Consider the following 72,089-nt stretch of genomic DNA (forward strand, 5'->3'; position numbering starts at 1 on the left):
ATGTTGAAAATTACAACAAAACGAGAACTCCAAACAGAGGATATGAAATTTCTCGAGGTAACTCTAAATCACAGAGATATAGAGTTGGAAAACAAGGTCTCTCTAGAAGATGTCAAAAAAAAAATCTCAAAAAAAGTTATAATGAGCATCCATTGGCATGGTGGGATAGAAATCAACTCAAAGTCAGTCTTACTTTAAAGGAAGGCAAAAAGTATGAATTCGTTATATACAAGCATATCCTTATGAACATAACAGATCAAAGGGATATGAGAATGATTATCAAGGAACATTTAGACCTTGGTTTAATCAAAAAAGGAGTTTTACCATATAGCGGCCCAGGTTTCATGGTTAGAAATCATGGTGAAATAAAGAGAGGAAAATTCAGGCTAGTTATTAACTACCAAGATATTAATAAAATCCTGGAATTTGATGGGTACTTCATACCTTGTAGAAAACATCTAATTAGCTGTGTACGAAATGTTAAAATGTTCTCAAATTTTGATTGTAAGTCTGGATTCTATCAGATTCGGATGGAAGAAGGCGGTAAGAAATTCACAGCCTTCTCTACACCACAAGGGCACTATATTTGGGAAGTTATGCCTATGGGATTGACTAATGCACCCTAGATATTTCAAAGAAAGATGAATAATATATTTAAAAATTATTTCAACTTCATGTTTGTTTATATTGATGATATTCTTATAGCATCGAAAAACATAAATGAACATGTTAAAAATTTAGAGATTTTCTCTAAAATTTGCAAACAATAAGGACTAGTTTTATCTGAAAAGAAAGCAGTCATAGCAACGAGGAAAATTAAATTCCTTGACATCGAGATTGATTAATCCGGAATAATTATACAACCCCATATTGTGGAGAAGATACAAAATTTTTCAGATAAACTCAAAGATATAAAACAACTCCAAAGTTTTCTAGGAGTAGTTAATTTTGCAGGGATGTTCATAAACCACCTATCCATGTACATGAAGGTGTTCAGTCCTTTATTAAAAAGGAGGCTAGATTCATATGAACCGATGAACACACCAAATGGGTTAACCAATTAAATGAGATATGTAAGAATCTCCCAAAAATGGACATACCTGTGGATGAAGACGATATGATATTATTCACAGATGCCAGCGACGATTGGTGGGCAGCAGTTCTCACTAATCTCACTCCAAATGGGAAAGTACCATGCAGATACTATAGCGGTCTTTTTACAGAATCTGAGGGTATCAGATGACATATCAACGAAAAATAATTTTATGCAGTTAAAAAGGTTTTTGAAAAATGGTCATTATTTTTACTTGCTAAAAAATTCACCTTAAAGGTTGATAATACTCAGGTAAAAGCTTTTCTAAGAAATAAAATTAAATCTAAACCTAAAAAAGCTAGGTTATTAAGGTGGCAAGCATTATGTCAAAATTATATTTTTGATATTGTTATTATTAAATCTCATGAAAATATTTTTGCAGATTTCTTAACAAGAGATGGAAGGCAGTGACGTGAATTTCATCATGAAAATGCAGAGGCACCTTAGGGAACACCTTGGATTGCTTCAAACCGAGTTCAACCAGCTAGTCATAAATGCTGGTGTGGCAGACAGGTTACAACAAGCTGATCGGAGAAAAGGCTCCAATCGAATCACATGATGTCTGCAAGCGCAAACTCAATTATGGGCTGCGATTCAAGGGCCAATTATTCGTGCTATAGAAAAACCATTGGTTTGCATAAGCAAGAAATGATAAAACCATTTGTTTTACAAGAACAAGAAATACAACCACTGGTTGTAGAACAAGCTATTGGGGATTCTAACACCCGAGAAACAAGTGTTAATTCATCATCACTTTTGATGAATTGGACGAAGTAACAATTTGTAGTAGCCCGTACCCGAAATCAGTGATTAATTATTAATCAATTAATTAATCCTACTAGTTAAGAGTAAACGTGATTAAGGGAGCTCTTAATGGGTTAACGGAGTCCGGAATTGGATTCAGAACACTTGAAAATGGTTTGAGGGTCATCGAGTTCGGAGGCTCCGAATTCAAGGTTCGGACGGTCCGAAGTCAGGGTTCGGACGATCCAAAGAGTGGTTCGGACGCTCCGAACGTGCTGCCGACAGTCGTCATGGATGACATCATCATGTTGACATAAGCAATGACATAATATCGGGTTCGGACGACCCGAAGCCCAGTTTGGACGACCCGAACGTGTTTGGACGACCCGAAGTCCAGTTCGGACGATCCGAACTCCGTCTATAAATAGGGGGTGCCGAGCTCATTTTTGAAGTGCACCAATCACCTCTTCTCTCTCAATTCCTTAGCCTTCTAACTCAGATCTAGGGAATTCTAGGCGTCCCGTGGGGAATTCGGAAGTGGCATAGCGATCCAGGCATTGTAGCGAAGCTGTGGCTTAGTTTTGAGGCACTCGACAGCAAAGGGCTAACGACGGACGAACGTATAGCTTTTGCTTCCTATAAATATTTAGGAGTATGCAATAGCTTAGTTAAGGCTTTTAGAGCATTTTAATGATAGTAGTATCATTTGGCAGTGTAGAGCAGACTATAGGCGTGGACCTAGAGTTGGTAGAGCTCGCACTGATTTGAGGTACGAAAGTACTGTTCGAGATATCCTGACTGAGTATGCATGTATTATGTGACTGCATGGTTTATATGTCATTGATTTATGCTGCATTCATTTGCATACTGAGCTATCTCCTTCGAGATGTCTGTTAGTAGGGTTTTTCCCTATCCTGTTAGTGGTTGGACTTCCATCGATTTGGGTCCGGCATATCCACTGATATTATGGTATGGGAGCCACCTCCTGAAGCAACGGCACATCGTGCTACATACCAGGGCCCGATCTGTCTCTGTTATCTGATCCTTGATCTTGAGTTTATAGGGAGTTCACTTTTCATGCATGTATACTCATACTCTCGTACTGAGCGTTTTATGCTCACATCTCGTACTCTGTGTTTCTGGACACCCTATTCCATGGGGCAGGTTTGAGATTGGACGAGGTGGGTGGATCCAAGAGGGGCTAGGCAGTTGTTGGCCAGCTGGAGCTTCGCCTAGGTTTTATTCTGTTGTTTTTATATTGATTCAGCTGTTCGATCTGGCTGTATAATATTTGGATATTTACAGATTCCTTGCCTTGGGATTGTATTTTGTTTATGGTTTCCGCAGCTTTATTCTGATATCCGTTTAATTAAGTTAATTGCATGCCTAAGTTCTATTTAGTAGGTAATCCAGGTAAGGATCACTACATTTATGGTATCAGAGCATGCAAAGTATTCTTGAGATTTAGATTCTACATTAATTTTGTAGATGGCGGATCATGACGACCAGAGTTCTCATGACAGTATTGGTGGGTGTTGGGGTGATGCCGACCAGGAGCCTCGTCGAGAACGCCGCCATCGTCATCGAGATGAGGACCGTTTCAGTGTACGTCGATTCTTGCAGATGGGGCCTAAGCCCTTGGTTGGGGGTGAGTCTCCGGAGGATGCAAAGAACTGGTTAGACCGCATGGAGATGACTTTTCAGACTTTCCACTGCACCGAGGAGCAGAAGATGGAGACCTTGGGTTATCTTCTGGATGGACGTGCGCGCAGGTGGTGGAGGTTTACTTCTGCACCTTTTGTTGCGGCGAGAGGAGTGGCCACCTGGGCCGAGTTCCGCACAGCTTTTCAGAAGCTGTATTTTCCTCCTACACTCCGTCAGTCGAAGGCGGGCGAGCTACTGAGTCTGCGACAGGGAGCCATGTCTATTGATGAGTATCAGCAGAAGTTCTTTGATCTGCTATCCTATTTGCCCCGAGATTGCTGACAGCTCTGGGATGAAGTATAATCTGTTCCTTCAGGGCCTTAACCCTGAGATCCATGACCGTGTGGCGGTTGGCGACGACATGTCCTACGAGGGTTTGGTGAGCCGTTGTCACCAGGCGGAGGACAGCATTCAGCGAAACAGGTCTTTCTCTCAGTCGAGACCTGCTAGTTCTTTGGGTCCCCGTGCCCAATCTTTCAAGAAGTCTGGATCTACTTCTTCTTCCTCTGGCTCTGCTGGTGTTGTCCGTTTTGGAAAGAAGGACAAGTGTGATCACTGTGGGAAGAACCATCCGACCGACCATTGCCGTAGAGCTTCTGGAGCTTGTTTCCGTTTTAGAGATACTGGTCATATCCGGAGGGATTGTCCACTATCTGGGGGAGGTGGTTCTGGTTCTGGTTCAGGATCTGGTTCTCAGGCCACCGTTCAGCAGAGGTCGCAGGGACAGCCTGCTGGGAGTTCTCATTTGAGGCCACGAGCTTCTGGACAGGTGTTTGCCCTGAGACATGATCAGGCAGTGGAGGAGAATGAGAAAGTCATCGCAGGTACATTTCTGCTTTATGGTATACCTGCTCTTGTACTTATTGACACTGATGCATCTCATTCCTTCATTTTTGCACGTTTTGTTAAGAGGCATAAATTACCATGCATTGCACTAGATGTAGTGATGTCTATTTCTACTCCGACGGGCCAATCTGCTTTGGCTAAGCGTCTAGTGATGGGTTGCCCTTTAGAGTTCGAAGGGAACATTCTGTTAGCGAATCTCATAGTTCTTGCGATGGACGACTTTGATTGCATTCTGGGAATAGATATGTTTACTACCTATCGAGCTTCAGTAGACTGCTATAAGAGATTAGTACGCTTTCATCCGGAGTGGAGTGATAGCTGGTTTTTCTATGGTGAGGGAGCGCGACCCTCGATGCCTTTGGTATCAGCTTTGAGAGCCTGTCGAGCTCTAGAGTCTGGCGGGGAAGGCTACCTTATCTATGTAGTTTATTTGTTTGCTGAGAGCATTGGGATCGAGAGTATTCCTGTTGTGGATGAATTTCCAGATGTATTTCCTGATGAGATTCTGGGTTTTTCTCCTGTTAGGGAAGTCTAGTTTGGCATAGAGTTGATGCCGGGTACTTCGCTTATTTCTCGAGCACCGTATCGTCTGGCTCCGTCAGAGATGCGTGAGTTGAAGCATCAGCTACAGGATCTTTTGGACAAGGGGTACATGTTGGAAAACGTGTTCAGATCAATTAAGAATTGATACCCGGTGCAGCGGAAGTTTAAAATTTTTATTTTGTTATATGGAACGATTCCATATATGGGTATCAAAACTTTTACGATTAAATTTGTTCAAGTAAAAATAAAACACAGTTAAATTTTTACCTCGTCAAGCAAAGGCTTGATCGTGGACTCCAACAGAATTTAATCTGCTCTTCTTGTAAATCCCGGGAACCGATGACAGTCACGATCTAACTCCGGAATTAGGTCCACGAATGAAAAACAGAAACTCTCTGATTGACTGCACTAGAAATCAATCAGAAGTTTTACGTAGAGAATAAACAGATATGATCTGTTAATTCGATTTGTAATTTTTCACAAAAATCACAAGTCGAATTTTCTCCAAAAGGGACAGAGGAATTTTCGAAAAACCTCTTGAATAATATAGACTGATTTTCGAAAATTGCTAGACTAAAAGCTTGTGTAATTTTCGAACAAAGTACATATATTTATAGATAATTTCTAGACTAGATTAAGTTATAATTGCATTAAGACTCTAACTCCTTAGGGCCCACAATCCATAACTTAAGCCCAACAAGCCAAGCCCGTTGTTTTAGAAATTAATATAAAATTCATCGTGACTCCGATTGATAAACTGATTTTACCAATGTGCACAGAAACTATTTTTGCATCTTTTAAAGTCAAGATAATTTTCTGAATCCGAATTCAGTGATTTCCAAAATGCCCATCCCTATGTCATTTTAGAAAATCCCACTCCTTTTAGTTAAGAAGTCCAACTTTTCTTTCATTAAATTTAACTCTTTAAATTTAACTATCTCTACGGGGTTTTAGTAATCCATTACTTGTGTAACCCTCAATGGTTCAGGAATACAGCTAGCCATGGGCTCACAACTCCTTGTAACTCGGAACAACAATTTCCGACTTACCCATCGAATCATGGTAAGAACGCCTAGCAACATCGCCCCATGATTCCCTAGGTATTACTGATAGTGCTTGCAAGAACCAGTAGATTTTGGTTAGCGTACAGTACGGTCCCTTCAACCAAATATCCCGATCGAATCAACAACCATTGGTGCATCGAGAGTCGTTCGAGATTCGATAACTATGCATAACATCTTGGAGATCTATTAGTGATATCGCATTTGTTACTAAGAAACCATTTCTTAAAACACATCATGTACTCTGGCCAGAGATTTGTCACACTAATATCTCCTCAGATCGCATAGGATATCCACACTCGCAAGTATGTGGTGAATCCTTGACAACAAAGCATCGACTCCTATATGTGTCGTAACTGTACCCAATCCCGACACCTGATGACCCCAATAGAGTCGGTAAATGAGTCAAAGTACAGTACTAGCATATAGAGCCTCAATGATGTTTCAAGTAATAAGGACTAATCATGTACAACCAAAACCGCGGACTTTATCCACTATATAAATGATAACCACTTGGAAAGTCCGGATACGGTAGTTCGATCATTCATCATATGAATATCCATTTGCATGCTTTGAACATCTCTATGTTCTATACCAATGAAACGTGGTACTCGACATCGCAAATGCTAGTCTCAATCTCGAGCGATCCTTATCCTTATTTGCGGGCGGCTCAAATTGACTAGGAACAGTTTAGAATATACAGTGACTATAAGATGTGTTTCATGATAGTCATCCCCATGTGCTACCACATCTTACATACACTATAGTATATTCAAGATCTTTATCAAAACAACAATAGCATATCATAATATAACATTATGAAGAAAGATAAAGTCAATGCCATTATAAAAGTGTAAATTATATTAAACAAAAGATTGTTTTACATAGAGTCATAAAAGCCCTTAGCCACAAGTTGGCTAACCGGGCACCCACTCTTTCAATCTCCCACTTGCCCTAAAGCCAACTAGTCATACTACGTAATCCCATTGCTTCGCGATGTTTGTCAAACAATGGTCCTGGCAAGGGCTTAGTAAGCGGATCAGCGATATTGTCTGTAGAGGCCACTCTCTCGACACTGATGTCTCCTCTTTCCACGATCTCCCGGATGATGTGGTATTTCCTCAGTACGTGTTTGGACTTCTGATGAGACCTTGGTTCCTTTGCCTGAGCAACGACACCCGTGTTGTCACAGTACACCGGGACTGGACCAACAGCTTCAGGAATTACACCCAACTCTTGGATAAATTTCCTTATCCAAACCGCCTCTTTAGCAGCAGCTGATGCTGCAATGTATTCTGCCTCAGTGGTGGAATCCACTGTGGTGTCCTGCTTGGAACTCTTCCAAGAGACAGCACCGCCATTGAGCACGAATACAAATCCAGAGGTTGATTTCAAGTCATCCACGTCACATTGGAAGCTAGAGTCGGTATAGCCTTCCAACTTCAATTCTCTCCCTCCATAAACCATGAATAAATTCTTAGTCCTTCGCAAGTACTTAAGAATATCCTTCACGGCTTTCCAATACATTTGACCGGGATTGGCTTGGTATCTGCTCGTGACGCTCAGAGCATAGGACACATCCGGTCTGGTAGATATCATCCCATACATGATACTACCTATGGCTGACGCATATGGCACGCGTGTCATCTTCTCTATCTCTTCGTCAGTCTTGGGACACATAGACTTGGATAGAGAAACTCCATAACACATAGGTAGATGTCCTCTCTTGGACCCATCAATTGAAAACCTTTTCAATATGGTGTCGATGTAGGTTGCTTGAGTGAGTCCTATCATTCTTTTAGATCTATCTCTATAGATCTGAATTCCTAGAATATAGGATGCCTCACCTAAATCCTTCATCGAGAATCTACCTGATAACCATATCTTTGTTGACTGCAACATCCCTACATCATTCCCCATGAGTAGGATGTCATCAACATAAAGTACTAAGAATGTTACCGTATTCTTAACTACTTTCTTGTACACGCATGGTTCCTCCGGGTTCTTGATAAAACCAAAATCCTTTATCGTTTCATCAAATTTTTGGTTCCAACTTCTAGATGCTTGTTTGAGACCATAGATTGATCTCTGAAGCTTGCATACCTTATGCTCGCTTCCCATGGATGTGTATCCCTCAGGCTGCATCATATAGATCTCTTCCTTAATGTTTCCATTAAGAAATGCAGTCTTTACTTCCATTTGCCATATCTCTGTAAGAGTGGGTGCCCAGTGAGCCAACTGTGTGGCTATGGGCTTTGTTGACTCTTTGTATAAACAATCTTTTGTTTAATGTGATTTACACTTTTATGGCAATGACTTTATATTACTTCATATTGTTATATTGTGATATACTATTGTTGTTTTGATAAAGACCTTGAATATACTATAGTGTATGTAAGATGTGGTAGAACATGGAGATGTCTATCATGAAATACACCTTATAGTCACTGTATATTCTAAAACCGTTCCTAGTCGATTGAGCCGTCCGATAATAAGGATAAGGATCGCTCGAGTTTGAGACTAGCATTTGCGATGCGGAGTACCACGTTTCATTGGTAGGGAACATGGAGATGTTCGAAGCATGCAAATGGATATTCATAGGATGAATAGTCGAACTACCCTATCCGGACTTTCCAAGTGGTTATCACTTATCGAGTGGATAAAGTCCGCGGTTTTGGTTGTACACCATTAGTCCTTACGACTTGAAACATCATGGAGACTCTATATGCTAGTACTGTGCTTTGACTCGTTTACCGACTCTGAGGGGGTCATCAGGTGTCGAGATTGGGTACAGTTACGACACATATAGGAGTCAATGCATTGTTGTCAAGGATTCACCACATACTTGCGAGTGTGGATATCCTATGCGATCTGAGGAGATATTAGTGTGACAAATCTCTGGCCAGAGTACTTGATGTGATTTAAGAAATGGTTTCTTAGTAGCACATGCGATGTCACTAATTTGATCTTCAAGATGTATTGCATAGTTATCGAATCTTGAGCGACTCTCGATATACCAATGGTTGTTGATTCGATCGGGATATATGGATGAAGGGACCGTACTGTACGCTAACCAAAATCTACTGGTTCTTGTAGGCACTATCAGTGATACCTAGGGAATCATGGGGCGATGTTGCTAGGCGCTTTACCATGATTCGTTGGGCAAGTCGGAAAGTGTTGTTCCGAGTCACAAGGAGTTGTGAGCCCACGGCTAGCTGTATCCCTGAACCATTGAGGGTCACACAGTGTAATGGAGTTTTAATCCCCGTTGAGATAGTTAAATTTAAAGAGTTAAATTTAATGAACTAAGGAGTTGGACTTCTTAAATAAGAGTAAGGGAGTAGGATTTCCTAAAATGACATAGGGATGGACATTTTTGGAAACCACTGAATTCGGATTCAGGAAAATTTATTTTGACTTTAAAACGTGCAGAAATGGTTTCTGTGCACATTGGTGAAATCGTTTCATCAATCGGAGTCACGATGAATTTTATATTAATTTCTGAACGAGCGGGCTTTGCTTGTCGGGCCCCAACTTATGATTAATGGGCCCTAAGGAGTTAGTGGCCTGCATTATAAATAAGTTATTTCAGTACAGAAATTACACACAACAGCTCATTATTTTTGAGAGATAAAAATCGAAACCCTAGCTCTCTCAAAAGCAATCGGCCGCCCCTTCCTACTCTGCCCGAGAAAATTCCGGTCTGTGATTTTGAATCGCGGTAAGGAATAACGAATCAAATTCGTGTATTCTCTTCGCAGAAAACTTCTGATAGATTTTCTAGTGCAATCTATCAGAGGGATTAAACCTCTGTTCGTGGACCTGATTGAAGGCGTTCATCGGTTCCAGGGAGAGACAACAAGAGCAGAATTGTTCTGTTGGTGTCCATTAATCTCGTTGCGAGATTTGAGGTAAAATTTATTTAATTGTTATTTAAATTTTACACACACGTAATTCAATCGATGAACGGTTGATACCCATACCATGGAATCGTTCCATGAGAAAATTTTTAAACTTCCGCTGCACCGGGTATCAATCGTAATTGGTCTGGGAACTCGCCAGTTTTCCAACAGTGGTATCAGAGCCAGGTTGCTCAGATCAATCGATTGAATTAATCAATTGTACAAAATTTTTGAGTCTCGGTTTTTGAAACAAAATAAATATTTTTAATAAAAAAAAAAAATTTTTTTTTCCGGGGGCGAAACCCGGGCAGCGATTGGATCGCTGCCCGGAGGGGGCAGCGATGGTCGCTGCCCCCAGGGGCGACGCACGGCGCCGCCCAAAGGGGGCGCACGGCGCCGCCCAGGGCGGCGACCGTCGCCGCCCAGGGCGGCGCACGGCGCTGCCCAGGGCAGCGCTGTGCGCTGCCCAGCGCAGCGCTGGGCGCTGCGCAGGGCAGCGCTCGGCGCTGCCCAGGGCGGCGCACAGCGCCGCCCAGGGGCGGCGCTCGGCGCCGCCCAGGGCGACGCTCGGCGCCGCCCAGGGCGACGCACGGCGCCGCCCAGCGGCGGCGCCAGGCGCCGCCAGGGCAGCAAACGTTGCTGCCCTAAGGGGGCAGCCGGGCTGCCCCGGCCCGCGCCCCGGGTGCGGGCCAACCCGGGAGTGTCCCGGGTGGCCCGCGGGAAAAAATTAATATTTTATTAAAAATTAATTTTAATATGTTAAAATTTTATTTTTGGTCCGGTCAAAAATTGTTTTTGATTGGTTCACGAGATTTCGGATCGAATTGTTCGAGTCCGTAAATTTTAAAATTGATTTTGGATAAATTTGAATTTTTGGAAAATTTTAATATTTTATCCGTAAATTGAATTTTGAAATCAATTATTTTGGTACAATTGATGATAAGATATGATCTTATGATATATTAGATAAAATATGATTTTATTTGTAAAATTGGATTTTATAGATAAAATATGATTTTATTTGATATGGAGATAAAATATGATTTTATATGTGAAATGTGATTTTATATATAAAATATGATTTTATCTTGTTTAAATTTGAATTGCCACAGCATGTTATCCAATAAATTAATTTTGAATTAAATGTTATTGGATAAGGATGATCGATTGCCATGACCAATTTTGTAGGTGTATGTTAGGAATTTACATTTTGTCTTTATTGTTGTTGGTTTTATTAATGGGCCTGGTTTATGGCCCGATATGAATGTCATATGTAATAAAAGTGGGCTTGGTTTATAGCCCGTTCCCACCCCTAAAAATGTATCCCCTACTTGTCATTGTTATTTAATTGTAAATACATTAGATTTAGTGGGAGATCAAGATTTGAAGATGGTGGGCCCAGCAGACAATGAAGACTGAAGAAATGTAAATTGGAAGCATATGTAATAGGATTGCATTTGCATACTGCATATTACCTAGGATTGGACTAAGACCCGTGATTGGCAACCACGGGTCAATTAGAAATGGAATCGATCATCCTACATAATATGTGATATTATGATTGTATGCATGTTTAGACATAAATTGCGTGAATCCGGCAATGCATGCAATAAATTAAATATGATGAGACAAATATTTTTATAAATAAAATCCCTCATTTTAAATATGATTTAAAATTTATATCAAGATAAATAAAGGAAATTTAAATATTGTTTAAATGTTCCTACCTTCCATCAACGGTCAATGTATGTGATGCTACCCGCGGATACGGTCCGGCTCATATTATTGGGGGGGCCCGTCCGTCGGAAAGCTGTACATTGGATCGACAAATGTTGTAAGTTGGGTGGAACTCCCATGGGATCGGCTCATATTATTGGGGGATCCACATGGCGACCGTCCATCACAACTTAATATTGATGGGTCATCTTGACATGTCACTTTAAACGGCGTCATATTATTGGGCCCTTATTGGACATGAGGTAAATACATGGGGGTTGCTTTGGAAGCAATTGGGCTCTACCTTTTGAGAATTATGGTTGGCTGATATTATTCGGGACCATAAGTTTGTCAATTGGACTCCATGTTCTCACTAAGGAAAAAGTTTCCCGTTTTCACTAGAGGGTGGTGAAATCGTTAAAATAGTGGGAGTGAGATTCATAAAATTAAATTCGCCTATTTTATGTCTTAGTAAATTGTTAAACAATCATTGATATATGTCTGTTTTTCCTTTTCAGTATTTCATACAATGAATTCGCGAAATCCTTTATTCTCGATCCTCGAACAAAACAAGCTGACTGGCGCCAACTATACGGAATGGTTCCGGAAGTTGAAGATTGTCTTAACTTCGGAGAAAATGCTCTACGTGTTAGAGAAAGCACCTCCGAAGGAAGCACCAGCTGACATAAGTCCGGAGGAATTGGCCAAACTTGATGCATGGTGTGACCATGACATCAAGACCAAATGCTATATGCAAGCCTCGATGTCTGATGAACTCCAGAGGCGATTTGAGGACACGGTGAATGCTGCTGACATTCACACGCAACTCAAGGAACTTTTTGGGGCTCAGTCGAGGGCTGAAAGGTTCGCTACTGTTAAGGAGTTGATGACGTGCCGCATGCGTGAAGGGACTTCGGTCCGTGATCATGGGGTACGAGTGATTTGGCTCATACAGAAGTTAGCGACCCTTGATTTGGTGTTGGAGCATGAACTCAATGTGGACTTGCTGCTTCTATCTCTTCCTTCTTCATTTGATGGATTCGTGATAAATTTTAATATGAACAAGATAGAGGCCACCCTTGAAGAGATGGTCAATATGCTCGTTACATATGAATCCACACTTAAGAAGGATAAGCCAGCTTTCTTGGTGGGCTCCTCATCTTCTGCTAAGAAGGGGCCAAGTATGAAGGGCAAGAAACGTTCTGCCCCACCCAAGAAAGTGGAACCCGAGAAGAAGCAAAAGACAAAGGCTTCAAACGATGGAAAATCCAAGGATGTTTGCCATTACTGCAAGAAGCCGGGTCATTGGAAGCGCAACTGCAAGGAGTATCTTGGGCAGTTGGGAACTGCAAAGGGTATGTTCTATATCGAAATAAACATGTCACTTAATACAACTTCTTGGGTATTGGATACCGGATGTGGTTCTCACATTTGCAATGATTTGCAGGTGATGACAAGAAGTCGCAGGCTTAGAATGGGTGAGACCCAGCTGAGGCTCGGGAATGGTTCCAGAGTTGAAGCTACGGCCATTGGAGATGTTTGTTTGATTTTGCAGAATGGTTTTAAATTATTGTTGAGAGATGTTTTATTTGTGCCAGATTTAATTAAAAACATTATTTCTATTTCTATGCTTGATAGAGATGGTTATTCTTGTAATTTTGTAAATGGGATTTGCAGTATTTACAAGAATGAATGTTTAATTGGAAATGGACAACTTGAAAACGATCTATATAATTTAAAACTAAAAGACGTTCCAGTGAATTGTATTGACAAACCGGCAACAACAAACAAAAGGAAAATCGATAGTCAAAACCCGGCAAACCTTTGGCACGCTAGACTAGGTCATATTTCCTCAAGGAGGATGAACAAGCTAGTGGGAGAGGGCATGTTTGATATGTCTGATATTAACTCTCTACCTACTTGTGAATCCTGCCTAAAAGGGAAAATGACTAAATCTCCTTTTAAGGGGAAGCCTGAACGTAGTCAAAATCTGTTGGATTTGATCCATACAGATGTTTGTGGTCCATTTAGAGTAGGGACTCAACATGGCCACACCTACTTCATTACCTTTACTGATGATTATTCTAGGTATGGGTATTTATATTTAATGAAATATAAGTCTGAAGCATTTGAAAAGTTCAAAGAATTCAAGGCTGAAGTAGAAAACAAGCTAGGTAAAAGTATTAAAGCACTTCGATCGGATCGAGGTGGAGAATACTTGAGTACCGAGTTTTTGGACTATCTGAAAGAGAATGGGATTCTCTCTCAGTGGACTCCTCCTATGACACCACAGCTTAATGGTGTATCGGAGCGTCGTAATCGAACTTTGTTGGACATGGTTCGATCTATGATGAGCTTCACTGAGCTTCCACCTTCGTTTTGGGGCTATGCGCTTGAAACGGCGGTATTGTTGTTGAATAACGTCCACACTAAAGCAGTGGACAAAACACCATACGAGTTATGGAATGGCAAAGCTCCTAAGTATTCATACTTGAGGATTTGGGGATGTCCTGCTTACGTGAAGCGGACAGTGGGAGATAAGTTGGATAGTCGATCCAGCTTGTGTTATTTTGTGGGGTATCCGAAGAATTCAATCGGATATTATTTCTATTATCCTGCTGAAACAAAGGTGTTTGTTTCACGGAATGCCACCTTCTTGGAGAAGGAGTTCTTATTGGATAAGAAAGGCGAGATGATGGAACTCGAAGAAGTTCGAGATGAACCCGAAATACAAAATAACGATCCTACACCTCAGGAACCATTGCTGGACACGCCTGCACCTAGAAGATCCGAGAGGACTTCTAGACCTCCAGTTCGATATGGTCTTCTTCTTGAAGAGGGTCAAGATGAACCCGACATTGGATGTGATCCAAGAAGCTTCAAGGAAGCAATTTCTGATGCGGATTCGAATTTATGGCTTGAAGCTATGCAGTCTGAATTGGATTCGATGCATACTAACCAAGTCTGGTCTTTAGTGGATCCTCCCGATGGAATTGTTCCAATAGGGTGTAAATGGATCTACAAAAGAAAGCTTGGGCCTGATGGTAAGGTATTGACCTACAAGGCGCGATTGGTGGCTAAAGGTTATACTCAAAGGCAAGGAGTTGACTATGACGAAACCTTTTCACCAGTTGCAATGTTCAAGTCCATAAGAATCCTTATTGCCATAGCTGCATGGTATGACTATGAGATATGGCAAATGGATGTGAAGACTGCTTTTCTTAATGGAGACATTAAGGAAGAAATCTATATGAAGCAGCCTGAGGGGTACACATCCATGGGAAGCGAGCATAAGGTATGCAAGCTTCAGAGATCAATTTATGGTCTAAAACAAGCATCAAGAAGTTGGAACCAGAAATTTGATGAAACAATTAAAGATTTTGGTTTCATCAAGAACCCGGAGGAACCTTGCGTGTACAAGAAAGTAGTTAAGGATGCGGTGACATTCTTAGTACTTTATGTTGATGACATCCTACTCATTGGGAATGATGTAGGGATGTTGCAGTCAACAAAGATATGGTTATCAGGTAGATTTTCGATGAAGGATTTGGGTGAGGCATCCTACATTCTAGGGATTCAGATCTATAGAGATAGATCTAAGAGAATGATAGGACTCACTCAATCAACCTACATCGATACCATATTGAAACGGTTTTCAATGGATGGGTCCAAGAGAGGACATCTACCCATGTGTCATGGAGTTTCTCTATCCAAGTCTATGTGTCCCAAGACTGATGCAGAGATAGAGAATATGACACATGTACCATATGCGTCAGCTATAGGTAGTATCATGTATGGGATGATATCTACCAGACCGGATGTAGCATTTGCTCTGAGTGTCACGAGCAGATATCAGTCTAATCCTGGTCAGATGCATTGGAAAGCCGTGAAGGACATTCTTAAGTACTTGCGAAGGACTAAGAATATGTTCATGGTTTATGGAGGACGAGAACTCAAACTGGAAGGCTATACCGACTCTAGCTTCCAAAGTGATGTGGATGACTCGAAGTCAACCTCTGGATTTGTGTTCATGCTCAATGGCGGTGCTGTCTCTTGGAAGAGTTCCAAGCAGGACACCACAGCGGATTCCACCACTGAGGCTGAATACATTGCAGCATCAGCTGCTGCTAAAGAGGCCGTTTGGATGAGGAATTTCGTCCAAGAGTTGGGCGTCATTCCTGAATTTGTTGGTCCAGTCCCGGTGTACTGCGACAACACGGGTGCCGTTGCTCAAGCAAAGGAACCAAGGTCTCATCAAAGATCCAAACACGTACTGAGGAAATACCACATAATCCGGGAGATTGTGGAAAGAGGAGACATCAGTGTCGAACGAGTGGCCTCTGCAGACAATATCGCTGATCCACTTACTAAGCCTTTGCCAGGACCATTGTTTGACAAACATCGCGAAGCAATGGGTCTACGTAGTATGACTAGTTGGCTATAGGGCAAGTGGGAGATTGTAAGAGTGGGTGCCCAGTGAGCCAACTGTGTGGCTATGGGCTTTGTTGACTCTTTGTATAAACAATCTTTTGTTTAATGTGATTTACACTTTTATGGCAATGACTTTATATTACTTCATATTGTTATATTGTGATATACTATTGTTGTTTTGATAAAGACCTTGAATATACTATAGTGTATGTAAGATGTGGTAGAACATGGAGATGTCTATCATGAAATACACCTTATAGTCACTGTATATTCTAAAACCGTTCCTAGTCGATTGAGCCGTCCGATAATAAGGATAAGGATCGCTCGAGTTTGAGACTAGCATTTGCGATGCGGAGTACCACGTTTCATTGGTAGGGAACATGGAGATGTTCGAAGCATGCAAATGGATATTCATAGGATGAATAGTCGAACTACCCTATCCGGACTTTCCAAGTGGTTATCACTTATCGAGTGGATAAAGTCCGCGGTTTTGGTTGTACACCATTAGTCCTTACGACTTGAAACATCATGGAGACTCTATATGCTAGTACTGTGCTTTGACTCGTTTACCGACTCTGAGGGGGTCATCAGGTGTCGAGATTGGGTACAGTTACGACACATATAGGAGTCAATGCATTGTTGTCAAGGATTCACCACATACTTGCGAGTGTGGATATCCTATGCGATCTGAGGAGATATTAGTGTGACAAATCTCTGGCCAGAGTACTTGATGTGATTTAAGAAATGGTTTCTTAGTAGCACATGCGATGTCACTAATTTGATCTTCAAGATGTATTGCATAGTTATCGAATCTTGAGCGACTCTCGATATACCAATGGTTGTTGATTCGATCGGGATATATGGATGAAGGGACCGTACTGTACGCTAACCAAAATCTACTGGTTCTTGTAGGCACTATCAGTGATACCTAGGGAATCATGGGGCGATGTTGCTAGGCGCTTTACCATGATTCGTTGGGCAAGTCGGAAAGTGTTGTTCCGAGTCACAAGGAGTTGTGAGCCCACGGCTAGCTGTATCCCTGAACCATTGAGGGTCACACAGTGTAATGGAGTTTTAATCCCCGTTGAGATAGTTAAATTTAAAGAGTTAAATTTAATGAACTAAGGAGTTGGACTTCTTAAATAAGAGTAAGGGAGTAGGATTTCCTAAAATGACATAGGGATGGACATTTTTGGAAACCACTGAATTCGGATTCAGGAAAATTTATTTTGACTTTAAAACGTGCAGAAATGGTTTCTGTGCACATTGGTGAAATCGTTTCATCAATCGGAGTCACGATGAATTTTATATTAATTTCTGAACGAGCGGGCTTTGCTTGTCGGGCCCCAGCTTATGATTAATGGGCCCTAAGGAGTTAGTGGCCTGCATTATAAATAAGTTATTTCAGTACAGAAATTACACACAACAGCTCATTATTTTTGAGAGATAAAAATCGAAACCCTAGCTCTCTCAAAAGCAATCGGCCGCCCCTTCCTACTCTGCCCGAGAAAATTCCGGTCTGTGATTTTGAATCGCGGTAAGGAATAACGAATCAAATTCGTGTATTCTCTTCGCAGAAAACTTCTGATAGATTTTCTAGTGCAATCTATCAGAGGGATTAAACCTCTGTTCGTGGACCTGATTGAAGGCGTTCATCGGTTCCAGGGAGAGACAACAAGAGCAGAATTGTTCTGTTGGTGTCCATTAATCTCGTTGCGAGATTTGAGGTAAAATTTATTTAATTGTTATTTAAATTTTACACACACGTAATTCAATCGATGAACGGTTGATACCCATACCATGGAATCGTTCCATGAGAAAATTTTTAAACTTCCGCTGCACCGGGTATCAATCGTAATTGGTCTGGGAACTCGCCAGTTTTCCAACAATCTCATAGTCATACCATGCTGCTATGACAATAAGGATTCTTATGGACTTGAACATTGCGACTGGTGAAAAGGTTTCATCATAGTCAACTCCTTGTCTTTGAGTATAACCTTTTGCCACCAATCGTGCCTTGTAGGTCAATACCTTTCCATCAGGCCCAAGATTTCTCTTCTAGATCCATTTGCACCCAATTGGAACAATTCCATCGGGAGGATCTACTAAAGACCAAACTTGGTTAGAATGCATCGAGTCTATTTCCGATTGCATAGCTTCAAGCCATAAATTCGAATCCGCATCAAAAATTGCTTCCTTGAAGTTTCTTGGATCACATCCAATGTCGGGTTCACTTTGATCCCCTTCAAGAAGAAGACCATATCTAATAGGAGGCCTAGAAGTCCTCTCGGATCTCCTAGTAATAGGCGTGTCTTGTGATGATTCTTGAGGTGTAGGATCGCTATTTTGTATCTCGGGTTCTTCTCGAATTTCTTCGAGTTCCATCATCTTGCCTTTCTTATCCAATAAGAACTCCTTCTCCAAAAAGGTGGCATTCCTTGAAACAAACACTTTTGTTTCAGCAGGATGATAGAAATAATATCCGATTGAATTCTTCGAATACCCTACAAAATAACATAAGGTGGATCGACTATCCAACTTATCTCCCACTGTCTGCTTCACGTAAGCAGGACATCCCCAAATCCTCAAGTACGAATACTTAAGAGCTTTGCCATTCCATAACTCGTATGGTGTTTTATCTACTGCTTTAGTGTGGACGTTGTTTAACTACCGCCGTTTCAAGCGCGTAGCCCCAAAACGAAGGTGGGAGCTCAGTGAAGCTCATCATAGATCGAACCATGTCCAACAAAGTTCGATTGCGACGCTCCGAAACACCATTCAGCTGAGGTGTCATCGGAGGAGTCCACTGAGAGAAAATCCAATTCTCTTTTAGATAGTCCAAAAACTCGGTACTTAAGTATTCTCCACCTCGATCCGATCAAAGTGTCTTAATACTTTTACCTAGTTTATTTTCTACTTCAGCCTTGAATTCTTTGAACCTTTCAAATGCTTCAAACTTATATTTCATTAAATATAAATACCCATACCTAGAATGATCATCGGTAAAGGTAATGAAGTAGGTGTTGCCACATTTAGTACCAATCCTAAATGGACCGCAAACATCTGTATGGATCAAATCCAACAGATTTTGACTACGCTCAGGTTTCCCTTTGAAAGGAGATTTAGTCATTTTTCGCTTTAGGTAGGACTCACAAGTAGGTAGAGAGTTAATATCAGACATATCAAACATGCCCTCTCCCACTAGCTTGTTCATCCTCCTTGAGGAAATATGACCTAGCCTAGCATGCCAAAGGTTTGCCGGGTTTTGACTATCGTTTTTCCTTTTAATTGTTGTTACCGGTTTATCAACATAATTAATTGGAACGTCTTTTAATTTTAAGCTATATAGATCATTTTCAAGTTGTCCATTTCCAATCAAACATTCATTCTTGTAAATATTGCAAATCCCATTCACAAAATTTCAAGAAAAACCATCTCTATCAAGCATAGAAATAGATATAATGTTTTTGACCAAATCCAAAACATATAAAACATCTCTAAAAAATAACTTAAAATTGTTCTGCAAAACTAAATAAATGTCTCCTATAGCTTTGGCTTCGACTCTAGAACCATTCCCGAGCCTTAGCTGGGTCTCACCCATCCTTAGCTTACGACTTCTTGTCATCACCTGCAAATCATTGCAAATGTGAGATCCACATCCGGTATCCAATACCCAAGAAGAAGTATTAAGCGAAACATTTATTTCAATGTAAAACATACCCTTTGCAGTTCGCAACTGTTCGAGGTATTCCTTGCAGTTTCGTTTCCAATGACCGGGTTTCTTGCAGTAATGGCAAACGTTTTCATCTTTTATCCCAATTGAAGCCTTGGCCTTTCCCTTCTTATTTGGTACAATCTTCTTCGTGGGGCAGAACGTTTCTTATCCTTTCCACTTGGTCCTTTCTTAGAGTTAGAAGAGGAGCCAACAAAGAGTACCGGTTTATTCTTCTTTAGTGTGGCTTCATATGTGACAAGCATATTGACCATCTCTTCAAGGGTGGCCTCTATCTTGTTCATATTGAAGTTCATCACAAAACCATCAAACGATGAAGAAAGTGATAGAAGCAACAAGTCCGCGCTAAGTTCATGCTCCAAATTCAAGTCGAGTGTTACCAACTTTTCAATGAGCCCAATTATGTGCACCCCATGCTCACGGACCGAAGTACCATCTCGCATGAGGCTCGTCATGAGCTCTCTGACGGTGGCATACCTCTCCGACCTTGACTGAGCTCCAAAGAGTTCCTTGAGGTTCTTGTGAATGTCAGCAGCATTCACGGCATCCTCGAATCTCCTTTGAAGCTCATCAGACATCGAAGCCTGCATGTAGCATTTGGCCTTGATATCATGGTCCCACCATAAATCAAGTTTGGCCAACTCTTCCGGACTTGTATTAGCCGGGGCTTCCTTCGGAGGCGGCTTCTCTAACACGTAGAAAGCTTTTTCCGAAGTAAGAATAATTTTCAACTTACGGAACCATTCCGTATAGTTTGCGCCAGTCAATTTGTTTTGTTCGAGAATTGAAAACAGTGGATTGCGAGAAGTCATTGTAATAGTATACTGAAAAGGAAACAAACAATAATCAATGATTGTTTAATTAATTTACTAAGACATAAAATATGGCGAATTTTAATTTTATGAATTACACTCCCACTATTTTAACGATTTCATTACCCTCTAGTGAAAACGGAAAACTGTTTTTCTTAGTGAGAACATGGAGTCCAATTGACAAATCATGATCCCGAATAATATCAGCCAACCATAATTTTCAAAAGGTAGAGCCCAATTACTTCCAAAGTAACCCCCATGTTTTTACCTCATGTCCAATAAGGGCCCAATAATATGACGTCGTTTATTGTGACATGTCAAGAAAACCCATCAATATTAAGTTGTGATGGACGGTCGCCATGTGGATCCCCAATATTTAAAAGAGTGGGTGCCCGGTGAGCCAACTTGTGGCTAAGGGCTTTGATGACTCTTTGTATAAACAATCTTTTGTTTAATATAATTTACACTTTTATAAAGGCAATGACTTTATCTTTCTTCATATTGTTATATTGTGATATACTATTGTTGTTTTGATAAAGACCTTGAATATACTATAGTGTATGTAAGATGTGGTAGTACATGGGGATGGCTATCATGAAACACATCTTATAGTCACTGTATATTCTAAACAGTTCCTAGTCGATTGAGCCGTCCGTTAATAAGGATAAGGATCGCTCGAGATTGAGACTAGCATTTGCGATGTCGAGTACCACGTTTCATTGGTATGGAACATAGAGATGTTCAAAGCATGCAAATGGATATTCATACGATGAATGATCGAACTACCCTATCCGGACTTTCCAAGTGGTTATCACTTATCGAGTGGATAAAGTCCGCGGTTTTGGTTGTACACCATTAGTCCTTACTACTTGAAACATCATTGAGACTCTATATGCTAGTACTGTACTTTGACTCATTTACCGACTCTATTGGGGTCATCAGGTGTCGGGATTGGGTACAGTTACGACACATATAGGAGTCGATGCTTTGTTGTCAAGGATTCACCACATACTTGCGAGTGTGGATATCCTATGCAATCTGAGGAGATATTAGTGTGACGAATCTCTGGCCAGAGTACATGATGTGTTTTAAGAAATGGTTTCTTAGTAGCACATGCGATGTCACTATTTGATCTTCAAGATGCATTGCATAGTTATCGAATCTCGAACGACTCTCGATTTACCAATGGTTGTTGATTCGATCGGGATATATGGATGAAGGGACCGTACTGTACGCTAACCAAAATCTATTGGTTCTTGCAGGCACTATCAGTGATACCTAGGGAATCATGGGGCGATGTTGCTAGGCGCTCTTACCATGATTCGATGGGCAAGTCGGAAATTGTTGTTCCGAGTCACAAGGAGTTGTGAGCCCACGGCTAGCTGTATCCCTGAACCATTGAGGGTCACACAGAGTAATGGATTTTTAATCCCCGTTGAGATAGTTAAATTTAAAGAGTTAAATTTAATGAACAAAGAAGTTGGACTTCTTATTTAAGAGTAGAGGAGTAAGAATTCCTAAAATGACATAGGGATGAGCATTTTTGGAAATCACTGAATTCGGATTCAGAAAAATTTATCTTGACTTTAAAAGATGCAGAAATGGTTTCTGTGCACATTGGTGAAACTGGTTTATCAATCTGAGTCACGATGAATTTTATATTAATTTCTGAACATGCGGGCTTTGCTTGTCAGGCTTGAACTTATGACTAATGGGCCCTAAGCTGTTAGCAGCCCACATTATAAATAAGTTATTGCAGTACAGAAATTATACAACAGAGGTCACAATTTTCGAAAACCCTAGTTTTTCTCTCTGAAAGTGGCCGCCCCCTCCCCTCTGCTCGGGAAAAATCCAGCCTGTGAATTTTGAATTTGCAGTCTGGTTTAACGGATCAAATTCGTTAATTCTCTTCGTAGAAACTTTTGATAGATTTTCTAGTGCAATCTATCAGAGGGATTAAATCTCTGTTCGTGGACCTGATTGAAGAACAATTCGTCCATCAGTTCCTGGGATATACAACAAGAGCAGAGTAATCTGTTGGTGTCCATAATCTCGATTCGAGATTGGAGGTAAAAATTTATAATTGTTATTTAATTTTTACACACACAATTTAATCGTAAAGTTTTGATACCCATTATGGAATCGTTCCATATAAAATTTTTAAACTTCCGCTGCACCGGGTATCAATTCTAATTGATCTGATCGCCGTTTTCCAACAGTGGTATCAGAGCCAGGTTGCTCAGATCAAGCGATTAAATTAATCGATTGTACAAAAATTTTTAAGCCTCGGTTTTTGAAACAAAATAAATTTTTTAAAATAAAATTTTTTTTTTTCGGGCAAAACACGGGCAGCGAGGGTCGCAGCGCTAGGCGATGCGCAGGGCGGCGCACGGCGCTGCCTAGGGCAGCAATCATCGCTGCCCTAGGGGCAGCGACGGGCTGCCCGGCCCGAGCCCCTTTGGGGCGCGGGCAGCCCGGGAGCGTCCCGGGGGGCCCGCGAAAATTAATTTTTAATTTTAAAATTAAAATTTTAATATGTTAAAATTCTATTTTTGGTCCGATCGAAAATTGTTTTTGATTGGTCCACGAGGCGTCGGATCGAATTGTTCGAGTCCGAAAATTTTAAAATTGATTTTTGGATAAATTTGAATTTTTGAAAAATTTATAGATTTTATCCGTTAAATCAGATTTTATGAAATTAATTATTTTTGGTACAATTGATGATAAGATATGATCTTATGGAAATATTGAGTAAAATATGATTTTATGTATAAAATTGGATTTTATATGTAAAATATGATTTTATTTGATAAAAAGATAAAATATGATTTTGTATGTAAAATAAGATTTTATATATGGAATATGATTTTATCCTTTTAAATTTAAATTGCCATTGCATGTTATCCAATAAATTAATTTTGAATTAAATATTATTGGATAAGGATGATCGATTGCCATGGCCAATTTTGTAGGTGTATGTTAGGAATTTACATTTGTTTTTATTGTTGTTGGATTTATTAATGGGCCTGGTTAATGGCCAAATATTAATTGTCATATGTAATTAAAGTGGGCCTGGTTTATGGCCCGTTCCCACCCCTTGAAATGTATCCCCTACTTGTCATGGTTATTTATTGTAAATACATTAGACTTAGTGGGAGATGAAGATTTGAAGACGGAGGTGGGCCCAGCAGACAATAAAGACTGAAGAAATGTAAATTGGAAGCTCAATGTAATAGGATTGCATTGCATACCTGCATATTACCTAGGATTGGACTTAGACTCGTGATTGGCAACCACAGGTCGATTAGAAATGGAAACGATCATCCTATATAATATATGATATTATAGTTGTATGCATGTTTTAGACAAAATTGTAAGAATCCCGCAAGCATACAAATTTTAAAATGATGAGACAAATTTTCAAAATTAAAATCCCTCATTTTAAATATGATTTAAAATTGATATCAAGATAAATAAAGGAAATTTAAATATTGTTTAAATGTTCCTACCTTCCATCAACGATCAACGTATGAGATGATACCCGCGGATACGGTCCGGCTCATATTATTGGGGGGGCCCGTTCGTCGGAAAGCTGTACATTGGATCGACACATGTTGTAAGTTGGGTGGAACTCCCATGGGATCGGCTCATATTATTGGAGGATCCACATGGCGACCGTCCATCACAACTTAATATTGATGGGTCATCTTGACATGTCACAATAATCGGCATCATATTATTGGGCCCTTATTGGACATGAGGTAAAAACGTGGAGGTTGCTTTGGAAGCAATTGGGCTCTACCTTTTGAAAATTATGGTTGGCTGATATTATTCGGGACCATAGTTTGTCAATTGGACTCCATGTTCCCACTAAGGAAAATAGTTTCCCGTTTTCACTAGAGGGTAGTGAAATCGTTAAAATAGTGGGAGTGAGATTCATAAAATAAATTTTGCCTATTTTATGTCTTAGTAAATTAATTAAACAATCACTGATAATTATCTGTTTCTTTTCAGTATTTCATAAAGATGAATTCGCGCAATCCACTATTCTCTATCCTCGAACAAAATAAATTGACTGGCGCAAACTATACGGAATGGTTTCGTAAGTTGAAGATTGTCTTAACCTCGGAGAAGATGCTCTACGTGTTAGAAAAATCTCCTTCGAAGGAAGCACCAGCTGATGTAAGTCCGGAAGAGTTGGCCAAACTTGATACATGGTGGGACCATGATATCAAGGACAAATGCTATATGCAAGCCTCGATGTCCGATGAACTCCAGAGGCGATTTGAGGATACCGTGAATGCTGCTGACATTCACGTACAACTCAAGGAACTTTTTGGGGATCAATCGAGAGCTGAAAGGTTCTCTACTGTAAAAGAGCTAATGACGTGTCGCATGCGTGAAGGGACTTCGGTCCGTGATCATGGGGTACGAGTGATTTGGCTCATACGGAAGTTGGTAACGCTTGATTTGGTGTTGGAGCATGAACTCAACGTGGACTTATTACTTCTATCTCTTCCTTCTTCGTTTGACGGATTTGTGGTGAATTTCAATATGAACAAGATAGAGGCCTCCCTTGAAGAGATGGTCAATATGCTTGTAACATATGAATCCACTTTAAAGAAGGATAAACCGGCTTTCTTGGTAGACTCATCTTCCTCTGCTAAGAAAGGGCCAAGTACAAAGGGTAAGAAACGTTCTGCCCCACCCAAGAAAACCGGACCCGAGAAGAAGAACAAGACAACGACTTCAAACATGGAAAAGTCCAAGGATGTTTGCCATTACTGCAAGAAACCCGGTCATTGGAAATGTAACTGCAAGGAATATCTAGAGCAGTTGCGAACTGCGAAGGGTATGTTCTATATTGAAATAAATGTTTCACTTAATACTACTTCTTGGGTATTGGATACCGGATGTGGATCTCACATTTGCAATGATTTGCAGGTGATGATAAGAAGTCGCAAGCTTAGAATGGGTGAGACCCAGCTGAGGCTCGGAAATAGTTCCAGAGTTGAAGCTAAAGCTGTGGGAGATGTTTATTTAATTTTGCAGAACGATTTTAAGTTACTTTTGAGAGATGTTTTATTTGTTCCAGATTTGATTAAAAACATTATTTCTGTTTCTATGCTTGATAGAGATGGTTTTTCTTGTAATTTTGTGAATGAGATTTGCAATATTTACAAGAATGAATGTTTGATTGGAAATGGACAACTTGAAAACGATCTATATAACTTAAAATTAAAAGACGTTCCAATAAATTATGTTGATAAACCGGTAACAACGAACAAAAGGAAAATCGATAGTCAAAACCCGGCAAACCTTTGGCATGCTAGGCTAGGTCATATTTCCTCAAGGAGGATGAACAAGCTAGTGGGAGAGAGCATGTTTGATATGTCTGATATTAACTCTCTATCTACTTGTGAATCCTGCCTGAAAGGAAAAATGACTAAATCTCCTTTTAAGGGGAAACCTGAGCGTAGTCAAAATCTGTTGGATTTGATCCATACAGATGTTTGTGGTCCATTTAGAATTGGTACTCAATATGGCCACACCTACTTCATTACCTTTACTGATGATTATTCAAGGTATGGGTATTTATATTTAATGAAATATAAGTCTGAAGCATTTGAAAAGTTCAAAGAATTCAAGGCTGAAGTAGAAAACAAGCTAGGTAAAAGTATTAAAGCACTTCGATCGGATCGAGGTGGAGAATACTTAAGTACCGAGTTTTTAGACTATCTGAAAGAGAATGGGATTCTCTCTCAGTGGACTCCTCCTATGATACCTCAGCTAAATGGTGTATCGGAGCATCGTAATCGAACTTTGTTGGATATGGTTCGATCCATGATGAGCTTCACTGAGCTTCCACCTTCGTTTTGGGGCTACGCGCTTGAAACGGAGGTGTTGTTGTTGAACAATGTCCACACCAAAGCAGTGGACAAAACACCATACGAGTTATGGAATGGCAAAGCTCCTAAGTATTCGTACTTGAGGATTTGGGGATGTCCTGCTTACGTGAAGCAGACAGTGGGAGATAAGTTGGATAGTCGATCCACCTTATGTTATTTTGTAGGGTATCCGAAGAATTCAATCGGATATTATTTCTATCATCCTGCTGAAACAAAGGTGTTTGTTTCAAGGAATGCCACCTTCTTGGAGAAGGAGTTCTTATTGGATAAGAAAGGCGAGATGATGGAACTCGAAGAAATTCGAGAAGAACCCGAAATACAAAATAATGATCCTATACCTCAGGAACCATTGATGGACACGCCTATACCTAGAAGATCCGAGAGGACTTCTAGACCTCCTATTCGATATGGTCTTCTTCTTGAAGGGGATCAAGATGAACCCGATGTTGGATGTGATCCAAGAAACTTCAAGGAAACAATTTCTGATGCGGATTCAAATTTATGGCTTGAAGCTATGCAGTCGGAAATAGATTCGATGCATACAAACCAAGTTTGGTCTTTAGTAGATCATCCCGATGGAATTGTTTCAATAGGGTGTAAATGGATCTACAAGAGAAATCTTGGGCCTGATGGTAAGGTATTGACCTACAAGGCGCGATTGGTGGCGAAAGGTTATACTCAAAGACAAAGAGTTGACTATGATGAAACCTTTTCACCAGTTGCAATGTTCAAGTCCATAAGAATCCTTATTGCCATAGCTGCTTGGTATGACTATGAGATATGACAAATGGATGTGAAGACTGCATTTCTTAATGGAAACATTAAGGAAGAGATCTATATGACGCAGCCTGAGGGATACACGTCCATGGGAAGCGAGCATAAGGTATGCAAGCTTCAGAGATCGATCTATGGTCTCAAACAAGCATCAAGAAGTTGGAACCAGAAATTTGATGAAACAATAAAGGATTTTGGTTTCATCAAGAACCCGGAGGAATCATGCGTGTACAAGAAAGTAGTTAAGGATGCTGTGACATTCTTAGTACTTTATGTTGATGACATCCTACTCATTGGGAATGACGTAGGGATGTTGCAGTCAACAAAGATATGGTTATCAGGTAGATTCTCGATGAAGGATTTGGGTGAGGCATCCTATATTCTAGGGATACAGATCTATAGAGATAGATCTAAGAGAATGATAGGACTCACTCAAGCAACCTACATCGACACCATATTGAAACGGTTTTCAATGGATGGGTCCAAGAGAGGACATCTACCCATGTGTCATGGAGTTTCTCTATCCAAGTCTATGTGTCCCAAGACTGATGAAGAGATAGAGAAAATGACACATGTACCATATGCGTCAGCCATAGGTAGTATCATGTATGGGATGATATCTACCAGACCGGATGTAGCATTTGCTCTGAGTGTCACGAGCAGATATCAATCTAATCCCGGTCAAATGCATTGGAAAGCCGTGAAGGACATTTTTAAGTACTTACAAAGGACTAAGAATATGTTCATGGTATATGGAGGAAGAGAACTAAAATTGGAAGGCTATACCGACTCTAGCTTCCAAAGTGACGTGGATGACTCAAAGTAAACATCTGGATTTGTGTTCATGCTCAATGGCGGTGCTGTCTCTTGGACGAGTTCCAAGCAGGACACCACAGCGGATTCCACCACTGAGGCAGAATACATTGCGGCATCAGCTGCTGCTAAAGAGGCCGTTTGGATGAGGAATTTCGTCCAAGAGTTGGGCATCATTCCTGAAGTTGTTGGTCCAGTCCCGGTGTACTGTGACAACACGGGTGCCGTTGCTCAGGCAAAGGAACCAAGGTCTCATCAAAGATCCAAACACGTACTGAGGAAATACCACATCATCCGGGAGATTGTGGAAAGAGGAGACATCACTGTCGAAAGAGTGGCCTCTGCAGACAATATCGTTGATCCACTTACTAAGCCCTTGTCAGGACCATTATTTGACAAACATCGCGAAGCAATGGGTCTACGTAGTATGACTAGTTGGCTTTAGGGCAAGTGGGGGGAGATTGAAAGAGTGGGTGCCCGGTGAGCCAACTTGTGGCTAAGGTCTTTGATGACTCTTTGTATAAACAATCTTTTGTTTAATATAATTTACACTTTTATAAAGGCAATGACTTTATCTTTCTTCATATTGTTATATTGTGATATACTATTGTTGTTTTGATAAAGACCTTGAATATACTATAGTGTATGTAAGATGTGGTAGTACATGGGGATGGCTATCATGAAACACATCTTATAGTCACTGTATATTCTAAACAGTTCCTAGTCGATTGAGCCGTCCGTTAATAAGGATAAGGATCGCTCGAGATTGAGACTAGCATTTGCGATGTCGAGTACCACGTTTCATTGGTATGGAACATAGAGATGTTCAAAGCATGCAAATGGATATTCATACGATGAATGATCGAACTACCCTATTCGGACTTTCCAAGTGGTTATCACTTATCGAGTGGATAAAGTCCGCGGTTTTGGTTGTACACCATTAGTCCTTACTACTTGAAACATCATTGAGACTCTATATGCTAGTACTGTACTTTGACTCGTTTACCGACTCTATTGGGGTCATCAGGTGTCGGGATTGGGTACAGTTACGACACATATAGGAGTCGATGCTTTGTTGTCAAGGATTCACCACATACTTGCGAGTGTGGATATCCTATGCAATCTGAGGAGATATTAGTGTGACGAATCTCTGGCCAGAGTACATGATGTGTTTTAAGAAATGGTTTCTTAGTAGCACATGCGATGTCACTATTTGATCTTCAAGATGCATTTCATAGTTATCGAATCTCGAACGACTCTCGATTTACCAATGGTTGTTGATTCGATCGGGATATATGGATGAAGGGACCGTACTGTACGCTAACCAAAATCTATTGGTTCTTGCAGGCACTATCAGTGATACCTAGGGAATCATGGGGCGATGTTGCTAGGCGCTCTTACCATGATTCGATGGGCAAGTCGGAAATTGTTGTTCCGAGTCACAAGGAGTTGTGAGCCCATGGCTAGCTGTATCCCTGAACCATTGAGGGTCACACAGAGTAATGGATTTTTAATCCCCGTTGAGATAGTTAAATTTAAAGAGTTAAATTTAATGAACAAAGAAGTTGGACTTCTTATTTAAGAGTAGAGGAGTAAGATTTCCTAAAATGACATAGGGATGGGCATTTTTGGAAATCACTGAATTCGGATTCAGAAAAATTTATCTTGACTTTAAAAGATGCAGAAATGGTTTCTGTGCACATTGGTGAAATTGGTTTATCAATCTGAGTCACGATGAATTTTATATTAATTTCTGAACATGCGGGCTTTGCTTGTCAGGCTTGAACTTATGACTAATGGGCCTTAAGCTGTTAGCAGCCCACATTATAAATAAGTTATTGCAGTACAGAAATTATACAACAGAGGTCACAATTTTCGAAAACCCTAGTTTTTCTCTCTTAAAGTGGCCGCCCCCCTTCCCTCTGCTCGGGAAAAATCCAGCCTGTGAATTTTGAATTTGCAGTCTGGTTTAACGGATCAAATTCGTTAATTCTCTTCGTAGAAACTTCTGATAGATTTTCTAGTGCAATCTATCAGAGGGATTAAATCTCTGTTCATGGACCTGATTGAAGAACAGTTCGTCCATCAGTTCTGGGATATACAACAAGAGCAGAGTAATCTGTTGGTGTCCATAATCTCGATTCGAGATTGGAGGTAAAAATTTATAATTGTTATTTAATTTTTACACACACAATTTAATCGTAAAGTTTTGATACCCAATATGGAATCGTTCCATATAAAATTTTTAAACTTCCGCTGCACCGGGTATCAATTCTGATTGATCTGATCGCCGTTTTCCAACAGTGGTATCAGAGCCAGGTTGCTCAGATCAAGCGATTAAATTAATCGATTATACAAAAACTTTTACGATTAAATTTGTTCAAGTTAAAATATAACACAGTTAAATTTTTACCTCGTCAAGCAAAGGCTTGATCGTGGACTCCAACAGAATTTAATCTGCTCTTCTTGTAAATCCCGGGAACCGATGACAGTCACGATCTAATTCCGGAATTAGGTCCACGAATGAAAAACAAAAACCCTCTGATTGACTGCACTAGAAATCAATCAGAAGTTTTACGTAGAGAATAAACAGATATGATCTGTTAATTCGATTTGTAATTTTTCACAAAAATCACAAGTCGAATTTTCTCCAAAAGGGACAGAGGAATTTTCGAAAAACCTCTTGAATAATATAGACTGATTTTCGAAAATTGCTAGACTGAAAGCTTGTGTAATTTTCGAACACAGTACATATATTTATAGATAATTTCTAGACTAGATTAAGTTATAATTGCATTAAGACTCTAACTCCTTAGGGCCCACAATCCATAACTTAAGCCCAACAAGCCAAGCCCGTTGTTCTAAAAATTAATATAAAATTCATCGTGACTTCGATTGATAAACTGATTTTACCAATGTGCACAGAAACCATTTCTGCATCTTTTAAAGTCAAGATAATTTTTTTGAATCCGAATTCAGTGATTTCCAAAAATGCCCATCCCTATGTCATTTTAGAAAATCCCACTCCCTTTAGTTAAGAAGTCCAACTTCTCTTTCATTAAATTTAACTCTTTAAATTTAACTCATTAAATTTAACTCTTTAAATTTAACTATCTCTACGGGGTTTTAGTAATTCATTACTTGTGTAACCCTCAATGGTTCAGGAATACAGCTAGCCGTGGGCTCACAACTCCTTGTGACTCGGAACAACAATTTCCGACTTACCCATCGAATCATGGTAAGAACGCCTAGCAACATCGCCCCATTATTCCCTAGGTATTACTGATAGTGCCTGCAAGAACCAGTAGATTTTGGTTAGCGTACAGTACGGTCCCTTCAACCAAATATCCCGATCGAATCAACAACCAGTGGTGCATCGAGAGTCGTTCGAGATTCGATAACTATGCATAACATCTTGGAGATCTATTAGTGACATCGCATGTGTTACTAGGAACACCAAGTATCCTAAAACACATCATGTACTCTGGCCAGAGATTCGTCACACTAATATCTCCTCAGATCGCATAGGATATCCACACTCGCAAGTATGTGGTGAATCCTTGACAACAAAGCATCGACTCCTATATGTGTCATAACTATGCCCAATCCCGACACCTGATGACCCCAATAGAGTCGGTAAATGAGTCAAAGTACAGTACTAGCATATAGAGCATCAATGATGTTTCAAGTAATAAGGACTAATCATGTACAATCAAAACCGCGGACTTTATCCACTCGATAATGATAACCACTTGGAAAGTCCGGATAGGGTAGTTCGATCATTCATCATATGAATATCCATTTGCATGCTTTGAACATCTCTATGTTCCATACCAATGAAACGTGGTACTCGGCATCACAAATGCTAGTCTCAATCTCGAGCGATCCTTATCCTTATTTGCGGACGGCTCAAATTGACTAGGAACATTTTAGAATATACAGTGACTATAAGATGTGTTTCATGATAGCCATCCCCATGTGCTACCACATCTTACATACACTATAGTATATTCAAGGTCTTTATCAAAACAACAATAGTATATCATAATATAACATTATGAAGAAAGATAAAGTCAATGTCATTATAAAAGTGTAAATTATATTAAACAAAAGATTGTTTTACATAGAGTCATAAAAGCCCTTAGCCCCAAGTTGGCTAACCGGGCACCCACTCTTTCAGTACATTTGTCCTAGTGTATCTCCTTGGGGAGCTCCTGTTCTTTTTGTATAGAAGAAGGATGGGTCTATGCGGTTGTGCATTGACTATCGGCAGCTGAATCGAGTCACTGTGAAGAACAAGTATCCGTTGCCTCGTATTGATGACTTGTTTGATCAGCTGCAGGACACTTCAGTTTACTCCAAGATTGACTTGAGATCTGAGTATCATCAGTTGAGAGTCTGAGATCAGGAGGTCCTCCGAGTGTGAGGAGAACTTCTGTGAGCTTCGACGGCGGTTGACTTCTGCGCCGGTGTTGACATTACCGTCAGGATCTGGAGGGTATGTGGTGTACACTGATGCTTCTCTTCAGGGGTTAGGTTGTGTCCTGACTCAGAATGGGCATGTGATTGCATATGCTTCTAGACAGCTTAAGCTTCACGAGGACAACTACCCAGTCCATGATTTGGAGTTAGCAGTCATTGTGTTCGCTTTGAAGATCTGGCGTCATTATCTGTATGGCGAGAAATTTGAGATCTTCACCGACCATAAGAGTCTCAAGTATTTGTTCACTCAGGCGAAGTTGAACATGAGGCAGAGACGTTGGATGGACTTGCTTAAGGACTATGATTGCGAGATTAAGTACCATCCGGGAGCTGCTAATCTCACTGCTGATGCTTTGAGTCGCAAGGTGCGACTATCCGCACTTAAGACTTGTTCGATGTCTAGTACGATCAGTGACTATTGTACTTCAGGTTATACCTTCAAGCATAAGAAAGGTATGCAGAGAATCCAGATGTTTGCGATATTATCTGAGCCAGCGTTGTATTAACGGATTCGAGATGCTCAGATGTCTGATTCGAAGACCCAGCGTTTAGCTCGTCTAGCTAACGAGGGTAGCTCGTCTGGATTTCACTATCAGTCAGATGGTTTTCTGTGTTTGTCTGGTAGGCTTGTGATTCCGCAGGATGTAGAGTTGCAAGAGGAGATTTTGTCTCAGGCGCATCGCACTAAGTTGAGTATTCATCCTGGGAGCAACAAGATGTACAATGATTTGCGTACTCGTTTCTGGTGGAAGGGAATAAAACGCAGTGTTTATCAGTTTGTTTCGAGATGTTTGGTGTGTCAAAAGGTCAAGGCAGATGTGACGACCCGAGTTCTAATCTCTCATGAATCAAATCATAATTAATAGACAAAGAATCAAAGTCTAAACAAAGTAAATTTTTTTTTTCAAGAATGGAGCACCTCGCTCGATCGGTAAAAACCCACCGATCGAGCGAGCACTTAAGCCCAACTCTCGAATTCAACAAGTTTTGGCCTCGCTCGATCGGTCAATCTTCACCGATCGAGCGAGCCCAATGTGCTCAATTTTCTGTCCAGGAAATAAAGGCCTCGCTCGATCGGCAGGAATCGCCCGATCGAGCGAGCTCAATTCCTAGAAAATCCATCTGGTGTAATTTTGCTGTCAAAATGTGTTCCTTTATTTCTTCATCAACTACTATCAACTCATACAAAGCCTATTCCAAATCCTAAGCTATCATGCATTCTAACATGATCAAGTTGATAGAAATAAATCATAACAAAGCCTTAAAATCAAATCAAGATAGGCTAACATATCAAACAAGAATCATTGTATACAACAACAATTCAAGTCCTAAGAAGTAATATACATCATCTAAAGTCTTGAGCATATAAGTAATACATCAAACTCATAGCCAACAAGTCTTAGTACATGTAACTACAACAAGATCATGTTTTTGGACTCAACTCTAACATTGACAGCACAAGACACCATCTAAACTCGGATCATCACGCTAATCTCCTCATCCCTTGTTCTTCAAGATCGCTTCTGCGCGGTTCCACTCCCGCCTATTTCCATGACACATACAACACAAAAATAGCCGAATAACTTCGGTGAGAAATATATTTTCCAGTAAAATCAACTAAGCATGCATATAAAACATATATCAAACCCATGATATACATAAAAACAATGCATGTTTTAAAACAAGGTTCACTAATCGAACTCTATCGTTCATCGGTTGGGATCCCGAGAAGAAGATATCATAACTAACCACCGACTCTCCCGATCGAGGTGGGGCTACTTATCTTGCTTCTCTAGACTTTGAAGCCATTATATATGTAAATCAGACGCTAGGCTAAATCAACCACCCAGGCCATACATATACAATTCCTCAAATCGTCTAATCGAACGTTTTCGTTCATTTCGAAATCAAGGAACAAGTCTTACAAGATGAATGCAACATATATCAACAAGATCACATTCATTAACATCAAGACTTATTCAACCATTCGTAGGAAAACATATAAAAGCAAATAAGTATGTGATTTAGGGAACTCGATACAAACCATATCGAGTTATAATCTCATTCAATTAGTAGTCCACTTTTACCTTACAAATGAGATGTTTAAGATGTATTCTAGCTTGTCAAAATCTGTACAATACAATCACCAACCAATCTCAAAATCTGCTCAAACTTCAACCAAACTTCAAGGCAAAAAGCTACCAACCTTGTTCTTTCTTTTATCGGTTTCGAAGTCAAGATTATTGAGTTGAAGTGCCCTGTTTATGAACTGAAATCACAGCATATAAACCAAGTAATCATTAGCTACAACCCAACAACATCTTAGTCCAAGATACAATAGCAAAACAGCCTCAAATCATAAGTTCAACGGCGTAACGGTTAAAGTCGGCAATCCCGAAACTCAAGTATAACCCTTCTACAATGATACCAGCTGAATTTCAATCAAAACCAGCAGAATATAGAATAGAAACGTTGCAATACTTGCTGAGAATTCATACGAAATGGATACAACAACCATCTTCAACCCAACTTCAACAAAACACAACATAGAAGTTCAATAACAATAATTCATACACAATTCTGATCTCTGTCATTTTCGAATTCCCAAATCATAATGAACTAAGAGAAAAATTACATCAATTCAAAGCTCTTCTTGCAAGGATTTCAAAACATCTTTCGGAATCGAAAACGGATAACTGGAACTCAAGATATTGCAATTTAAAAATCAATCACAAGAAAGGAAAAGGAAGAACTCGATCCTCTGTTCATATTTTCTCTCCAATTCTGAATTGTTTCACACATATACACGTATACATGCTGACCATGCCTTTACAATTCAGATAACTTCCATGATTATTGCAATTTAGCCCCTCAAATCTTCAAAAATTGCAATTTGGTCCTCAGCTTCGAAATTCATTCAATTCCAATCCTAAATAATTTAAGAATATTAGAATTTAAATCAAAACTCTAAATATTCCCAAATTAAATATTCTTGGATCAAAATTAAATAATTCCGGGCGTTACAATTCTCCCCATCTAAGACACGATTTCGTCCTCGAAATCTCAAGTACTAACAGCACATAAGATATATCAGATAACAAAAAAAAAAACTAAAGGAGAACTCACATCATTGAAACATCTCTGGAAATCGTTGCCTCATGTCTGATTCTGTCTCCCAAGTTGCTTCTTCAATACCATGACGACTCCACTAGACTTTCACAAGCGGAATAGTCTTCGTTCGAAGTTGCTTGTCCTTACGATCAAGAATCTGAATTGGCTTTTCAAAATAACTCAAAGTTTCGTCGAGTTCAGCCTCATCAGGTTGAAGCACATGAGATTCATCAGCAAGGTATTTTCGAAGCATCGATACATGAAAGACATCATGTATTCCAGATAAAGATGGAGGCAAAGCTAATCGATAGGCAAGATTGCCTATTATCTCCAGAATCTCATACGGACCGATGTATCGTGGAGACAACTTCCCTCGCTTGCCAAATCGTACAGTGCCTCTGAATGGAGAAATCTTCAGAAACACCCTATCCCCTTGTTCAAAAGACAAAGGTCGACGTCGGATATTGGCATACTTCGTTTGTCTATCCTGTGCTGTCTTCATTCTCTTCTGAATAAGCTTCACTTGTTCAGTCATATCTCGAATCATATCAGGTCCAATATCAGGTACCTCCAAAATATCATCCCAGAAAAGAGGTGATCGACACTTTCTACCATACAGAGCTTCAAACGGAGCCATCTCAATACTCGATTGATAGCTGTTGTTGTACGAGAATTCACAAAGTGGTAATGAATCTTGCCAACTCGTGCCAAAATCAAGCACTACAGCTCTCAACATATCCTCCAATGTCTGAATGGTACGCTCAGACTTTCCGTCTGTCTGTGGATGATAGGCTGTGCTCAAGTGTAACTGAGTACCCAAAGCACTCTGTAAACTGTGCCAGAAGTGAGATGTAAATCGAGGATCATGATCTGATACAATAGACTTCGGCACTCCATGAAATCTGACAACTTCTCGGACATAAAGCTCTGCCATCTGATCGTGTCGATACGTCATACGATAAGGAATAAAATGCGCTGACTTCGTCAATCTGTCGATAATCACCCAGATAGCATCGCAACCTCTGGAAGATCGAGGTAACTTCGTCACGAAGTCCATGGAAATATGATCCCATTTCCATTCAGGCACTGATAAACTCTGTAACAAACCAGACGGTTTCTTCCTTTCAGCCTTCACCTGTTGGCAATTCAGACATCGAGACACAAAATCAGTGATATCGGACTTCATTGGTTTCCACCAATATCGAGTCTTCAAATCATTGTACATCTTTCTTCCTCCAGGATGAATACTATAACGACTACAATGCGCCTCTTTCATTAGTTGTTGTCTCACATCAGAAATATCAGGCACTACAAGGCGATTGTTTACATACAAAAGATCATCTCGAACCTGGTATTCAGACACATGCCCTGATCGGACTTTCTCAATCGAATTCTGCACATCCTGATCAAGTTTCTGAGCATCTTTAATTCTCAAAAGTAACTCTGGTTCAACTTGAATTTGATAAAGTCGCAGAGGCTGATAATTCATATCAAATACTAATCCAGAATAACAACAGTCTTCAATCAAATGGGATATACCAATCGTCGATAGGGATAAAGAACATACCTTTCGACTCAATGCATCAGCTGCTGCATTCGATTTTCCCGAATATTATTTAATTTCACAATCAAAATCTTTAAGCAAATCAAGCCATCTACGCTGTCTCATATTCAATTCTGACTGTGAAAATAAATATTTCAGACTCTTGTGATCAGAATAAATCTCAAACTGTTCCCCGTACAGATAATGTCGCCAAATCTTCAAAGCAAATACGATGGCGGCCAATTCAAGATCATGAATCGGGTATCTGGTCTCATGAGGCTTCAATTGTCTCGAGGCATAAGCAATCACATGCCCTCGCTGCATCAAAACACACCCCAAACCTCGATGAGATGCATCACAGTAAACAGTGAAACCACCAGTACCTGAAGGAATCGTCAAGACTGGTGCACTGGTCAATCGCTTCTTCAACTCAATAAAACTGGATTCACAGGCTTCAGACCAGATAAATGGAGCATTATTCTGAGTTAACTGAGTAATCGGCTTCGCAATACTGGAAAAATCTTTAATAAAACGACGATAATACCCAGCCAAACCCATAAAACTACGAATTTTAGGAATAGATGTAGGTCTAGACCAATTGATCACTGTCTCGAATTTACTTGGATCAACAGATATACCATCTTCGGATATGATATGTCCAAGAAAAACAACCTGTTTCAGCCAAAACTCACATTTCGACAGTTTAGCATACAGTTTCTCAGATCTCAGAGTCTTCAACACGGTTCTCAAATGCTCAGAATGATCAATCAAATTCTTCGAATATATCAGAATATCATCAATAAAAATTATCACGAAATCATCGAGATATTTCTGAAACACACGATTCATCAAAGCCAAAAACACAGCTGGAGCATTTGTCAGACCAAACGGCATAACTATAAAATCATAATGGCCATACCTGGTTCTGAACGCAGTTTTCGGAATATCAGAATCCCTAACTCGCAGCTGATGGTATCCAAATCTCAGATCGATCTTGGAATACACAGAAAAACCCTGCAACTGGTCAAATAAATCATCAATACGAGGCAAAGGGTATTTGTTCTTTACCGTTGCCTTATTCAGTTGCCGGTAGTCGATGCACAATCTCATTGAACCGTCTTTCTTGCGTACAAATAATACTGGAGCACCCCAAGGAGAAACACTGGGTCGAATGTATCCCTTTGCCAGTAAATCTTCCAACTGATCTTTCAACTCTTTCAATTCTACTGGTGCCATTCGATAAGGTGCTTTAGAAATCGGTGCAGTACCTGGCATCAGTTCTATGTTGAAATCAATCTCACGATATGGAGGTAGTTCTGGAATTTCATCAGGAAAAACATCCGCAAATTCACTAACCACTGGCAAATCAGCCAGGTTCGGGCTAGTTTTCGAAACATCAACTGCATATACAATAAATCCCTCCGCTCCTTTCTGCAAAAGTCGGGTCATTGATAATACAGAAATCAGAGGAATCTTAGCACGAGAACCCTTACCATAGAATTTCCATTCTCCAGCCATCTCAGGTCTGAACCTCACAATCTTCATAAAACAATCTACGGTAGCTCTGTACTTGTTTAGCATATCAATCCCGATAATGCAGTCAAAATCAGACAAACCAAGCACAAAACAATCTATCTCTATCTCATTACCGTCATACTGTAACAAACAATTCTTAACTGTCTGAATAGATATAAGACCTCTCCCCAAAGGAGAAGAAACAGATACTACAACAGGTAATGTTTCAATAGGCAAAGCATGTAATGAAGCAAATCGTGTAGAGATAAACGTATGGGATGCACCTGTATCTATCAATACATATGCAGGATAACCACAAATAGAACAGTTACCTGCAATCACATCATCTGGTGCTCCCTGTGCCTGTTCCTCCATCAGTGCAAAGACATGAGCCTGTTGTCTCTGTGGCTGACTGCCTGTCTGACTTCCTCCTGGCCTTGGCTGTTGCTGTGGATGTGGTGGTTGAAAGGAATGAACAGAAGAGGCTTGCCTCTCAGGTTGAGCCACTGATCGTGATGACTCTGCACCTCGTGACTGTCCAGAACCTCTCTGAGGACACACCCTCGCAAAATGGCCAGTCTGATGGCATATATGGCACCTCCCAGATACACCTCGGCACTGATTGGTTGGATGACCTCCACCACAACTGTTACAAAACACTCCTGTCTTCTGTTTCGTGCCACTGGAACTCGAAGTACTGCTCCCTGACTTTTTAAATTGTTTTCCTCGAGCTTGCAAATATCCTTTCTTGACACTGCTTTGCGAGATTGGAGCTGAGGTTTGTGACTGTCTCGGAGGCTGAGCGATATACGAAGCTCCTCGCTGTTGTATCAAACCAGCTTCCGCTCCTTTGGCACTGTTCAAAGCATCAGCAAAATTATTCGGTCGCCTTGTGTTCACCAAAGTAAAGACCTCCGGAGTCAGTCCATTAATGAACTGATCAGCCATTGCCTCATCACTATCAGCAACATGTGGAGCAAAACGTAGCAATGTAGTGAATTTTGCAACATAATCTTCAATATTTAAGTTGCCCTGCTTCAGGTTCGCAAATTCTGCACCTTTATCTTTGCGGTAAGACACCGGAAATAAGCGTTGGTAAAACTCAGTTTTGAAGACATTCCACGTCAGTACAGTTCCTCTACGCTCCAAAGCTTTCTTGGTCGTGGACCACCAGCTCTTTGCAACCTCATGCAACTGATGTCCAATTAGTCTGACTCTCCGCTCATCACCATAATCAAGCGAATCAAACAACATTTCCATGTCATCGAGCCATCCTTCACATACAACTGCATTCTCAGTACCGTTCAGAGTAGGCGGATGGTATGATTGAAATCTTTTCAATAATGCTTCCATTGGAGTGGCAGTCATATCTGTCATATCTCGAGAGGTACTTCCCTGTTCATTGCTCGGGACTGCAGCTTGAGGTACTATGGGTGTTACCACTGTCTGTTCCGGCAGAGGAGTAGGAACCTGAGGTCTAAGAGGAGGTCGTCCTGGTCTTCGATACATATCTGATTATCAAAAGGGTTAGGATACCACAATCATCAAATCTATCTCAGTCCTCCTCTGATCATCTTACCTCTGATCAAGACTCGGTTCTGATTCAATCTTAAAAAAATAATTGACGTACTCAAACAAGACATGCTTCCAATCAAATCAGATAATCAGGTAGCATATCATAATTTATCATAACACATGCCTCTAATCATTCCATATATTTCAGTAAGCATGCGTCTTTAATCATCATAAATCATACTTTCAAATAAAATAAATACAACATCATGTAATAAAATACTTGAAAGTAAATCATGCTAGCATTTACCACATGTAATTCAATCATAGCATAATAAAATAAATAAGCAAGGAAGATGAATCGATCTACCCCACTCGCTATCTAATTCAGTCCAAAATTTTCTTGCTCTGATACCACCTGTTGTGACGACCCGAGTTCTAATCTCTCATGAATCAAATCATAATTAATAGACAAAGAATCAAAGTCTAAACAAAGTAAATTTTTTTTTTCAAGAATGGAGCACCTCGCTTGATCGGTAAAAACCCACCGATCGAGCGAGCACTTAAGCCCAACTCTCGGGTTCAACAAGTTTTGGCCTCGCTCGATCGGTCAATCTTCACCGATCGAGCGAGCCCAATGTGCTCAAGTTTCTGTCCAGGAAATAAAGGCCTCGCTCGATCGGCAGGAATCGCCCGATCGAGCGAGCTCAATTCCCAAAAAATCCATCTGGTGTAATTTTGCTGTCAAAATGTGTTCCTTTATTTCTTCATCAACTACTATCAACTCATACAAAGCCTATTCCAAATCCTAAGATATCATGCATTCTAACATGATCAAGTTGATAGAAATAAATCATAACAAAGCCTTAAAATCAAATCAAGATAGACTAACATATCAAACAAGAATCATTGTATACAACAACAATTCAAGTCCTAAGAAGTAATATACATCATCTAAAGTCTTGAGCATATAAGTAATACATCAAACTCATAGCCAACAAGTCTTAGTACATGTAACTACAACAAGATCATGTTTTTGGACTCAACTCTAACATTGACAGCACAAGACACCATCTAAACTCGGATCATCACGCTAATCTCCTCATCCCTTGTTCTTCAAGATCGCTTTTGCCCGGTTCCACTCCCGCCTATTGCCATGACACATACAACACAACAATAGCCGGATAACTTCGGTGAGAAATATATTTCCCAGTAAAAGCAACTAAGCATGCATATAAAACATATATCAAACCCATGATATACATAAAAACAATGCATGTTTTAAAACAAGGTTCACTAATCAAACTCTATCGTTCATCGGTTGGGATCCCGAGAAGAAGATATCATAACTAACCACCAACTCTCCCGATCGAGGTGGGGCTACTTATCTTGCTTCTCTAGACTTTGAAACCATTATATATGTAAATCAGACGCTAGGCTAAATCAACCACCCAGGCCATACATATACAATTCCTCAAATCGTCTAATCGAACGTTTCCGTTCATTTCGAAATCAAGGAACAAGTCTTACAAGATGAATGCAACATATATCAACAAGATCACATTCATTAACATCAAGACTTATTCAACCATTCATAGGAAAACATATAAAAGCAAATAAGCAAATAAGTATGTGATTTAGGAAACTCGATACAAACCATCTCAAGTTATAATTCCATTCAATTAGTAGTCCACTTTTACCTTACAAATGAGATGTTTAAGATGTATTCTAGCTTGTCAAAATCTGTACAATACAATCACCAACCAATCTCAAAATCTGCTCAAACTTCAACCAAACTTCAAGGCAAAAAGCTACTAACCTTGTTCTTTCTTTTATCGGTTTCGAAGTCGAGATTATTGAGTTGAAGTGCCCTGTTTATGAACTGAAATCACAGCATATAAACCAAGTAATCATTAGCTACAACCCAACAACATCTTAGTCCAAGATACAATAGCAAAACAGCCTCAAATCATAAGTTTGACGGCGTAACGGTTAAAGTCGGCAATCCCGAAACTCAAGTATAACCCTTCTACAATGATACCAGCTGAATTTCAATCAAAACCAGCAGAATATAGAATAGAAACGTTGCAATACTTGCTGAGAATTCATACGAAATGGATACAATAACCAACTTCAACCCAACTTCAACAAAACACAACATAGAAGTTCAATAACAACAATTCATACTCAATTTTGATCTCTGTCATTTTCAAATTCCCAAATCATAATGAACTAAGAGAAAACTTACATCAATTCGAAGGTCTCCTTGCAAGGATTTCAAAACATCTTTCGGAATCGAAAACGGATAACTGGAACTCAAGATATTGCAATTTAAAAATCAATCACAAGAAAGGAAAAGGAAGAACTCGATCCTCTATTCATATTTTCTCTCCAATTCTGAATTATTTCACACACATACACGTATACATGCTGGCCATGCCTTTACAATTCAGATAACTTCCATGATTATTGCAATTTAGCCCTTCAAATCTTCAAAAATTGCAATTTGGTCCTCAGCTTCTCAATTCATTCAATTTCAATCCTAAATAATTTAAGAATATTAGAATTTAAATCAAAACTCTAAATATTCCCAAATTAAATATTCTTGGATCAAAATTAAATAATTCCGAGCATTACAGCAGAGCACCGACGACCTGGAGGATTGCTTCACAGTTTGCCTATTCCTGAATGGAAATGGGAGTTTATCATAATGGACTTTGTGACCCATTTGCCGATGTCCTCGAGGAACTGTGATGCTATCTGGGTTGTGGTGGACCGACTCACCAAGTCAGTGCATTTCATTGCCTATTGCTGGGAGTACAATATGGATCGTATGGCTTGGTTGTACATTTAGGAGATCGTTCGACTTCATGGAGTGCTTGTGAGCATTGTCAGCGATCGAGACCCCAGGTTTACTTCTAGATTCTGGGGGAGTGTTCAGCGTGCGATGGGTACTACTCTCAATTTGAGTACTGCCTATCATCCAAAGACTGATGGTCAGTCAGAGCGCACTATCCGTACTTTGGAGGATATGCTTAGAGCGTGCGTCATGGATTTTGGTTCAGCCTGGCAGGATCATTTGCCATTGATCGAGTTCACGTACAACAACAGCTATCATACTAGTATTGGGATGACACCTTTTGAGGTGTTGTGTGGGCGACGTTGTCGTACTCCACTCTTCTGGGAAGAAGTGGGGGAGAGACAGGCTGAGGGACCGGAGTTTATCCAGCAGGCGGTAGACATTGTTGATCAGATCAAGAAATGAATTAAGACTGCACAGGATTGTCAGGCCAGCTATGCTAACACCAAGCGTAGGCCTTTGCAGTTCGATGTCGGGGAGAAAGTGTTTTTGAGAGTGTCACCTTTTCGCAAAATTCTCAGATTTGGCCTTAAGGGCAAGTTGTCTCCTAGGTTTATCGATCCGTTTGAGATCTTGGAGAGCATTGGCGATTTGGCTTATCGACTAGCTTTGCCACCGCATCTTTACAGTATTCACGACGTGTTCTACGTATCTCTGTTGCGACGGTATGTGGCAGATGAGTCTCATATTCTGCAGCGGTCTGAGGTTCAGGTGAGCAAGGATTTGACCTATGTTGAGAAACCTATTTGTATCCTGGATTATAAGGATAAGGTTTTGCAGAACAAAGTCATTCCTCTGGTTTTAGTTCAGTGGCAGCGCCGAGGCACTGAGGAAGCTACTTGGGAGCTTGAGGACAGGATGCGTGAAGACCATCCTGAGTTGTTTTGATTTTATTCTTAAGTTGTATTCAGTTGCAAACTCTGTAACGTTTGATTTGAATAAAGAATGTTTCTGATTTCTGTTTTACATTCAGTACTTAAGATCTGTTTTCGAGGACGAAACATCTTAAGTGGGGGAAAATGTAGTAGCCCGTACCCAAAATTAGTGATTAAGTGTTAATCAATTTATTAATCCTACTAGTTAAGAGTAAACGTGATTAAGGGAACTCTTAATGGGTTAACGGAGTTCAGAATTGGATTCAGAACACTTGAAAATGGTTTGAGGGTCATCGAGTTCAGAGGCTCCGAAGTCAAGGTTCAGACAGTCCGAAGTCAGGGTTCGGACGATCCGAAGAGTGGTTCGGACGCTCCGAACGTGCTGCCGACAGTCGTCATGGATGACGTCATCATGCTGACATAAGCAATGACATAATATTGGGTTCGGACGACCCGAAGCCCAGTTCGGACGACCCGAAGTCCAGTTCGAACGATCCGAACTCCGTCTATAAATAGGGGGTGCCGAGCTCATTTTTGAAGTGCACCAATCACCTCTTCTCTCTCGATTTCTTAGCCTTCTAACTCAGATCTAGGGAATTCTAAGCGTCCCGTGGGGAATCCGGAAGTGGCATAGCGATCCAGGTATTGTAGCGAAGCTGTGGCCTAGTTTTGAGGCACTCGACAGCAAAAGGCTAACGACGGACGAAGGTATAGCTTTTTCTTCCTATAAATATTTAGGAGTATGCAATAGCTTAGTTAAGGCTTTTAGAGCACTTTAATGATAGTAGTATCATTTGGAAGTGTAGAGCAGACTATAGGCGTGGACCTAGAGTTGGTAGAGCTCGCACTCATTTGAGGTACGAAAGTACTGTTCGAGATATCCTGACTGAGTATGCATGTATTATGTGACTGCATGGTTTATATGTCATTGATTTATGCTGCATTCATTTGCATGCTGAGTTATCTCCTTCGAGATGTCTGTTAGTAGGGTTTTTTACTATCCTGTTAGTGGTTGGACTTCCATCAATTTGGGTCTGGCATATCCACTGGTATTATGGTATGGGAGCCACCTCCTGAAGCGATGGCACAGCGTGCTACATACCAGGGCCCGGTCTGTCTCTGTTATCTGATCCTTGACCTCGAGTTTATAGGGAGTTCACTTTGCATGCATGTATACTCATATTCTCGTACTGAGCGTTTTATGCTCACGTCTCGTACTCTGTGTTTCTGGACACCCTATTCCATGGGGCAGGTTTGCGATTGGACGAGGTGGGTGGATCCAAGAGGGGCTAGGCAGTTGTTGGCCAGCTGGAGCTTCGCCTAGGTTTTCTGTTCGATCTGGTTGTATAATATTTGGATATTTCCAGATTCCTTGCCTTGGGATTGTATTTTGTTTATGGTTTCCGCAGTTTTATTCTGATATCCGTTTAATTAAGTTAATTGCATGTCTAAGTTCTATTTAGTAGGTGATCCAGGTATGGGTCACTACACAATTGATGAGCATAACTCATCAAGTCAACCCTCCGCCTCTGGGGTAAAAGAGGAAGAGACACTACAAGAAAAACTGAAAACGACAACGAATACATTTTGTTAGTGTTGTAAAAAGCATGCACAACGACAACAGTTTATATTCGTTGTGTTTGGAGACATACCACAACGGTTTTGTAACAATTTATATCCGTTTTCTTTGGAGACATTCGACAACGGTTTTGTAACAATTTATATCTGTTGTCTGACATACGACAACGATTCTGCAACAGTTTAAATCCGTTGTCGTTTCTAAAAAAATTAATATACAAATTTTCAATATTATAAATCAATCAAAATTTAAAATTATAAAAATAAAATTTAATATAAAATTTTCAGTATTACAAATCACTTAAAATTCGAATTCTAATTCAATGCATACTATAAAATTGAGCTATGAACTAATCTTGATAAACTTAGAACCCTCGTTTCACAATCTTAAATCTTCAATCTTGTTGCCTTGGTGGACAATACAAATGTAGCAATATCAATTATAAGAACATATTTTTCGAATCATTCAATATATAGGCAAGCAATTTAAATTATAAGAACAATATAAATGTAGCAAAACATCATGATAATCTCAATGCATCTCATCAAAACATCTAAATAAATAAATCATGAAAGTAGAGATGCGAGAAACTTACATCACAAGTAAAAAAGTAATACGAATTAAACCTGACCAACGAACGATCTAAGTAAAAGCCTAAAATGATGAAATTAAAATGAAGTAAAACTCACGGAATAATGGCTGAAACCACCAAAAAATTCTCGCGTTCACTTCTCAAAAGGGGCTGCAGCACGCCATCTATGACCTGAAGTTTTTGGATCCTAAGATTTTGCAACAAGTCAGAATACATACATATAAGTGGAAGAACAACATCAATATATGATTTTCGCCGAGATGAGGAGATACACTTTGAATCAATCAATACAAAAACGAGACAAACCAATAGGAACAAAAAAGGAAAACAAAAAGATGTTACATTTTTGGGATGCAAACAACAGGGCTCTTTCATAATCAACCATTGAATATCAACTATCAAAGATTAGGCAATACTAAATGTTAAATCTTTTTCACATTATGTTTTCCAATTTGACGAGAAATGTTATATATTAAATGGCAGACATGTGTCCTCGAGAATGACTAGTTTCGCGAGTCAACTGTAATGTAACCAGGCCCTGAAGTGCAAACAAACAGTTCCAGTTCAATCCTAGTACGAGGAAAAGAAACTTAAAATGATAATTAAGATGCATCAAAATATTCCTAACTTGAACAAGCATAACAAAATCCGTATTGTTCAAGAACATATGGTCAGAGTAAGCAGACAAGAAAACAAAAATAGATCATAAAATTAAAGGGTATAAGCAGCATATGGTCGGAGTATATTCAAGTAAATGCAGATACGATCATCTGATGCATTTGTTGAGGCCTGCAACCCACAATCTCTGTTGAAATAAAAATAATTTCAGTGTTAATTATCAAATTTGGTTTCGAGGAATCCACAAAAAAAGGTTTAGAGGAAAAAAAATTAGTATTCTGCGATGGAGTGCCGTACAAAAAAATTATAAGCGTTCCAAGAAAAAAACTGTATTTATTCAAAATTATTTGATTCTCGAACGAGGCCAACTTTTTTAAAAAAACAAATGCACCACAAGCACCTGGTGTTTGAGTTTAAAAGTTTATTGGAAATTAATTACTCCACCATGTGATACTTGGCTGGCCACCTTCCGAATAAGAACTTTATCAGCACAAACACCACAGATGATCAGCTAACAAAAATTATCTTCCATCTTAATTCTTACCTTGCTATATTTAACACGCTCATGAGCGACAATGATAAATAATTAGAAGGTGGAGACACTGGGATTTGTAAATCAGAGTTAGGTGTCAGCAGCAACTTGAGTCAATGACGTCCCCACATCCTTGCGACATCAAGAGGAAACGATCTGAAACATGTTATACTATCACCCGGACAAAGGAAAAACTAAGATTGATACTAATCAAGCTGTAATTTCTCCATTTCAGATTTATCAACAAAGGTGGGAGAAATTAAGTACAAGAAGAGAAATTAACTCGAATACTTGCAGGGTTGATGTTGCAGGAAAATATCCAAGGGTTTGGCTAAAAAAAACAATGTCAATTCTAAGGATGTAAAGCTATGGTATGAATTCGGGGCTTTGGCCTCAGTTTATACAACTTCACCAGGATTCCCGGAGATATCACAATTACCAAAGTGGATTCAGGAAGCAGTCCAGGAAACATGGGCAAATAATGATCATTTGTCCAGAGGAGATGTGCTTGAATTATATTTCTTCAGTGCAGCTTCAGAACTGACAGGGAAAGGATCACACGAGTCCTTTCATTTCATCAAACTTAGGAGACCTGATATGAATAATCAAAGATTTATCAAGGATCCTATATCTGAAAAAATACCACTTGTGTCTACGTTTGGATAAGATGAAATCTCCATCCGAATGGCATGGGGTGTTTGGTCCATCTCACTGAGATAGACAAAGTTAAGTTTCCATTCAAGTTTTAACAGAATTCTATGAATGGATCGTTCCTGTTAAACACAATGACATGAAAAACTATGGCTTTCGCGAAAGAACTCTTCGAAAAAAATAAAAAACTTTTGTGGAACAACAAGCTGCCGGGGAGTAAAGAAACTCGCCGAAAATTTTGTAACATGGCTCATATAGGAAGATGGTCAGAGATTATCTAACCAAAGTGCCCAAACCAAAAGGAGCCAGAGTTTGGAAAAACTTTCAGACCCCGAACGGATCGAAAGAAATTTTTCGAGACAGGCAAAGGTGGACATGGACCACCAAATATGCGTTTTCCCAGGGGACCACTGCAAAAGCAAAAGATGCCCCGACAACAATAAAGCAAGCATGTTAGGAGAATAAAGCCAAAAAAAGGCAGACATGTAATTCTTCCACTAGCAAAAGATGTCATCACTAATGGCATAAGAAGACAATAAATATAGCTGTAAGATTCCCTGAAGTTTATCGGGGAAACGAGTGAAATCACAACTATAAATACAGGCATTCAAGAAAGCTTAGAATATCGATCATTCTCTTCAGTTTTCTAACAAATAAATTGTTGTAATATTTCTCTCTATTGTAATAAGTTTTTATTTTATGTATTTCAAGAACAAGACTACTATGAGTAGCTAAATAAGTTGTCTTCTCCTCTTCAAAGGAGTTGATTTATGTAATAATATTATGTCTGAATAAATTTCTCTAAGTCTCTTGTTCTTCTATGCTCATATTTTATAATTAAACTTATATACCATACGCCTTAAGGTAGAAAACGAATTAAGGTTGTGATGAGTGTCGTTGAAGGAGCTTGCGTAGAAACCATTTGTTGCGACTGCGTGATTGGAGTATGAGGAGAACTTCGTAAAACTTGGTAGGTATGACCCGAAGATACTATGGTCAAAGAGATATTTAAGTTTAATAATTCATTTTATGGAATCATGTTGGACCCTAATCCAGAGTATATCGGCTGGAAACCTTGCGTAACTAATAGTCCTGTATGGCCTGGACTGGTTCGATAAATAAAACAATGTCACATACAAAGGATTAGTTACTAATTAAATAATTAATTCAAAATAAGGACCACTAGAGAGTGGACACAAAGAAATTGGTGAGTAGGGAGTTAAGAGAAAGAGAAGTTTGGTAAATGAGAGTTTTAAATAATTTGCCCTTATAATAAATAAGTTAAATTAAAACTGTTTAGATTAGATATCGTTGTTTTACTGATTTTTAAATATATTTTTACGTTGTTAATCGTTATCTAATTTTTAATGATAACTATTATATTGATGCATGAGTTGCGTGCTTGTATAATATTTTGTAATTACTTTTATTTATATGCAAATAAGAGTAATATCGGGACAATTCCTAAATATATCCCTGTATCTTTTCCATTTTTCTTATTATATCCCTTTCATTTTTCATGTTCCAAATATATCCCTGATTCATTAAATAGTTTCTTGAATTTGTCCTTAAAACTAAATAATGCCCATTCTACCCTTTATTTACTTATTTAAAATTTAAAGGCTTAATCTCATCATGCTTCCGTCAGTAAATTAAAGCAGAATACCTCTTTGACCACACTGTTGCCGGGTTATGTCCACCGGGTTTTACAGGTTGTTCTTCACAACCAAACCACGCGATCGCAACCGATGGTTCCTGACACAAACTCCTTCAGCAGCAGCTAGCACAACCCTATTTCGTTTTCTACCTTAGGGCGTATAGTAAAAGCTTAATTTTTGAAATAAAATAACATGATAGAGAAGAGCTTCGGAAATTTATTCAGACAACATATTATTACATAAATCAACCTCCTTTGAAGAGGAGGAGATAACTTGTTTAGCTACTCATAGTAGCCTTGTTCTTGAAATACATAAAAGTAAAACTTAATACAATAGAAAGAGAAATATTACAATGTTTTATTTGTAAGAAAACTGAAGGAAATGGTCGATGTCTTTAGCTTCCTTAAGAGCCTGTATTTATAGCTGAAGTTCCACTCGTTTCACCGAGAAACTTCAGGGAATCTTACAGCTGTCTTGAATTCTTTATGCCATTATTGATGGCATCTTTTGCTAGTGGGCAAGTCACATGCCCGATGACATCTTTTACTAGTGGAGGAGTCACATGCTTGAATTTTTCTTTTGGATTTATTCTCCTCACATGCCTTCTTTATTGTTGTCGGGGCATCTTTTGCTTTTGCAGTGGGCCCCTGGGAAAATACGGTTTTGGTGGTCCATGTCCACCTTTGCTTGTCTTGGAAAAATCCTTTCGATCCGTTCGGGGTTTGAAGGTTTTTCCGAATTCTGGCTCCTTCTGGTTTGGACATTTTGGGCAGATATTCTCTGATCATCTTCCGATGTGAGCCATGTTACAGAATTTTCGGCGAGTTTCTTTACTCCCCGGCAGCTTGTTGTTCCACAAAAGTTCCTCTTCTTTTCGAAGAGTTCTTCCGCAAAAGCCGTAGTTTTTCCTGTCATTGTGTTTAACAGAAATGATCCATTCACAGAATTTTGATAAAATTTAAACGAAAACTTGACCTTGTCCATCTCGGTGAGACAAACCCAAATACCCCATGCCCTTCTGGTTGAGATTTCATTTTCTCCAAAAGTGGACACCAATGGTATTTCTTCAGATATATGATCCTTGATAAATTTTTGATTATTTATGTCAGGTCTCCTTAGCTTGATGAAATGAAAGGGCTCATGTGATCCTTTTCCTGTTGGTTCTGGAGCTGCACTAAAGAAGTATAGCTCGAGCACATCTCCTCTGGACAAATGATCATTATTTGCCCATGTTTCTTGGACTGCTTCCTGAATCCATTTTGGTAGCTGTGATATTTCCTGAAAGCCTGGTAAAGTTGTATAAACTGAGGCTAAAGCCCCAAATTCATACCATAGCTTTACATCCTTAGGATTGACATTGTTTTTTAGCCAAACCCTTGGATATATTCCTGCAACATCAACCCTAGTGATTGGGTTAATTTCACTTCTTGTACTTAATTTCTCCCATCTTTGTTGATAAACCTGAAATGGAGAAATGACAGCTGGGTTAGTATCAATCTTAGATTTACCCTTGTCAGTGTTGGGCCTAAGATTGATCTCTTCCTCTTTTACCCCAGAGGCGGAGGGTTGACTTGATGAGTTATCCTCATCGATTGTTGCTTTGTCTAGCTCATCAAAAGCTGATGATAGATTAGCGCTTGTTTCTTGATTTACAACCGTTGGCTGTATTTCTTGTTCTTGTAAAACCAATGGTTTTAACATTTCTTGTTTCTGAGAAACCAATGGTTTCTCTATGGCACGCATAATTGGCCCTTGAATAGCAGCCCATAGTTGAGTTTGAGCTTGCATACATCCTGTGATTCGATTGGATACTTTGATCCGATCAGCTTGTTGTAACCTGCCCGCCATATCAGCACTTATAACAAGCTGGTTGAACTCGGTTTGAAGCAACCCAAGGTGTTTCCTGAGATGCCTCTGCATTTTCATGATGGAATCTACGTCACTGCCTTCCATCTCTTGTTAAGAAATCTGCAAGAATATTTTCATGAGATTTAATAATAACAATATCAAAAATATAATTTTGACATAAAGCTTGCCATCTTAATAACCTAGCTTTTTCAGGTTTAGATTCAATCTTATTTCTTAAGAAAGCTTTTACCTGAGTGTTATCAACTTTCAAAGTGAATTTTTTAGCAAGTAAAAATAATTGTCATTTTTCGAAAGCCCTTTTAACTGCATAAAATTCCTTCTCGTTGATATGCCATCTGATAACCTCAGATTCTGAAAAAAGACCGTTACAATATCTGCATGGTATTTCTCCATCTGGAGTGATTTTAGTAAGCACTACTGCCCACCATTCGTCACTAGCATCCGTAAATAGCACCAGATCATCTTCATCCACAGGTATAGCCATTTTTGGGAGATTCTTACATATCTCCTTTAATTGGTTCACCCCTTTAGTATGGTCATCGGACCATATAAACCTTGCATCCTTTTTTAACAAAGGACTGAACACCTTTCTGTACATTGCCAGATTGTTTATGAACATCCCTGCAAAATTAACTACTCCTAGAAAACTTTGGAGTTGTTTTAAATCTTTGAGTTTATCTTGAAAATTCTTTACCTTTTTCACAATATGGGGTTGTAGAATTATTCCAGTTTCATCAATCTCAATTCCAAGAAATTCAATTTTCCTTGTTGCTATGACTGCTTTCTTTTCAGATAAAACCAGTCCTTCTTGTTTACAAATTTTAGAAAAAATCTCTAAATGTTTAACATGTTCATCTATATTTTTTGATGCTATAAGAATATCATCAATATAAACAAACATGAAGTTGAAATAATCTTTAAAAAGATTATCCATCTTTCTTTGAAATATTTGGGGTGCATTAGCCAATCCCATAGGCATGACTACCCAGATATAATGTCCTTGTGGTGTAGAGAAGGCTGTGAATTTCTTACTGCCTTCTTCCATTCGAATCTGGTAAAATCCAGACTTACAATCAAATTTTGAGAACACTCTAGCATTTCGTACACATCTAATTAGATGTTCTCTACTGGGTATGAAGTACCCATCAAACTCCAGGATTTTATTAATACCTTGGTAGTTAATAACTAACCTGGGTTTCCCTCTTTTTATTTCACCATGATTTTTGACCAGAAAACCTGGGCTGCTATATGGTGAAACTCCTTCTTTGATTAGACCAAGGTCCAAATGTTCCTTGATAATCATTCTCATATCCCTTTGATCTGTTATGTTCATTGGGATAGGCTTATATCTGACGAATTCATACTATTTGTCTTCCTTTAGAGTAAGACTGACTTTGAGTTGATTTCTATCCCACCATGCCAAAGGATGCTCGTTGTAACTTTCTTTGAGCCTCTTTTTGACATCTTCAAGGGATACCTTATTTTTTAACTCTATATCTATGTGATTAAGAGTTACCTTGAGAAACTCCATATCCTCTGTTTGGAGTTCTTGTTCTGTTGTTATTTTCAACATGGTTTCTCCAAACCTTCTTGGATCTTTCATTTTTGGGTGGAAAAGTTGTCCTTTATCACCACGTTGGCTGCGAAATATTATCGGCAATTGTCGATAGAAAGCAACCTTGAGTCGTTGAACGATAATTTTATGATCACAAATTGTAGTGAACATAAGTCTTCTTGATTCATTGTCTTGTGTGTACTTCTTAAACATTTGTAAGAAGTTATTTCCTAACAGGATATCAGCTCCTGTATCATGGAAATAGATTGGTGGTGTCTTTACCTTGTACCAAGGTGTTTGACCTGCTCATCCCATAAGGATCTCTGCTTGTTTTATTCCTTTGCAAAGAATTAAAATTCTGAGAGAGAAATCTCGTCCAGCAATTTTTGGCAATCCTTCTTCCCATTATTCAGGAAAAACTCCTCTTTTTGCTGTACAAATTCCTGCTCCTGAGTCAATATAAGCTGCAAAGTACTCAGCTTTATATTGTTCATACAACATCCCTATCGGAATGTATATGGAGAAAGGACTTGTTGTCATTTTTTAAAAGGATTACTAAATGGTCCTGCCATTTTTATCAGACTGTGTTGTAACTCAGTAATCCGATTAAGACTATTCACCTTTAGTTTTCCTAAGGCCTCAGAAGGTAGAGTATGGTTACTCCTTTCCACTTCTTCAATGCGTTCTAGTAAATCATGTTCATGACTTACTAATTCCAACAGTTGCTTCTTTCTCTGTTTGTAAACAGAGTTTTCGAATCTGATTAAGGGATTGTACCTTATCCAATTCTCTTGGTTTTTCATCTTGTAGAATTATTATTGAATTCTCCAAGTCTTTTCTTTTGTCATAAACTCTATTCATTTTTCAAGGCGTTTTCATGGTTTATGGTCCTCTAGAAACTCTAGGCCAAGAATGAGCTGATCCACTTCTTTTCCTGGAATTCCACAGATTTGAACTTCCAATTCTCCAATATTTATTAATCCTTGGTAAGTTCCTGTTACATGCTGCTCTAAATAGTAAATCGAGTTACAAGGAAATTGGTTCCTGTGACTTGTAATCTCGAATGCTATTTTGACTTCTTTCCATCCTTCTAGAGATCTAAGTTTTCCTATTATTGAAAACTCCTTTTCTTCTGGTGGAATTTCCTGAATAGGAGATTTTTCCCACCTTCGACTTGTCATTCGGTCGCCTTGGAAAGATAACCTTCGGGGTTCTATTTTAAGGTCTCTGTATAGAACCGGTTTATCTTGTATTTGAATGTCTGTTTCTTGAATTAAAGGAAACTCGATTCTTTCCGGGTATATTGCTTGAGCAACTTTCCCAAAGATTTCTGGAATTTCAATAAACTCATTTTTAATGAATAATTCAGAGTGATGAGTATTAGAAAGAGCATATGAAATTTGATAAGTAATAGAATATGGTCTATTACCTTCCTTCATTAATCTTTTTTCCTTGAAGTTTTGGTGCAACGTCAAGGCTCGACTAAAATCTCTGTCAGCTAAATTGTAGGCTATTATTGGATAAATAACTCCTACAATTTTCCCTGCACATAGATTTCCTGAGATCGTACCCAGAACAGCATCTTGGATATTCCCCATTCTTTTATCACATACTACGATATCTATGGGTGAATCTATTCCTTCTTTAAAAGTTGCCTTGATCATTATTTGGATTGCTCCAATATGAATCCAAGACATCGTTCTTGCTACCTCACCTTTCAGCTTCTGCAATTCCTCTCTTACTTCTTCAAAAGGAATTAACTGCATCTCTATTTGATTACTTGTTAACTCCATAGGGATTGCCATTTCCCTTCTGGATACTTGTAAATCAAATGATGTCTTCTTTGTCTAAGCCCTAGGTTGCCTAAGACTCTTTCTACTTGTCCTGCCAAAAATCCTTGGTACTTTTGTAACGTTGGATTTTCTCTCATAATCCTTTGGACCATATTATAAGATATCATGGTTTGGCTAAAGAATCCAGCCAAATTTTCATGTGTTTCATGCCGAAACACTTCCTCTTTATTCTGATTCTGATTCTGATTCATCCTTGTAATCTTCTTGACTAAACAATATCTCTTCTTCGTATATGCTTTCATCTGAGGGGATATCCTCAAATTGATATACTTGGACTAGATCTTGAAAGAAGACCGCATCATCCATATCTGGTGTTGCTTCAAAGAGTTTAACTCATTTTTTCTTGTTTTCTGGACAATTTGTAGATATATGTCATCTTGCTCCACATGTCCAGCAGTTGCAATCCTTGAAACTTTCACTTGCTCTTGTATGAGTTCTTCTGAAAGTTCTTCTTGATGGTGTTCTTTCCCTGCTTTGTGATGAGCTTGTTGCTGGGGATGTTCTTGTAGGTCCACTTCTTCTACCTGATCTATAAGATCTGACCTTTTATTTGGACCAAAATGTTCTTGGTTTCCAAGAACTTCTCATTCTTTTATTATAGGGATTATTTCTGAATTTCTTCCTTTTAAATCCCTGTGATCTGTTTCCAATTATCGTTGGAAGATCATTTTCTCTGCAACATAAAGGTGTACGCTTATCTATACCCCTTATTTTCTTGTAGTTCTTCTGTAATGCTGCCATATGGCACCATTCTGCTAATTTTCCTTTCAGAAAAGAGGCTCGTCTTGTCAAAGTATCAAAATTTCCTGGAACGTATTTTTTAATCAGCATTTCTCTCCAGGAACTTGGCATTTTTGCAAAAAATAGCTAAATAGCTATATTTTCCTCGACTCCCGAATTCCATCTGTATTTAGTGAATAACATAATGTATTCATCAACTAAATAGATATCATGTAATTCGAGGCTATACAGAGCTTGAGTATATCTTTTCTTTTTCTCTGTATCTTGATAGGGTGGCCATTCTTCCTCCAATCTCGCTGAAGGATTCTCCTGCTAAGATTGATTCCTTAGTTTCTGGCATAGTCATCTCCCATGCGATCTTAACAGATCCCATTAGACTCATTTCTAGAAGTTTAATGAATCCTTCTTTATTGAGATCCAATGTCCCTGCTGCAATTCTCATATCCGACATCCAGTCATCTATGAGATCTTCTCTGTTTTTTAAGTCCAGAACATCCAGGTTTAACATAACCCCATAAGGATGCATCGGGTCTAAAACAGTTTTTCTATAAGGAGTTTGATGTATTGGTATCTTACTCCTTCTTGATCTGGTTCCTGCTGGATGTGAATTTTCTCCTACATGGAACTCACTATGTGGTTCTTCTGTTTTAACAACATATCTAGGGGGATTACCTATGAGTTGTTCACCTTCAGGGAAATTCATTTTTAGATCTACTACTTTGAGATTCGTAAAAGAATCCGCAAGATCTTGTAGATCCTCAAGATTTAATCTTTCTAAAGTAGTCATCAGATAGTATTTTTCTCTGATACTGCTTTTATAAGATTAATCATCATCTCATCATCAGTTAAAGGTTTTTGAACCATTTTCGTTTTACCTTTCTGATGTAACAGAGGTTCGGTACCAAACGAGAGTGGTAACCTTCCTCCTGTATTGTCCTTCCTAGAACTAGAAATATGTTCTAGATTTATGATTTTGGATTGAAGATCCTTTAGAGTTACAAGAATTTCTTCTTGTTTCTTAAGGATTTCTCCAATCTGCCGAGGTATTTCATACAACTGATTGTTGTAATATTGTACCGTCTTTTGAATTTCTCTAAGATTTTCGGAGAGTTTAGAGGAATCTGGTGTGATCTCTAAAAATTGAGAATTAAAAATCATATTTCTTAATCTCTTCAGAGAGTATAAAAGACCTAAGTCTCTTTTGTAAAGAATCTATTTTAAATAGATTCACTTGTTTATGAGATTTCATATAAATGAAACCCTTCTGGTTCAAACTCGCGTTTGAATCCATGGTTTGTTGAAAATCTCTTCCTCAACAAAGAAAAGTCTGATTTAATTAATAATATAAAGTCTGAATAAAATTACCTAGGCTTTGATACCATTTTTGTTAGCCCAGAGGAAATATTAATTATAATTGTTAGAATAAGGGTATTATAGGCAATTTTTAATTTGAGGGACATATTAAGGAAACTATTTGTTAAATAAGGGACATAATTAGGAATGAATAAAGTGTTAGTATATTTTTGGGAAAGTTAGGAAACTTTAAGGACGTATTTGGGTTTTATCCCGAGTAATATCATACTTGTAAAAATTATCGAAGGACTAAACTTTTGAAATGTCAAAATAAAAAAAAAGTGTAATATCTTGTCACATAAGAGTAATTTTGGTAAACAAAAAGATGGTCACTAATGGGTAGATTATTTATATATACTAGTGTATTGATGCACGCGTTGTGTGCTTGTATAATATATTTTTTAATTAATTTGATTTATATTCAAATAAGAGGGTGTTTGTCTGAGCTTATAAGCTCTTCAAAGCAGATTATAAGCTGTTTTGGATCTTATATGCTCTTAAATTTTGTTTGGTAAAAAAATTTCCAAAAAACTTATAAACTGTCAAAATAAGGTGTTTGACAGTTTATAAGCTGTTTTTAAAAAAGTAAGGGTGACCTTACTTTTTTGAAAAAGATCTTATTTTAACATTCTATCTCTCCAAAATATCCTTGAATATCTTCATAAATCCTCATCATATCCTCCACCCATTAAATATTAAATATTATTTTTAAAAAAATTTCCAAATCACATAAAATTTTCTAAATTAAAATATTAAAATAATTTTATTTTTTTAATATAGGTTTATTCTAAAACTATTTTCGTATATATGTATAACTCGAAACATAATGTTCATAGCATTATACTTAATAACAAACATATAACCATCTTTAATTTTTTTAAAATAAGTTTACCTAAATACTTTAACAACTTATTTTTAAAATAAGTTCTAATAACTTATAAGCTCATAAAACAGCTTTTAAGCTCTAAAAGCTTATAAACTGATCTTTTTAATAAGCTTGTAGTCAAACATTCTCTAAGTGAGTGTTTGGCTGAGCTTATAAACTTCAAAAATCTGTTTGGTAAATATTTTTTAAAACAACTTATAAGCTGTCAAAATAAGCTGTTTAACAGCTTATATGCTGTTTTTAAAAAAAGTAAGGGGGAGAGTAATTTTTTCAAAAAAAATTTTATTTAATAATTTTCTTCTCCAAAATATCCCTCTTTATTTTCATTAATTCCCGTCTTATCCTCCACATATTTTTAAAACCTAACAAGTATCTTTACGCCGCGACTTCCTTTCCCCGCCCACTCTGTCTTTGATCTTCTCTTCTAGGCACTAAAGTCTCCGACACTCCCCTCCAGTTCTTCTCTCTCGGCGCAAAAATTCTCCGACTCGGTTAGATTCTCATTTTTGTCCGTCTGATTTCTCTGTATTTCCTTATTTTCCAGCAATAGTTGCAAAAAAAAAAAAAAAAAAACTCTGACAGTTGACATAGCAATTAATATTGAATCGGATTATTGTCGAGTTTCAGTGCTATTTTCGTTGTTTGAGTGTCTCTTTTAGTTTGTTTGATGTACTGTATATATTTTTGGATATATGATCTCCAGAGTAGTCGATCTCACAAAAGCTTCAAAACTTGTAAATTGATGCATAAATTTTGCAATGCGAGTTTTATAACTGATGGTATTTCATTTTTTATTGTTTCATTGTTCATGATGTGTTCTTTTTTCATAATCGACCTCGCCGTTCGACTTCTTCACGCCATCTCCGGCGTTCTCTGCAGCAAATGTTGGTTAGTGAAATTCAATTTGTTTATCTAGTTAAAAATGTCTTGAAAATCTTATATTGTTTGATTCTTTTTTCTTTGAAAAGTTGGAGTTTGATAACCACTTCAGAGGTGATTCATAGATAATTTTCATTTGTTAACTATTCCATATTTTATACTTCTCGTGTCATGTTCTTCAAATTCAATAATATTATAGTCAAATATTTGAAAAACTAAATGGCATTTATTTTATCAAAACACATCTCAAGGCTTATTTGTTTATCCTAGTACCAAATCTTCCATGATTACATAACATTTGATAAGTTGGACATGAATGTTTCGTATTTAAATTTTATTCATGCAGTAATACTTGTTGTCTTTTTAATACTCATACTCATATTTTATGACTAATAAAAACTATATGTATAAGTTTATTCATAATATTTTCTTGAAGTCATATGTTTATGTTGAAAATATGACATCGGTTTTTTATTGATATTTTTGGTTTACAATATAGTTTGGAAACGAAAATCAAGACGATACAAATACAGGAGTCATGTCAAATCCCATTTTAAGTAGGAATATAAGTAAAAATTCAAATAAAACAAATCAACAAAGTGAAGGGCATTCATCTGCAAGGTGGAAAACATTTATGTCCTTGAAATTTGTTGATTTGTGTGAAGAAGAAATTTTATTGGGCAATTGGCCAAATAGTCACTTTAATACAAACGGATGGAAAAATTTAGTGAGAAAGTTCAATGAAGCAATTGGAAAAAATTATGTGTACAAGCAGCTTCGAAACCATTGGAATTCTATGAAAAAGGATTGGTTATTGTTCGAGAAGCTTATGCACATGAAAACTGGAGTTAGTTGGAATCCTACTAATAATTCTCTTTATGCATCCAATGAATGGTGTGAGAGAAAACTTAGGGTAAGGTTTCTATCTTTATTTATATAAAAAAATTTATTCATTCATTGAATCTTAGCTTGATAATAATATACTTTATTATTGCAGGAAAATGGAGAGTATGTCAAATTCAGAAATAAAGATTTATCATTTATTTGGTTTCGATATGATCAATTATTTTCTGGTGTTGCTGCTATCGGGGAAAGGACAAGGGCACCAAGTCAAAGAAGTGTGCATTGCGTTGATGACAATGAATAGATTAGGAAGGAAATGACAATGTTCCTGATTTTGAAGAGCATGTTGGAATTGATGATGGTGAGAATAATGAATAGGGGAATAGTGTAGTGACCCGCACCGTGATTACCTACTAATCAGAACTTAAGCATGCAATTAATTAAAATAATCTTAATCAGAGTAACTGCGGAAAAATAATACCAGGTAGGCAAAATCTAGTGGTCAACCCTGCTATCCAGCCTTGGTCACCACCTAACCTCCCTGTCTCCGGGAGAACTACCTGCAACTGCCCCATGGAATAGGGCATCCAGCCAACAAAAAATAACCGCAAGTGAGCCTAACATGCTCAGTGCGAGAGTATGAGTATACGGTGTTATGTGTGCATGTATGCAAGTGAACTGGGTACCAAGACTCTCAGGTCAAGAAACAAGCTCAAAGACCGGACCCAGGGTATATAGCACACTGCGCTGTCGCATCAGGAGGTGGCTCATATACCCAGTGGATAATGGTGACCTGATACCAGTACATGTGTCCAACCATCACGGTGACCTGACACAAGACTTACGTATCCAACCATCCACAAACTCGTAGGGTGAGCGCCCTAGTACAGGATACCTCTAAGGTAAAAGCTCAATATGCTCATGTATGCAACATACATGAAAGAGTGGGTGCCCGGTGAGCCAACTTGTGGCTAAGGGCTTTTATGACTCTATGTATAAACAATCTTTTGTTTAATATAATTTACACTTTTATAATGGCATTTGCTTTATCTTTTATCATATTATTATGTTGTGACATACTATAAGATGTTTAGATGAAGACCTTGAATATACTATAGTGTATGTAAGATGTGGTGGCACATGGGGATGGCTATCATGAAACACATCTTATAGTCACTGTATATTCTAAACAGTTCCTAGTCGATTGAGCCGTCCGTTAATAAGGATAAGGATCACTCGAGATTGAGACTAGCATTTGCGATGCCGAGTACCACGTTTCATTGGTATGGAACATAGAGATGTTCAAAGCATGCAAATGGATATTCATACGATGAATGATCGAACTACCCAATCCGGACTTTCCAAGTGGTTATCACTTATCGAGTGGATAAAGTCCGCGGTTTTGGTTGTACACCATTAGTCCTTACTACTTGAAACATCATTGAGACTCTATATGCTAGTACTGTACTTTGACTCGTTTACCGACTCTATTGGGATCATCAGGTGTCGGGATTGGGTACAGTTACGACACATATATGAGTCGATGCTTTGTTGTCAAGGATTCACCACATACTTGCTAGTGTGGATATCCTATGCAATCTGAGGAGATATTAGTGTGACGAATCTCTGGCCAGAGTACATGATGTGTTTTAAGAAATTATTTCTTAGTAGCATGCGATGTCACTATTTGATCTTCAAGATGCATTGCATAGTTATCGAATCTCGAACGACTCTCGATTTACCAATAGTTGTTGATTCGATCGGGATATATGGATGAAGGGACCGTACTGTACGCTAACCAAAATCTATTGGTTCTTGCAGGCACTATCAGTGATACCTAGGGAATCATGGGGCGATGTTGCTAGGCGCTCTTACCATGATTCGATGGGCAAGTCGGAAATTGTTGTTCCGAGTTACAAGGAGTTGTGAGCCCACGGCTAGCTGTATCCCTGAACTATTGAGGGTCACACAAGTAATGGATTTTTAATTCCCGTTTAGATAATTAAATTTAAAGAGTTAAATTTAGTGAAAAAGAAGTGGGACTTCTTATATCAGAGTAGAAGAGTAAGATTTCCTAAAATGACATAGGGATGGGTATTTTTGGAAATCACTGAATTCGGATTCAGAAAATTTATCTTGACTTTAAAAGATGCAGAAATGGTTTCTGTGCACATTGGTGAAATTGGTTTATCAATCCGAGTCACGACGAATTTTATATTAATTTCTAAACATGCGGGCTTTGCTTGTCAGGCTTGAACTTATGACTAATGGGCCCTAAGCTGTTAGCAGCCCACATTATAAATAAGTTATTGCAGTACAGAAATTGAATACAACAAGGCATAATTTTCGAAAACACTAGGTTTTTCTCTCTAGTGGCCGCCGCCCCCTCTCCTCTCTCTGTCGAAAATTCCAGCCTGTGAATTTCGAATTTGCAGTCTGGTTTAACGGATCAAATTCGTTAATTCTCTTCGTAGAAACTTCTGATAGATTTTCTAGTGCAATCTATCAGAGGGATTAAACTTCTGTTCGTGGACCTGATTGAAGAATTGTTCGTTCATCAGTTCCTGGGATATACAAAAAGAGCAGAGTTATCTGTTGGTGTCCATAATCTCGTTTCGAGATTCAAGGTAAAAATTTAATTGTTATTTAATTTTTACACGCACAATTTAATCGTAAAGTTTTGATACCCATGATATGGAATCGTTCCATATAAAATTTTAAAACTTCCGCTGCACCGGGTATCAATTCTGATTGATCTGAACACCGTTTTCCAACAGTGGTATCAGAGCCAGGTTGCTCAGATCAAGCGATTAAATTAATCAATTGTACAAAATATTTAAGCCTTGGTTTTTTGAAACAAAAGATTTTAAAAATTTAAAATTAATGGGCAAACCCGGGGCAGCGATCGTCGCTGCCCAAGGGGAAGCGACGGGCTGCCCGGGATCATCCCGGGCGGCCCGGGAAAATTAATTTTTTATTTTTAATTAAAATTTTAATATGTTAAAATTCTATTTTTGTTCCGATCGAAAATTGTTTTTGATTGGTCCACGAGGCGTCGGATCGAATTGTTCGAGTCCGAAAATTTTAAAATTGATTTTTGGATAAATTTGAATTTTTGGAAAATTTATAGATTTTATCCTTAAATCAGATTTTATGAAATTAATTATTTTTGGTACAATTGATGATAAGATATGATCTTATGGAAATATTGAGTAAAATATGATTTTATGTATAAAATTGGATTTTATATGTAAAATATGATTTTATTTGATAAAAAGGTAAAATATGATTTTGTATGTAAAATAAGATTTTATATATGGAATATGATTTTATCCTTTTTAATTTAATTGCCATTGCATGTTATCCAATAAATTAATTTTGAATTAAATATTATTGGATAAGGATGATCGATTACCATGGCCAATTTTGTAGGTGTATGTTAGGGAAGTTACATTTGTTTTTATTGTTGTTGGATTTATTAATGGGCCTGGTTTATGGCCCGTTCCCACCCCTTAAAATGTATCCCCTACTTGTCATAGTTATTTATTGTAAATACATTATACTTAGTGGGAGATGAAGATTTGAAGACGGAGGTGGGCCCAGCAGACAATAAAGACTGAAAAAATGTAAATTGGAAGCACAATGTAATAGGATTGCATTGCATACTTGCATATCACCTAGGATTGGACTTAGACTCGTGATTGGCAACCACGGATCGATTAGTAATGGAATCGATCATCCTAAAATATAATATATGATATTATCGTTGTATGCATGTTTAGACTAAATTGTATGAATCCCGCAAGCATACAAATTTTAAATGATGAAATCCCTCATTTTAAATATGATTTAAAATTGATATCAAGATTAAAAGGAAATTTAAATATTGTTTAAATGTTCCTACCTTCCATCAACGATCAATGTATGAGATGCTACCCGCGGATACGGTCCGGCTCATATTATTGGGGGGGGCCCGTTCGTCGGAAAGCTGTACATTGGATCGACACATGTTGTAAGTTGGGTGGAACTCCCATGGGATTTGCTCATATTATTGGGGATCCACATGGCGACCGTCCATCACAACTTAATATTGATGGGTCATCTTGACGTGTCACAATAAACGGCGTCATATTATTGGGCCCTTATTGGACATGAGGTAAAAACATGGAGGTTGCTTTGGAAGCAATTGGGCTCTACCTTTTGAAAATTATGGTTGGCTGATATTATTCGGGACCATAGTTTGTCAATTGGACTCCATGTTCCCACTAAGGAAAACAGTTTCCCGTTTTCACTAGAGGGTAGTGAAATCATTAAAATAGTGGGAGTGAGATTCATAAAATAAATTTCGCCTATTTTATGTCTTAGTAAATTAATTAAACAATCACTGATTATTGTCTGTTTCTTTTCAGTATTTCATTAAGATGAATTCGCGCAATCCACTATTCTCTATTCTCGAACAAAATAAACTGACTGGCGCAAACTATACGGAATGGTTCCGTAAGTTGAAGATTGTCTTGACCTCGGAGAAGATGCTCTACGTGTTAGAAAAATCTCCTCCGAAGGAAGCACCAGCTGATATAAGTCCGGAAGAGTTGGCCAAACTTGATAAATGGTGGGACCATGATATCAATGCCAAATGCTATATGCAAGCTTCGATGTCTGATGAACTCCAGAGGCGATTTGAGGATACCGTGAATGCTGCTGACATTCACGTACAACTCAAAGAACTTTTTGGGGCTCAATCGAGAGCTGAAAGGTTCGTTACTGTAAAAGAGTTAATGACATGTCGCATGCGTGAAGGGACTTCGGTCCGTGATCATGGGGTACGCGTGATTTGGCTCATTCAGAAGTTGGTAACGCTTGATTTGGTATTGGAGCATGAACTCAATGTGAACTTATTACTTCTCTCTCTTCCTTCATCGTTTGACGGTTTTGTGGTGAATTTCAATATGAACAAGATAGAGGCCTCCCTTGAAGAGATGGTCAATATGCTTGTAACTTATGAAGCCACTTTAAAGAAGGATAAACCGGTTCTCTTGGTGGCCTCCTCTTCTTCTGCTAAGAATGGGCCAAGTACAAAGGGTAAGAAACGTTCTGCCCCATCCAAGAAAACCGGACCCGAGAAGAAGAACAAGACAAAGGCTTCAAACATGGAAAAGTCCAAGGATGTTTGCCATCACTGCAAGAAACCCGGTCATTGGAAACGTAACTGCAAGGAATATCTAGAGCAGTTGCGAACTGCAAAGGGTATGTTTTATATTGAAATAAATGTTTCACTTAATACTACTTCTTGGGTATTGGATACCGGATGTGGATCTCACATTTGCAATGATTTACAGGTGATGACAAGAAGTCGCAAGCTTAGAATGGGTGAGACCCAGCTGAGGCTCGGAAATGGTTCTAGAGTTGAAGCCAAAGCTGTGGGAGACGTTTATTTAATTTTGCAGAACGATTTTAAGTTACTTTTGAGAGATGTTTTATTTGTTTCAGATTTGATTAAAAACATTATTTCTGTTTCTATGCTTGATAGAGATGGTTTTTCTTGCAATTTTGTGAATGGGATTTGCAATATTTACAAGAATGAATGTTTGATTGGAAATGGACAACTTGAAAACGATCTATATAACTTAAAATTAAAAGACGTTCCAATAAATTATGTTGATAAACCGGTAACAACGAACAAAAGGAAAATCGATAGTCAAAACCCGGCAAACCTTTGGCATGCTAGGCTAGGTCATATTTCCTCAAGGAGGATGAACAAGCTAGTGGGAGAAGGCATGTTTGATATGTCTGATATTAACTCTCTACCTACTTGTGAATCCTGCCTGAAAGGAAAAATGACTAAATCTCCATTCAAGGGGAAACCTGAGCATAGTCAAAATCTGTTGGATTTGATCCATACAGATGTTTGTGGTCCATTTAGAATTTGTACTCAATTTGGCCACACCTACTTCATTACCTTTACTGATGATTATTCAAGATATGGGTATTTATATTTAATGAAATATAAGTCTGAAGCATTTGAAAAGTTCAAAGAATTCAAGGCTGAAGTAGAAAACAAGCTAGGTAAAAGTATTAAAGCACTTCGATCGGATCGAGGTGGAGAATACTTAAGTACCGAGTTTTTGGACTATCTGAAAGAGAATGAGATTCTCTCTCAGTGGACTCCTCCTATGACACCTCAGCTGAATGGTGTATCAGAGCATCGTAATCGAACTTTGTTGGACATGGTTCGATCCATGATGAGCTTCACTGAGCTTCCACCTTCGTTTTGGGGCTACGCGCTTGAAACGGCGGTGTTGTTGTTGAACAACATCCACACCAAAGCAGTGAACAAAACACCATACGAGTTATGGAATGGAAAAGCTCCTAAGTATTCGTACTTGAGGATTTGGGGATGTCCTGCTTACGTGAAGCAGACAGTGGGAGATAAGTTGGATAGTCGATCCACCTTATGTTATTTTGTAGGGTATCCGAAGAATTCAATCGGATATTATTTCTATCATCCTACTGAAACAAAAGTGTTTGTTTCAAGGAATGCCACCTTCTTGGAGAAGGAGTTCTTATTGGATAAGAAAGGCGAGATGATGGAACTCGAAGAAATTCGAGAAGAACCCGAAATACAAAATAATGATCCCATACCTCAAGAATCTTCAGAGGACACACCTATACCTAGAAGATCCGAGAGGACTTCTAGACCTCCTATTCGATATGGTCTTCTTCTTGAAGGGGATCAAGATGAACCCGACGTTGGATGTGATCCAAGAAACTTCAAGGAAGCAATTTCTGATGCGAATTCAAATTTATGGCTTGAAGCTATGCAGTCGGAAATAGATTCGATGCATACAAACCAAGTTTGGTCTTTAGTAGATCCTTCCGATGGAATTTTTCCAATAGGGTGTAAATGGATCTACAAGAGAAAGCTTGGGCCTGATGGTAAGGTATTGACCTACAAGGCACGATTGGTGGCGAAAGGTTATACTCAAATACAAGGAGTTGACTATGATGAAACCTTTTCACCAGTTGCAATGTTCAAGTCCATAAGAATCCTTATTGCCATAGCTGCTTGGTATGACTATGAGATATGACAAATGGATGTAAAGACTGCATTTCTTAATGGAAACATTAAGGAAGATATCTATATGACGCAGCCTGAGGGATACACATCCATGGGAAGCGAGCATAAGGTATGCAAGCTTCAGAGATCGATCTATGGTCTCAAACAAGCATCAAGAAGTTGGAACCAGAAATTTGATGAAACAATAAAGGATTTTGGTTTCATCAAGAACCCGGAGGAACCATGCGTGTACAATAAAGTAGTTAAGGATGTTGTGACATTCTTAGTACTTTATGTTGATGACATCCTACTCATTGGGAATGACGTAGGGATGTTGCAGTCAACAAAGATATGGTTATCAGGTAGATTCTCGATGAAGGATTTGGGTGAGACATCCTATATTCTAGGGATACAGATCTATAGAGATAGATCTAAGAGAATGATAGGACTCACTCAAGCAACCTACATCGACACAATATTGAAAAGGTTTTCAATGGATGGGTCCAAGAGAGGACATCTACCTATGTGTCATGGAGTTTCTCTATCCAAGTCCAAGTGTCCCAAGACTGATGAAGAGATAGAGAAAATGACACATGTACCATATGCGTCAGCCATAGGTAGTATCATGTATGGGATGATATCTACCAGACCGGATGTAGCATTTGCTCTGAGTGTCACGAGCAGATATCAAGCCAATCCCGGTCAAATGCATTGGAAAGCCGTGAAGGACATTCTTAAGTACTTACGAAGGACTAAGAATATGTTCATGGTATATGGAGGAAGAGAATTGAAATTGGAAGGCTATACCGACTCTAGCTTCCAAAGTGACGTGGATGACTCGAAGTCAACCTCTGGATTTGTGTCCATGCTCAATGGCGGTGCTGTCTCTTGGAAGAGTTCCAAGCATGATACCACAGCGGATTCCACCACTGAGGCAGAATACATTGCGGCATCAGCTGCTGCTAAAGAGGCCGTTTGGATGAGGAATTTCGTCCAAGAGTTGGGCGTTATTCCTGAAGTTTTTGGTCCAGTCCCGGTGTACTGTGACAACACGGGTGCCGTTGCTCAGGCAAAGGAACCAAGGTCTCATCAAAGATCCAAACACGTACTGAGGAAATACCACATCATCCGGGAGATCGTGGAAAGAGGAGACATCACTGTCGAGAGAGTGGCCTCTGCAGACAATATCGTTGATCCACTTACTAAGCCCTTGCCAGGACCATTATTTGACAAACATCGCAAAGCAATGGGACTACGTAGTATGACTAGTTGGCTTTAGGGCAAGTGAGAGATTGAAAGAGTGGGTGCCCGGTGAGCCAACTTGTGGCTAAGGGCTTTTATGACTCTATGTATAAATAATCTTTTGTTTAATATAATTTACACTTTTATAATGGCATTTGCTTTATCTTTTATCATATTATTATGTTGTGACATACTATAAGATGTTTAGATGAAGACCTTGAATATACTATAGTGTATGTAAGATGTGGTGGCACATGGGGATGGCTATCATGAAACACATCTTATAGTCACTGTATATTCTAAACAGTTCCTAGTCGATTGAGCCGTCCGTTAATAAGTATAAGGATCGCTCGAAATTGAGACTAGCATTTGCGATGCCGAGTACCACGTTTCATTGGTATGGAACATAGAGATGTTCAAAGCATGCAAATGGATATTCATACGATGAATGATCGAACTACCCTATCCGGACTTTCCAAGTGGTTATCACTTATCGAGTGGATAAAGTCCGCGGTTTTGGTTGTACACCATTAGTCCTTACTACTTGAAACATCATTGAGACTCTATATGCTAGTACTGTACTTTGACTCGTTTACCGACTATATTGGGGTCATCAGGTTTCGGGATTGGGTACAGTTACGACACATATAGGAGTCGATGCTTTGTTGTCAAGGATTCACCACATACTTACTAGTGTGGATATCCTATGCAATCTGAGGAGATATTAGTGTGACGAATCTCTGGCCAGAGTACATGATGTGTTTTAAGAAATGGTTTCTTAGTAGCACATGCGATGTCACTATTTGATCTTCAAGATGCATTGCATAGTTATCGAATCTCGAACGACTCTCGATTTACCAATAGTTGTTGATTCGATCGGGATATATGGATGAAGGGACCGTACTGTACGCTAACCAAAATCTATTGATTCTTGCAGGCACTATCAGTGATACCTAGGGAATCATGGGGCGATGTTGCTAGGCGCTCTTACCATGATTCGATGGGCAAGTCGGAAATTGTTGTTCCGAGTCACAAGGAGTTGTGAGCCCACGGCTAGCTGTATCCCTGAACCATTGAGGGTCACACAAGGAATGAATTTTTAATCTCCGTTGAGATAATTAAATTTAAAGAGTTAAATTTAGTGAAAAAGAAGTGGGACTTCTTATATCAGAGTAGAAGAGTAAGATTTCCTAAAATGACATAGGGATGGGCATTTTTGGAAATCACTGAATTCGGATTCAGAAAATTTATCTTGACTTTAAAAGATGCAGAAATGGTTTCTGTGCACATTGGTGAAATTGGTTTATCAATCTGAGTCACGATGAATTTTATATTAATTTATGAACATGCGGGATTTGCTTGTCAGGATTGAACTTATGACTAATGGACCCTAAGCTGTTAGCAGCCCACATTATAAATAAGTTATTGCTGTACAGAAATTGAATACAACAAGGCATAATTTTCGAAAACACTAGGTTTTTCTCTCTAGTGGCCGCCGCCCCCTCTCCTCTCTCTGACGAAAATTCCAGCCTGTGAATTTCGAATTTGCAGTCTGGTTTAACGGATCAAATTCGTTAATTCTCTTCGTAGAAACTTCTGATAGATTTTCTAGTGCAATCTATCAGAGGGATTAAACTTCTGTTCGTGGACCTGATTGAAGAATTGTTCGTTCATCAGTTCCTGGGATATACAACAAGAGCAGAGTTATCTGTTGGTGTCCATAATCTCGTTTCGAGATTCAAGGTAAAAATTTAATTGTTATTTAATTTTTACACGCACAATTTAATCGTAAAGTTTTGATACCCATGATATGGAATCGTTCCATATAAAATTTTAAAACTTCCGCTGCACCGGGTATCAATTCTGATTGATCTGAACACCGTTTTCCAACAATACAATCATGACATGTTGTATATAAAGGCATATAAAACATGCAATCACATAATCAATGCAAACACATAATATATGCATACTCAATCTGGATATCTCAAATAATACTTCCGTACCTTACTAAGGCAGATCCTAGAAGCTCCCATCTAGGTCCAAGCCTACCATGCAACACTACAACATAAATACCCATGCATTACCTAGCATGCCAAACATCACCTACTAGGCTCTAAAAGCCTTAATTAAACTATAGCTTACTCCCTATTTACTATAGGGAACCAAAGCCATACCTTCGTCCGTCGTCAGCCCGCTGATGTCGTATGCCCCAGAGCCTGGGCATAGCCTAGCTACGACCCCTGGACGCCTCACCAGAGCTCCACCGCCTGGCTGCCACTGCGGACACTGTCCGCTAAAAAAATATACTATTTCCTACTCTAACTCTTAAAGAAAGAGTCCCGAAGCCCTTAAATAGAGCAATTACCGGTAGAGGAGAGGAAAATTGTGCCTTCAAAATGAGGATTTCGGACCCCTATTTATAGGCGAAGTTCGGACTGTCCGAACTGCCACTTGTCCGAGCCTTTTAGACACATGGGCTCTGCTGAGTTCGGACGGTCCGAACTCGGTTTTGGAGGGCCCAAAGTGGTTCGGAGGGCCCGAACTGGTCCGTATGCTCCGAACTGTTTTGGTCCTTCCGAAGTCATTTTTGGACCCCCGGGACCTACCCCACCATTTTCGGACGTTCCGGATCTGATTTTCCACTTATTTTCACCAAATAAGGACTCCTTAAACATGTTTTGACATTTTTAAAATTATATGTCATTTTTTAACATGTTTAAAAATCACTTAATCTTGTAAAATGGAACCGGGCTACTACAAATAGAGAATGATGTAAGTTTTGGAATCAAAGAAACAAGTAATATGGGAAATGACATTGTGTTTCCATCTTTTTCTTCTCTCAAGAGAAAATTTAATGGAGAAGATGGTAAAGAAAGGAAGAAAATTTCTAGAGCAGCCTCACTAAAAGAAGATATTCACTCTCTTTTGAAGCATCTGGAAAATAAGAGCACCTCAACCTCTACACCTTCGATGGAGAAAGACATTGAATCTTCAATGGTGATGTTAAAGAATATTCCTGGAATATAACATAAAACCGAGCTTTGATGTTATGCTTGTAATTTGTTGAGCAAAAAAGAAATGCGGGTGATTTTTATAAATCAATCTGATAACGATTGTCCTTTGGAATGGCTAAAGTATAACCATGGCATGAGCAAGAAAAATTATTGACTTTGATAGTGGTTCGTACCCGTGATCTAAGGCATTCAGTAGTTGAAGTTGATGATTTGTTTTCCAGTTTTGCAACTTTATTAGTGGTTTTGATGTGCGTATTTAATATTTTTTTTGTTTTTTTTATTGTTGTTTGACTCATAAACATGATATAATATTTTATTGAAGTTAATCAATTTTTTTTTATTTTGATATCTCGTACATGTTTTCTTCCATGATTTCTATAGTTTAATGGAGCATTGGGATGTTCGACACTATGCTTTCAATGATTCAAATACATTTTGTGAGGAGAAAAAAATTGAAGATGAAGATGGAATCCACGAAGATTTAGAACGATTGATTATATGCAAGATAACAGCATTTAGCATTTTAACATATTTTGAGTCTTATGTTGATAAAGTTTCATGTTGTACATCTGAGCAAACGGGTAATAAATTCATAGAAGAAGTATTAAATGGGCACAGAATAAGGTGTTATCAAGCCTTTCGTTTGAAAAAAACATGTATTCTTGGATTTATGTCATGAGTTGATCCAAAAGTATGATCTGATCCTTACTAGGGGAATGTCTATCTAATGAGGAAGTAGGGATTTTTTTGATGACTTGTACTCATGGTACAGATAATAGATTACTGCAAGAGATATTTAATCATTCAGGTGAAACCATTTCAAAACATTTTCATAGAGTTCTAAAGGTTGTTGGGAAGCTAGCTGAAAATATAATTAAACCTCATCTTGAGTATAATGATGACAAAGGATACCACATGCCTCAACATCAACGATACAAACTATTTTTTAACGTATGTTATATTTTTTTTGAAGATCATAAACACCACATGTTCATGCATTAAACTTATTTAGTATTTGTAATATACTAAAGTGTTTGTTTCTAAATAATTAATTAATAGATTGCATCGGGGCAATTGGCACACATGTTAAGGCACGATTACCACAAGAAAAAGCAATCTCATACATTGGATGCAAAGATTTTCTCACACAAAATATTCTAGCAATTGTAGACTTTAATATGTGTT

This window comes from Henckelia pumila, chromosome 2 (assembly GCF_033568475.1).
Source record: "Henckelia pumila isolate YLH828 chromosome 2, ASM3356847v2, whole genome shotgun sequence".
In the NCBI taxonomy this organism is placed as follows: domain Eukaryota; kingdom Viridiplantae; phylum Streptophyta; class Magnoliopsida; order Lamiales; family Gesneriaceae; genus Henckelia; species Henckelia pumila.